Source organism: Tasmannia lanceolata, unplaced genomic scaffold, assembly GCF_043159265.1.
Source record: "Tasmannia lanceolata isolate RefF3 unplaced genomic scaffold, GAP_Taslan_0.1 ptg000025l, whole genome shotgun sequence".
In the NCBI taxonomy this organism is placed as follows: Eukaryota; Viridiplantae; Streptophyta; class Magnoliopsida; order Canellales; family Winteraceae; genus Tasmannia; species Tasmannia lanceolata.
This window is the reverse complement of record NW_027518702.1, coordinates 7,375,828-7,447,916: the sequence shown is the minus strand read 5'-3', so window position 1 is coordinate 7,447,916 and position 72,089 is coordinate 7,375,828. Positions and strand designations below refer to the sequence as shown.

Below are 72,089 nucleotides of genomic sequence, written 5' to 3'. Positions count from 1 at the left end.
CAGTTTCTCACGAATTCGCACTCATCAACAGATATGCCCAGTGCAATTTTTTAGAATACTAATTTTTACTATTCTCTAATCAGGTTTTTCCGAAATATTATGTTATACTATTTTATATCGTATAATTTTTTGTAATCAAATTTATGAAATAATTTCTTTTTGAGTTATAAATCTTTCTTTTTTGGGCGGCCCCGTGCATCGCACGGGACTGCAACTAGTTAAAACTAAAGGAAATGCTCTCAGTTCACAATTTAAGGACATTAGAATCAATACATGCAACTCGCTTTATTTTAATTGTGCATAAGATGCTATCGAAATATGGAAGTAGGATACAAAACACATTAAAATATAGAAATACTACATATCATTTGTTCGCGTAGGGCAAAGATATATGTTGATTTTCATCCTTTTCTAGTCATAGAAAGGACCAAACTGATATGGTTGGATTTATTATTTGAGAGATTCTCAACAGACTTCTGTTCATATCTTCGAAATAAATCATCCATCATCGCCGCTCCAAACTGATCAACAAGCATGGATTCTGTAACAGCTCTTATACGGTTATACCCTTTGCAATGTTTTTCCCACTTGTGGAGATATCAATTTCCATTATTTCGATTCGATCAAGACTAAAGGATCCTTCTATCTCAACGATAGCCTCCAATTCTTGAATTGAAGGTGCATAATAGGGTAGATTAAATGAATCCACTTTGTCCTGTTCGATCACTCCCTAAATTTGACAAACTTATCAGCAAAACATAAAGAACAATAATATATGAAAATGTAAGCGCGGTGTCTCCTCATTTCGGGGGACCTCAACGGATTAAATTTTTCGGCATCCTCACCCCATATTTCAACACTGTGATGAACTGCAATCAAAGGAATATAGAGTTGTGTCCCGGCCGGAACATGGAGCTTCCCCAACTTAATGTCCTTGTGTACTTCCCTCAGAAGAGTTGTAACCGGAGGATATAGACGGAGAGCTTCATCAATTATCATATCTACCTGCAAATACAAACGTACATGTTAGTTTTAATATAAGTACATTATTTTTTAGGGGTTTCTTTGCTTTATTTGCAAAAATGATCTTCTAGTTTGACAATTTACCGTAGTATTTACATTTGATTGAATTTTACAAATGAGATCATGCCATCAATTTGTGACCGTAGTACCTATGGTAGATTTTTTTTTTCCTTACTTCCCCAAAAGACTTAAATTTCCTTATATGTGAAAAGACAAAAAACAACCTTGTAAAAACACCAAAATACCCTTGATGCTCCATTGACATGTTTGAATCAAGGTTGTGGGAATATCATTTCTATATATAGTAGCATTCTTGGCCCATGCTATGCACGGTTTTAAAAAGATGGGCCCCATACCCCATCAAAACATGATGTGTAAAATGGTGAAATCATGGGACCTATTCCATCAAGGAAAATTGCCAGGTGGGGGGCATCAAAATACGAGAATTGTCAACGGAGGACACACTTTTGAAAAATTGTTAGAGAGGGACGAAATGTGGGTTATCAAGTCTCTAAAAGGGGGTTATGAACCCTCTAAATGGGATTATCAAACTCTCAAAAGGGGGTTATCAACCCTCTTTGAAATTTTTTCAAAATTGTGTCCCCCCCGTTGGCAATTCTTGTATTTTGAAATTTTTCATATTATAGTATCTATAATATGAGATATCACAAAGAGGGTGTTGGGTCCCGAAGAACAACCCAAGTCTGCTATGCTCAACTTCTTAGGAAAGGTAGTGCAATAAAGATCTAGGATTGCATCTTCTAGTATGGGCATCCCTTTGGCTAGTATCGTTTTCTATAAGAAAAGAAAAAGAAAAAGATATCATAATCAAATCATGTAGAAGACCATTGGAATGTAGATGTGTGTGTGTCTATATATATATATATATATATATATATATATATATATATATATATATATATATATATATATATATATATATCCTAGTAAAAAACCCCGTGCGTTGCACTGGCCGACAAAGATCTGTACGGACCAGATCATAGGTTGATCCAAACAGTCCATGTGATGGAACACAACAGAAATAGGTTGTGCTCGTAAAATCATTTCCATAGGCTGATCCTAGCCCTCCAATCTATAGAGGTTTCAATAATATGTTGTTCCTCTTAGGTGCTCGGAATTCATCAATATTTTGAAAGGTGTCCGAGTCAGTAGTATTATGTAATATGTTTACAATAATCCATAGTATTATGTAACATATGCACTCAATCCGTAATTTTTCAAAGAAAAAACGCCGTTGTATAATAAAAAATTCATAAAGAAGGGTAAAATAGGTATTGTGAAGGAGTAGAATTGAAAATATGGGGCTTTAATGAGGGCCTTTGTTAACAAAAGCAAAAAAAAGTAATGTGTAATTCTATTAGAATTTTGGAAGAAATTCAATATATATATATATATATATATATATATATATATATATATATATATATAGAGAGAGAGAGAGAGAGAGAGAGAGAGAGAGAGAGAGAGAGAGAGAAAACGGTTCCTACACATATGTGTAGATAAGTTATCTACACACTAGCTTAAAATACAGTGGGGGCCAGATTATTTGGGTGATCCAAACCATTCATTTTTAAGGCCCTCACATAGATAGGGTGTCCACAAAAAATCAGATCCATAGGATCATCCTAACCATTCGAACTGTGGAGGCAAAAAATGGACTAATTTGTGAAGGTTTAAAGACATCCATTCAATGTGCCCCAACCCATCAAAACATGGATTAAAATGGTGAGCCCCACCTTATGTGTGGAGATCGGGACCCACCCCATCAAAACATAAGTTAAAACTGATGTGCCCCACATGTGGCATGTGTTTGAATGGCATTGGTGGGTACCCCTACCCAAATATGATGGAAAATGGTGGGCCCCACCCTAATACATGGATTTGGGTGGAGATATAGTGGGCCTAACCATGGGTGTAAAATTGTGGGGCTCACCATATGCATTGGTTTGGGTAGAGATGGTGCACCCTACCATATCAAAACATGAGATGTAAAATAGTAGGTCCCACTCATGCTATACATGGGTGTAAAATAATGGGGCTCACCTTACCCAAAAATGTGTTTAAGGTGTTGGGCCCCACCATTGCATGCATGAGGTATAAAAAGTCATCACATAGAAAAAATTCCAGTAAAATTTTCCAAGGGAAAAGGTTTTCTGGAAATTAACAATTAATGAAAACAGAAAGAAACATGGTTAGTATAAATTATAGGAGTTTTTATGCTGTGTGTGGCCAGTATTTTTCAAAAAATAATGAAAGCGCACTCCATAGGATGATTCAAACCGTTTATTTGTTGGGCCACAACTTATATAAATAGGTTTAGCCCCCAAAATGATTTCCGTAGGATGATCCTAACCCTTGATATAATGAGGTTTTCGTAATGTGCAATCCCTCAATAGATCGGAGCGTTAGGATCTTCCTATGGAAATGATTTTTGGGGAACAATATTCTATTTATGTGTTGGCCCTACTAATGAACGGTTTGGATCATCCTATGGAGTGGGCTGTACAAAAAAATACAGGGTTATATAGCAGAGAGAGAGAGAGAGAGAGAGAGAGAGAGAGAGAGAGACCTGCGCGACTGAATTATTAGCATAGCTGGTAGTTTTCACATACACTCTATGATGATCCAAACCATCCATGTGATGGGACACAACGTGTAAACAGGTAGTGACTTGTGCCCAAAAAAACATTTCTATAGGATGATCCTAGCCCTCTAATCTACAAAAGTTTCCATAATATGCAGTTCCTCTATAGATCGGGGGGTTGAGATCATCCTAAAGAAATGACTTTTTGGGCACAAACTGTTTACGTCATCATATGGATGGTTTGGATCCTCCTATAGTGCGGTCCGTACAGTACTTTTTGAAAAATACAGGACTATAAGGGCTTACACCATATAAAAACTCATTTCCAAACCGAGTTTCATTTTAGATTGTTTTCCAATTTAATTTGTGGCCATGCACAGGTCAAGAGTTTAACGCAAGCCGGCCGTCCGGCCAATAAATTTTGCCCTTCACGAAATCATAGTTAAAGAGCAGAATTTCATTTCCTGGCATTAATTGGTACCAGCAGCCAAAATAAATAATTGGCTGCCAATATCAAAACGAGGGAGTGTGAAAACCCACTCCCTAGAATAAGTCCAAGCACATACGAAAGCAATAATATTAACACTAAAATAGTTTAATAATTTATGGGGATTTGCTGGCGACCACCCATAAAGCAGTTCGTGGACCGGCTCAAAAAAAAAATAGATTGTTATCATCAAGTTGTATGTTATTTAAACTCATAACATTACATATCCAAATCCAAAGAACCTTACGCAACAACGACTTCAGTAAAAAAAAAAAAAAACAATAACAAATTTCAATAACATTTAGGGAAAATTGTTAATTGGTGACACAAAAATGACAAAATAGTGGATGTGTGACACCCTTTTGAAAGCTTGTGAACGGAGGTTAAAACACCTTCTACGTACATGCCTTTTACCTAAATACCCCTCAGGAACAAAAAAACCCATCGTTTTAACTTCTCTTTGTTTTTAACTGTTTGGAAGCTTTTTTTTCACTTTTTCTCTCTCATTTTTCATTTTTAACCACCTGCAACTCATCTTCTCTGGCGTGAGGTGGTGGCCGCGTGAAGATCAACCCATTTTCTCCGGCGTGGGGCGGTTTCTTACGCTAATCCGAACCTCTCTTCTTTGTAGTGGACCGTATTCCGGTGAGGGCGTCATTTTTTCGAGCGTCTTCCCCATCGTCTTAGGTATGGTAGGGTATCATGTTTCGTTTTTTTTTTTTACTTTTATTTTCCTTCTATTAAGTTACTTTTGTGGTTTAGGGTTTTATTTTCACTATTGGGAAGGCTTTACACTTATAGGGTTTCATTTTTTATTTTTTCCCTAGTAAGTTGGCTTTGATGAGAAACCGTTGACATCAACTGTTTCATTTTCACTGTGGAGAACTCCCTTTTGATAATCTCCCATTTTCAGTGTTGAGAACCCTCTTTTGAGATTGATAATCCCCCACTTCCATTGTTGATAACCCCCTTTTCACTGTTGACAACCCCCTTTGAAATTGATAATCTCCCTTTTCTAGTGTTGAGAACCCCTCTATGTAGTTCATAATCCCCCCATTTCTAGTGTTGAGAACCCCCTGTTGAGGTTGATAATCCCCCATTTTCAGTGTTGAAAACCCCATCTAGGTATTTGATAAACCACATATTTGTAGTGTTGAGAAGCCCCTCTAGGTAGATATGATAACCCCCATGTAGAGTGTTTTGTTTGAACCCCCATTCAGTGTTATGAAGAGTGTGATAGGGAAACCTTTTAATGTTCATTTTAAGTTACATGTTTTGATGATCATGGTAAAAACTGTGTTTTTCATGGAGATTGGTAGAAACTATGGGAGGGGAATTTGTATGCATTTTTTTAAATGGCAGGAGAACTTATTTGTGAATAAGGCAACTTGTTTGTGAAAGGCAGGGGAACTTGTTTGTGAATGGCTGGGGAACTTATAAAATTTAAACTGGATTTATGGTGTATGTTTGTGTTTGTGTTTCAATTTGAACAGGGGAACTTGTTTCTGAATGGGTAGAGAACTTGTAAATTTAAACAGGTTTTATGAAAGTGTGTTTGTGTTTGTGTTTTGATTTGAACATGGGAACTTGTTTGTGAATGTTGGAAAACTTGTAAATTTAAACAGGTTTTATGGTGTCTGTTTGTGTTTGTGTTTCAATTTGAACAAGGGAACTTGTTTGTGAATGTTGGAAAACTTGTAAATTTAAACAGGTTTTATGGTGTCTGTTTGTGTTTGTGTTTCAATTTGAACAGGAGAACTTGTTCCTGAATGGGTGGAGAACTTGTAAATTTAAACAGGTTTTAGACAAGTGAGTTTGTGTTTGTGTTTCAAGTTGAACAGGGGAACTTGTTTCTTAATGGCTAGGCAACTTGTAAATTAAAACAGGTTATGATGTGTGTTTGTGTTTGTGTTTGAAGTTGAACAGGCAAACTTGTTTGTGAATGGCTAAAGAACTTGTAAATTTATATGGTTGGTGGCCCATTTTTTGGGTTGATAACCCACTTTATCTACCTGATAAAATGGTTGGTGACCCATTTATTAGGTTGATAACCCACTTTACAATGTCAATCACCCCAAAAATTGGAAGGTTGGTAAGCCTAATTTCCAATTCCAGTAACTTTATCTACGCAGGTAATTTGTTGGTAACCCAATTTTTAGGTTGATAACCCACTTTGCATTGTTAGTCACCCCATAAGGTGGGAGGTTGATAAGACGGTTGCCAAATTCCAGTAGCTTTATCAACACTGGAAATTGGTTGATAACCGATTTTATTAGTCGGTGACCCACTTCCAAATGTTGGTAACCTCATTTTGAGGTAGTCGATAACCAAGAATCATTCATTCCAGTAGCTTTAATACCCACTGAATGGGTTGATAACCCAAAAAATTAGGAGTCGATAACTCGGTTTGTAAATTCCAGTACTTTTATCAACACATGATTGGGTTGATGACCCAACTTGTGTGTCGGTAACCCACTACCGAATGTTGGTAACCCAATTTTGAGGGCGTCGATAATCCGAATTGTGAATTCCAGTGGCTTTATCAACCCAGGTTTGAGTTGGTAATCCAACTTGTGCGTTGGTAACCCATTTCCGAATATTGGTAACCCCGTTTTCATGGAGTAGATATGTAACGACCCGATTTCCGTCGTGTCGCTACGAGCAAAAGAAAGTAAAAATCATGGAAATATTTTTTTTTTTTATACAAGCATCAACGACGATCCCGATAGAATCTTATTACAACTTAAAAATGATACATGACGTAAGACGTCAAAATGCAAGGACTCCAGGAACGAACTCTCTGATCACACAGTCCCTTATCCCATGGTTCCTTCATTTGCAAATGCTCCGCCATCTAATGCCTCAACCCCTGTGGTGGAGGAATCAACGTCAAAGCAGGGTCATCCAAAGACCGAGCAAAGTAAAAGAGACAATAATAACAGTGCATACAATAAAATCCACATTTCAATAATGTCTAGAATAAAGATTACAATGCCCATGGCAATATAAATCAAAGGAGTGACAATAATTTCAATGTATGCTATGTATGCATGTATGCAACAATTTTATAAAATGAGACAGCACATTCCCCAGGTACATCCGGCTTTTCCCCCATTTATTTTTCTGTCAGTTCTTTTCTGACTTTTTCATTTTCTTTTATTTTTTTCTGCCGGTGTCCTTGCCGCACGGCTAACCACTACCCCTGTCTGAAGGCAGTGACGTTATGGACTTGGATTACGGTCTCGCATTTGCCGAGCCGGGGATACTATCCCTCGGGGATACTTTCCCTTTTTGGTTGGTTTGCCAACGAAAGGCAGTACACGCTTCTCGCGTTGGCCTTTGGACCTTAGGTCCCAGGATGATTCCACCACACCCTTATGTTCCCCTTCACTCTCCCCCATGTATGCAACATGTATGCAATTACTTACCTTTGCCTTTCTTCCTGCATTCATTTCAATTCATTTGATTCCAGCATTCATTTCAATTCATTTGATTCCAGGCAAGCGAGTATAAATTCACTAAGCAGGTATTTATCAGGCAATTTATAAGCAGAGCTACATTGCATAGACAATTATATTGAATACCATTACAAGACAAGGTCTAGCTGTCACCTGCCTTTTCTTATAGTCGCAGTAGGACGAGATGGCTCCTGTAGGCAAATAAGTGAAATAGGTCAACTTATTTTAGTCTAGGTCCTTTTAATATCACACAGACAACACTTGTCCTTTCTGTGTCCATTTATGTCCTAAAATAAGGTTCCCTGTGTTCACTATTCATGTGGGCCCCACATGCTACTATTCATGTGGGCCCCATCATGTCACTATTTATGTGGGCCCCGCATGTCACTATTTATGTGGGCCCCATCATGTCACTATTTATGTGGGCCCCATCATGTCACTATTCATTTCACCATAAGTTGATAAAGTTTACTTTACGGTTACTATGCTAGTATTTCACCGTTAAGTATATAGGTGGTAGAACCAACCATTACTTTATCCATATAGGTGGTAAAACCAACCATTACTTCAAATAAAATATAGGTAGGTGGTAGAACCAACCATGAAAGAGATCATTAAATAATTTAGGTGGTAGAACCAACCATTGAAAGAGATCATTAAATAATTTAGGTGGTAGAACCAACCATGAAAGAGAGACTATTATAAAAGACTTACTTGGTAGTGGATTTTCTTTTTCCTTCTTCTCTCTCTCTCTTCCTCTTTCTCTTTCTTCTCTTCTCTTCCTCTCTCTCTCTCTCTTCTCTTCTCTTCTCTTCTCTTCTCTTCTCCTTTTCTTCTCCTCCTCCTCCTCTATTTATAGACATTTTTTTGCATAGTACTTTTTGCATAGTAAAGACTATTTACTATTTTAAATTATTATTTCTGTCGGTCAATAGTATTTTTGCATAGTACTTTTGCATAGTAAAAACTATTTACTATTTTAAATTATTATTTTCGTCGGTTAACAGTATTTTGCATAGTTAATAATATTTTTTTATTATTAATTTTGTCGGTCAATAGTATTTTTGCATTTTTTTATTATTATTTTCGTCGGTGCGATGATATTTTCGTTTCCACTAGGGATGGGTCTGTGGACCCCGATCCGAGAGAGAGGCGGGGAACGGGCCCCACACTAAGTCTCAGGATCCTCCACGTGAATGGAGAGCTCTACCAAGGAACTCTCGAAAGAAGTGCCCCTCACAGCATGAGTGGCGATACAAAAGGTGAGATACCTCTCGATTCAGGGACTAGCCCAGATTCGAGGCGTACCTTAAACAAAGAAGAGTCGCCATCCAAGGAAAAAGGCAAATGGGCCTTGGATCCCATACTATGCTCTGTTGCAACGGATAACCAGAGATATAAAATAAGGTTCGTGCCTGGTTACGAATTCGGAAGGTCTAAAGAGCACCTCATCCGCCCAAGTGCAAACACCTGGTCTCTTATGTCATTTACTTAATAATTTTGAAGAGCTTTGGGCGAAAATCATATGGAATGGGAATGAATATCTCCGAGAAGACGTCTATCTAATCATGCATGTCTCGGAGATGAAATCAAAGGCACACAAGATAAAATAAAAGAAACATGTGTCACCTAAGTATAGCTAGGTTATAAGTGACATGCCTAATGGGTGTCTAAGTTCTGATGAACAAATACATGCACGACACACCAAAAAGTATAAGGTCTGCGCAATAAAGTAAGAAAACACTGCAAAACATAGAAAAATGACTCGATACTATACAACCCTAAGACTCTAATCTATACCTAGGCCCGAGTCTTTAGATGATCTGATGTTCATCCAAAGAAGCCTACGTATCCCCGCCTCCACGAGAATCAAGGCAACGTAGTTCTTCGCACCTATTCTAAGCTATGATGCCTAAGACATCTAGACCTCTATCCTAGACTCGATCTAAAAGACCGGACTAGTTCTTAAAGCTTCTTATGTGATTATTTAAATTCCAATGGATTGTAGATTTTAAGACACCCTATATGCCTTAACTAAATGCAGGTTAGCCCTAAGCTAATGCAGGTGGTTCCTATAATCTATGTGTAGCTAGGCTGTATATCCTAAGGAAAACAGTAGGATCTATCGCATCTTAGACCTAGTCATCAATTGGCAATGTGGGTCGCCAACTGACCGGACGGAGGCGCTCCTATAACTCTAGGACAAACTCCTAACTCTAACACAAACACAAACAAACCACACAACACATCAAAGACAAACTCAAAACTCTAAAAACTCTTTAACTAGGACAAACTCCTAACTCTAGAGGAAGATCTTGTTGAAAACAAGGTTTTGAAGATTTTTGGTATTTTTTCTTAAAATGGGTAAATGATTTATTTATAAAGGTTTGGCTGGACCTGAGATAAGAATCTCAAGCTGCACTACGTACCTCGTGGAAGAGGATCAAGCCAACGTAGTTCGAAAAAGATTTCCTAACTACTCCTAATGACTCAAGATTTTTGAGATTTTTGGTTTTTCAGATGTTTTTGATGTTTTTAAGTGTTTTTTGACTCAAGGGAGACAAATCTTATCATCATAAGGGGAAGACAGACTCCTGATATCCCGCAAAGGTTGGACAGCATCCTATGCTTTGCGGAGGGAAAATGAACAGAATAACAACTCTGCAAGGGTTGGACAGCATCCTATACCTTACAAGAGCGGATAGAAAAAACACAAGATTTGATGAGAGGTTGGATAAAATCCTAACCCCTATGATGATAGGACTGACTCCTGAAAAAAAACAGACTCTCTAGCTAAGGACAGACTCCTAGGCTAAGGACTGACTCTGAAAATAGGATTCTTAAGAAGGAGGTGCTAATGAGACAAAGCTTGTCTCCTAAAAGAAAAAGAGATAAAGAAGGTTGCTAGTGAGACTATCAAGCTGAGATAAAACTCACAAGTAATAAGGGAAGACCTTGTGCATATTTAGCAAAGGTAAAACATCCAGCCGGGCCGGACAGCTACCTAGCCCTAGGGTGCAACAAGTGTGCAACCAGATACCCATATAGGATAGGGGTATGAAGCCAAGCCGAGTAGGGTGTTCTCCCAAAACCAAATGATACACAAAGAGGAGGTTTAGCAAGAAAATGAGACTAGGTAAGTCTCTTAGACACAGAGGTAGGATAGAGAAAATACTAACAAGGAAAAAGAGACCTTGTGCATATTTGGCAAAGGTAAAACACCCAGCCGGGCCGGACAGCTACCTAGCCCTAGGGTGCAACAAATGTGCAACCAGATACCCATATAGGATAGGGGTATGAAGCCAAGCCGAGTAGGGTGTTCTCCCAAAACCAAACGACGCACAAAGAGGAGGGTTAGTAAGAGAAATGAGACTAGGCAAGTCTCCTATATACAAAGGAGAGGTATGCAACTTGGACTGAGCAAGTCCCCTAAGGATGGGCTTGGGCTAGCGCCTTCATCGCCCTTGCAATGATAAGGGATTCTAGCATCTAAAGAAATTTAACAAAAATCTAAAAGACTGTGTTAGTCTATCAAAGAGAGAAGAAAATGCTACCAGATAATCGCAAATTTTATTCTAAAAAAAAATCGAGTGCTAAGCAAAGAAGAATATACAATTCAATTGCAATCATAAAATGATAACTAACATTAATTAGTCCAGACCAGCCGCTGGATAGCCTAATAAAGTAAAAAAACAATATCAAACACTTCTAAACCAACCACAAACCCCAATACGGGGACTCCAATGAAATCAGATGATGCCAAAGTAATCATCTGATATCATATACACATTATAATATTTCTAATCCCGCCTTGAGATCAGACAGTACTCATGTCGATGATATCGAATAGAGTAGTCATCTAATCTCCTTCTTCCTATTAACAATTCATTTAAATAATAAGGAATGAGTATAATAAGTTTTGAGATAATCTCACCTGAATAATCCATTTATTACCATCTTCGAATCCCTAACTCAAAGCTTAGTATGAAAGAGAAGCATTAAATTTCCAACAGATTATAGAAACACATTAAATGATATTTTCAATTTGTATAAATTTTAATACATAACAGGGCATCAACTTGTGCAGATTCAAATGTAAAAACTGTGAGAGCGAAATATAAGCAGATTTGTGCAAATAGTGGGGCCGATGAGACAAAGCCTATCTCCAAAAGGGGTTTGATTTTTCTGAGACACAGTTTGTCTCCTAAAAGAAGGCTCTAGATAACTCTTTCATCGCCCTTGCAATGAATGAGGACCTAAGATTTAAGGAATGTACATCTAAAAGACTAGGCAAGTCTTTTAAACTAAAGAGGGGAATGTTACTTAGACTAAGCAAGTCCCCTAATGATGGGCTTGGGCTAACGCCTTCATCGCCCTTTTCAACAACACTACCGCATCGAATTAGTCTACTTTCCCATGCATGCATTTGACGAAATAATCCAAATCTGAGAAGCATAGTTCCCTCTGCAAATAAATCATCAAATTCCATGCGGAAGCTTCTCATAAAATCAAAATACACCTCAATTCCAATTCTTCCCTTTTAGTATTCGTTCTTTGTCGATACCCCAGGAAAGACATTCTGTACTTCTCATCCCTTCACAGTCCGTGAAAAATATATCTTGGTTACCTTTTCCAATCTCCAGAATCCACTTGGGAAGGTAGACTGGCATATCATCAGAACCATTTCCTCCACACTCATGAAACGTCATTACAACCTGCAATTTCAGCTTGAATTCTCGGACGATATTAAACAGTTCTCTATAGCCAGACCATAGATATTTCTGTGGGCTCCAACCTTCTACAATGCCCCACCAACAATCTACAACCACCCCATCTATATTTAAAGACTTCAAATGCCTTAATTCTTGCCGCACACCTTCCGGATCAACCAATTGGCAGAAATTGTTGATAATGCCATTAGGAAGCATCATGGAGTGATTGAAACATTACACAACCACCTTCCTCATAAAACTCCAGTGCGCGAATACTCTTCCGGGCATCTCTATCCCCATTGTAAACTACAACATTCACAGATGGTGCTAACCGCAAAAACTCAGCTTCCCATACAGGCAGTGCGGAAGAAGTTAAGATAATGAGAAAAGGGCGACAAACATGAGACTGTAAAGATAAGATAAACTGGATCACCTTCATTACTCGTTCCTGGTCATCAATGACAACAGCATTCTGGCACTTGTGCTAGTACTCACGAAGCTTATTAACACTACTTAAATGATCATTATCTAGACCAGGTGAGTACAATGAAGATCTTAACAAATGCAACTTCAAGCCAGCAAGAATTAGAACCAGAGAGAGTAAAAATTTACAATGACAGTAGCAACACACTTTAACCATTAGGATCACGAAATCAACTCCAAAAAGAAGATGAAGGTTAGACATCAGGTGCCTAAACACCATCACTGAGATCAAACCATATCCCCTTCTTCTCCTTTCTTTTAATTAAAATTTTTAGAGTTGCAAATGAAGAACAAAGACCTTATGGCAATTTTGCACAAACCATATCTCAGAGAAGGAAATGAACCTTAATGAATACCATGATTTAGGAGTATACACAAACACAAATATGAAAAGGAAACCAATGAAATCATTCAAAACCTAACATGTTTTTTTTAATTTCTAAAGCAGGATCAACAGAAAGAAGAAATTAGTTTCAATGGAAAACAAATTGGGTTTTGTGTATTCATCATGAACTCGTATTGCAACTATTGATAATTCTGAGGAAACAACAACAACAACAACAAAAAAACATTTAGAGAAGAAAGGGTAAACTGAATTTATACCATCAAAAGAAATGAAAAGAAGACTTCATCATTTGAGATTAAAACTTAAGAGCAATGGTATTACCTTACTTCCCAAATCTGACAATATTCCGAGTCTTTCTTCTTCCTTTTCTTATTCAAATCAGCTCCAAAATCTTAGAACCTAAGATTTCAGAGACGGAATCAATTACCACAAAGTTAGCTCTGTAACACAGGCGGCAATGGCATTGATCGGATCGGGCTGATTTAGAGTTTCCGAGTTGAGCTCCCTCTTCAACTAGATTCTGATGGAGATTTGTGCTGACCAGCAATAGCGATGGAGGCCGGATTCTGACGAAGTCGTCGGAAGTGATGAAATTACCGGATTTGTAGAGGAATCATGAGTAGATCATCGGATCTTGGGAGAATTTGCCAGAAAAGGTGTGACGGCCAACGGATCGGGCTGATTTAGAGTTTTCGAGTTGAGCTCCCTCTTTTTACAGATCTATGCGCTCGGAACTTGACCGGAGTTCAGAGCATTATTGGAATCCGGTGAGGCCAACTGGAGAAGAAGGAGCTAGCTAGGGTTCTCGTTCTCGTTCTCTCTCTCTCTCTCTCTCTCTCTGTGTGTGTGCAGATCTAAGGCTTGGATTGAATCGGAGTCTTGCTGGAGAATAATCAGAAAAAAAATGGCCGAGGTTAGGGTTTGGGAGATGATCTCAAAGATCTGTGATCTGTTATTTGCGATCTGGTAGGAAGGATGATGGAGATGTTGATGATGATCGGCCGGAGAGTGAAATCCCGCCGGAGAAGAAGGCTAAAGTTTGGGTTTCGTTTTCTCCTTGCTAATTTTCTCTCCTCTGCGAACTTTCTACCTCTGCAGATGTAAGATTGCTAACCAGAAGCCGGCCGGAATACTGCCGGATTCTAGCCGGATTTAAGGAAGAAGATGATCGGAAAATCTCGATCGAGAGAAAAAAAAAAAAACTCTCTCTGCAAATTTCTCTTCTCGTCCTTTTTTTCTTTTTTTCTTTTTTTTAAAAAAAATGAGAAAATCCATATTTAACGAAAATTCGAAGGATGATATCCGCACTCCAATTGGATAAAGCGCGCGATTATTTTGATGAGCGCACCCGTAAATCTTGTCTTATTCGCATCGGGCACGTCCCATCCAGGATAATCCACTCCCCTTATGCGCATTTACACTACAGCAAAGCTTCGGTCTGTTCGCTAGGCAAATGAGCTCGGATTTCGATGAAATTTTGCAGAGGCCTTGGCGGAACCTTAAGCTAACTCGGGGTGAAATTTGGGACCCTAGTTGATTGATTTGGTTGGGTTTTTGCTCAAACCTGGGAGGCTCAAGGTACGGTCAAAATGGGGTGTCTACAGATGCCCCTCTTTGGCAGAGCGTACTTGTCACGCGAATGCCAAAGCTGAACTGACAGCACATTTTGACTGGCCCAAGATTAAAGAGTTTAAATTTTTTATTTATTTTTGAAAATGATATCCACAAGATAACATGGTGAAATAGCCTTTCACCAGACTCTGACTATGCAGACGTTGGTGAGATAGCCTCTCTCCAACTCTTAACTCAGTACATATTGACGAGATAGCTTCTTTTGCAAAACATTAAATGACAAATTTGATTGTAAATGATATTGAAATTTGGAGAGAAAATGGATTTGAATGCCGTGTAGAAACGGACTTGAATGCCGCTTGGAAACGGACTTTGAATGCCATGTGAAAATGGACTTGAATGCCATGTGAAAATGGACTTGAATGCCATGTGAAAATGGACTTCAAATGACTTTGGATGCCGTGTGAAAACGGACTTTGAATGCCATGTGAAAATGGACTTGAATGCCATGTGAAAATGGACTTGAAATGACTTTGAATGCCGTGTGAAAACGGACTTTGAATGCCATGAAAATATTTTTTAACTTTTAAAATCTTTCAAATGGTGAGAGAAATGACCAAACTCCAAATCGCGGAGCCATTGGCGAAAACAGCTTTTAAAATCTTTCAAATGGTGAAAAAAAATGACCAAACTCCAAATCGCAGAGCCATTGGCGAAAACAGCTTTTAAAATCTTTCAAATGGTGAAAGAAACAGACCAAACTCCAAATCACGGAGCCATTGGCGAAAACAACTTTTAAAATCTTTCAAATGGTGAAAGAAATGACCAAACTTCAAATCGCGGAGCCATTGGCAAAAACAGCTTTTAAAATCTTTCAAATGGTAAAAGAAAAGACCAAACTCCAAATCGCGGAGCCATTGGCGAAAACAGCTTTTAAAATCTTTCAAATGGTGAAAGAAAAGACCAAACTCCAAATCGAGGAGCCATTGGCAAAAACAGCTTTTAAAATCTTTCAAATGGTGAAAGAAAAGACCAAACTCCAAATCGCGGAGCCATTGGCGAAAACAGCTTTTAAAATCTTTCAAATGGTGAAAGAAAAGACCAAACTCCAAATCGAGGAGCCATTGGCAAAAACAGCTTTTAAAATCTTTCAAATGGTGAAAGAAAAGACCAAACTCCAAATCGCGGAGCCATTGGCGAAAACAACTTTTAAAATCTTTCAAATGGTGAAAGAAATGACCAATTTTGATCGATTTCACAAGGTGAATAAGTCATTCTTTGCCAAGAATGATTGAAAATGCATGATCTTTGCTGAAGATAAAACTCAAAGAACTTGAAGAAAATTTCAGGTATTAACCCTTTTAAAATGAGTGAAAAGCATTTTGCTGAGGGTTTGACGATTGCAGGAGCAAATTCTAAACTCTATTAGGGATAAAATTTTCTGAAAACTAGACTTCAAAAGAAAACAATTTGATTGAAGAGCCTGACTCAAAGATTATGCTCAAGCTTCTCTGGTTTTCATTTGCTGAGAATAGCTATCCTAGTTATTATCACGCTTGATATCTTTTATGACGTAAGTCATAAAAGATGCCCCTAGTATGAAATACTTCCATAACGGATTCATAAGAGAGCAAAACACAGGAAATGGTTAAAAAAATTTCATTTCATTGAACATCTGAGGTTACAAAGCTTTCAGATTTACAACAGGCTGTATCTGCCCGACAATTGCCTTTCAATTCTGACGATCTCTGCCATTTCATATGGGCTTGAAAGCCTGCCATATGGACTGGAGAATCAATCATTTTCTGAACTTCACTCTGCTGCGCATCACCCTTGAGGGGATACAAATTCCTCATTTTTATTTTTTTATCACCCCAGCCTTGGGAAAGATACTAAATACACAGGACTTTGGAGTTTAAACTTGACTCGACATAGAAAAGACTTGGACAACCAGCAAACGGGGACTTCGACGGGCACAATGACTTAAACTCTAAGAGAGACTGAATCTGCTTCTTAATCTGATAAGTATTTTTAAAATGGTATAGTCTACCACTCTTAAAATCTTTTGAAAACCGTATTTAAAGATGTTTCATTCCTTTTTCCGGTATTTCCACCATGGTTATTATTCCCTTGGATTGCTTAGTCTTAACCCCCTTAGCCTTGAGAGTGTCAGAAGAATTTCTGTCGGTGCTTACTCAGACTTTTGAAGTAGTGCTGCCGAAGAAATGAAAGTCTTGCTGGCTTTCAGAGGTTCTGTCCTTTATGAAGTCACTGCCATGACCAAATTGCCTTTTCAGGTTTTCGATTTGGCGGACCGCACGCCTTAATTTTTGCCTAAGCCGCCTTTTCAGGTTTTCAGCTTAGCGGGCAAATGACCCTAACTTTTGCCTAGACTGCCCTTGCGGGTTTTCAGTCTAGCGGGTCTTAGACTCCATCATTTTTATTTTCTTTCTGTTTCTCTACAAACTTGGGCTTAAGTACACCAGAAGGACTTTTAGGTAAGTTTGGGTTCAAACAGGTTAACATTTGGTAAGTTTTCATGTATTTGACCGAATCTGGCCCTCCAGACTGCCTACGTATCCCCAAAGAAATGAGAATCAGGTCCGCGTAGTTCGCCCATTTGGGTTTCAAAAATCGTTTATTTTGTTCTTTCTTTCCTTCTTTTTTTTTTAAGGATTTGAAAGGTTTGAAGGATTTGACCGAACCCGAATTAATCAGGCTACCTACGTACCCTGTAGAGAAGGATCAGGTCATGACGTAGTTCAGGCTATTATCTTTTATGACGCAAGTCATAAAAGATGCCCCTGGTTTGAGTTTATCAAAGAATGAAAGTGTTTTTTTTTTTTATTTAGGCCCAAAGTGTTTGCAAATGGTTTTTTTTTGACTTTGAGGTTGTTGGCTTTTGAGCTCTGATCGATCAAAGACGGCCTCCTGGTGTATCTAAGCATAGTACTTTTTTAGTTGGTCCAGGTTTGTAGGTTCTGTTAATTTTTCTCCATTTTCATTGAGGAGTCTTACGGCTTTTCCAGGCAGGACTTCATCAACAATGTAAGGACCAGACCAATTTGGTCTGAACTTCCCTCTGGGATCAAACACCGGTGCCCTGTAAGACTTCAAGACGAGATCTCCTGGTTTCAGGTCCCGGACCTTGACTTTCTTGTTAAAGGCTCTTTCAATTCTTCTCTGATACCCTTGGATGTGATACAAGGCTCTCAACCTCTTTTCATCAATCATCTGTAATTCCTGATGTCTAGCTCCTGCCCACTCAGACTCTGACAGATTCGCTTCCATCATAACTCTTAGGGACGGGATTCTCACTTCAACAGGGAGGACTGCTTCCATTCCATACACTAGAGAATATGGAGTTACACCTGTAGAGGATCTGATCGATGTCCTGTAAGCCCACAAAGCAAAAGGAAGCTTGTTCGACCAGTCCTTATAAGTCTCGGTCATCTTACTGATTATGACCTTGATATTCTTATTCGCTGCTTCTACCGCCCCGTTTGTCTGCGGTCTGTAAGGAGATGACTTGTGATGCTTGATTTTAAATTCTTCGCACAGGTGCACTACCTCTTTCTTGAAGTGAGATCCATTATCAGAGATCAATTCATGAGGTACTCCATATCTGCAAATGATATTCGCACGGATGAACTTCGCAACTGTATTGGAAGTTATGGAAGCATATGAAGCAGCTTCTATCCATTTCGTGAAATAATCAATGGCCACCAAGATGTACTCGTGCCCACTTGACGATTTGGGATAGACTTTGCCAATGATATCAATTCCCCATACTGAGAATGGCCATGGCGAGGTCATAGAATGCAGCTCAGACGGAGGCACATGAATAAGATTCGCATATACTTGGCATTTATGACATTTCTTCACGAATGCGAAACAATCTGTTTCCATTGAGGACCAATAGAAACCAAGTCTAAGGATTTTCCTCGACAGCATTTTTCCATTCATGTGAGGACCACAAACACCTTCATGTGTTTGTTCTATGAGCTCTGCAGCCTGATCTTCATCAACACACAGAAGCTGAATACCGTCAAATGACCTTCTGTACAACTCTTCACCACAAATGATGAAGTTGGCAGCGAACTTCTGAAGAGTTTTCCTCTCTTTGCTGGAAGCTTCAGGCGGATGCCCCTTGCCTGAAATGAAATTTCTGATATCTGTATACCATGGCTTTCCATCTGGACACCTGGCAGATATTTCAATGGCATTCACATGTGCTGGAGCCCATTGCAACCTTACAGCTAAAGGTTGAACCTCCATTGTAGCAGAAATGTCCAACATTGATGCCAGAGTAGCCAGAGCATCAGCAAAGTGATTTCTTGTCCTTGACAAATGAGTGAAGGTGACATTCCTGAACTTTTTGACCAGAGATTCGAGATAAGTATGATATGAAATCAACCTCGCCTCTTTTGTCTTCCAATCCCCATTTATTTGACAAATGATCAGGATTGAATCTCCGAATACGTCGATGTCTTGAATTCGCAAAGCCAAAGCTGCCTCAAGTCCTGCGATGCATGCTTCATATTCTGCCATATTATTGGTGCATTCAAACTGCAACTTGATGGATAACGGAATGTATTCCTTCTTTGGAGATACCAAAACAGCCCCTATTCCTTGACCATGATTATTGACAGCTCCGTCAAAGTACATAAGCCACTTGGAACTCAGAGTTTCTTCTTCAATGTCCATAATCTCTTCATCAGGAAAATCAGCCTTCAGAAAAGCATTCTCTTCAATAGGAGCATCAGCCAGCTGTTCAGCAATGACCCGTCCCTTAATTGATTTCTGAGTGACATAAGTGATGTCAAACTCAGACAACAATAGCAACCATCTGGCTGTTCTTCCAGTAAGAGCAGGTTTTTCGAACAAATATTTCAACGGATCCATCCGTGAGAGCAAAAATATCTTGTTCGACAGAAGATAATGTCTAAGCCTTTGAGTCGCCCAGACCAATGCTAAACACGTCTTTTCCAAGACAGTGTACTTGATTTCATATTCCAACATTTTCTTACTGATGTAGTAAATGGGCTTTTCTTTCTTAGACCCTGCCTCCTGTTGAGCAAGCATACAACCCATTGCTGTATCCGTGATGGACAAATACATCAACAACGGTTGACCAGGAATGACTGGGGACAAGACAGGAGGCAAAGACAAGCACTGCTTGACCTTTTCAAACGCTTCCTGACATTCTTCATTCCATTTCTTAGAGGAATTCTTTTTTAATAACTTGAAGATGGGTTCACACGTCATAGTTAAATGAGATATGAATCTCCTCAAATATTGCACTTTGCCCAGGAATCCACGAATCTGCTTTTCTGTCTTTGGTGGTTGCATTTCTTGGATTGCCTTGATCTTCTGAGGGTCCACTTCAATTCCTCTCTCGCTGACCATGAATCCGAGCAACTTCCCTGACGTGACCCCAAATACACATTTATTTGGATTCAAGCGAAGTTGAAACTTCCGGATTCGCTCGAAGAACTTTCTCAAAGCGATTGTATGCTCTGGCCGAGTCCTGCCTTTGACAATCATGTCATCTACATAGACCTCGACTTCTTTGTGAATCATGTCATGAAGAAGGGTAGTTGCAGCTCTCTGATAGGTGGCACCAGCATTCTTGAGACCAAATGGCATCACTCTGTAGCAATACGTCCCCCACTGAGTAATGAATGCCGTCTTCATCATATCCTCAGGCGCCATTTTGATCTGGTTATACCCTGAGAATCCATCCATAAAGGATAAGAGTGCATGTCCAGCGGTATTGTCAACCAGGAGATCAATATTCGGAAGTGGAAAATCATCTTTCGGACTTGCCTTGTTCAAATCTCTGAAATCAACACACATCCTGACTTTTCCATCTTTCTTGGGCACAGGTACAATATTTGCAAGCCATTCAGGGTACTCGACTACCTCAATGAATTTCACTTCGAGTAGTTTCTTAACCTCGTCATGAACTTTCAACTCCCATTCTGTTTTAAGTTTCCGGAGTTTTTGCTTCTTAGGCTTGATGCCAGGGATTAGAGGTAATTTGTGTTGGACAATATCCTCGCTCAATCCCGGCATGTCGTCGTAAGACCAAGCAAAAACCTCCTTAAACTCTTTTAGCAAGGTGATTAATTCTTCACGCTCTTCAGGAGATAAAATTTTGCCAATTCGTATTTCCCGAATTAAGGTTTCATCACCTATATTTACGGTTTCAATTTCCTCTTCAAGTGGTTTAGCGCGGCGACTCTCCTCTTGTTGAATCATATGCTTGATTTCAAGGGGAGTTTCGTCGACTACCTCATTAGAGGGGGAGTCTTGATTATCATTATTAGTTACTTGATCAGGTTTAGAAGCAGGATCAGTAGAAGAGACAAGTACAGGAATGTAAGCAAAAGAATCTTTTATTTCATCAGAATGAATGATTACATCAGATGACTTGCCCACATCAGGCGTTACAGATTTTGAAACAGAATGAAAAAATAAGCCGACATCAGTATCGACGTGATGAGAAACATGTACAGCCAAAGAATCAATGAATACGCCCTCAGACTCAGACTCGACACCACCAAGGACAGACTCGTCACCCATTCCAGAGGTAGACCCGACTTCTACAGTACCTGCATCAAAAGAAAAGTTAGAAATGACAGACTCTGGGATGGACTCAGAAACTGACACATACTTTGAAATAACTGACTCTTTTGAAGGGACTGGAATGTACTGAGGGATTACTTGGGGTATAACCTGTGAGGTCCAGTTATCCAGAGGTCCCTCGGCTGGGGTGATATAGTCCTCTGGGTTCAGAAAAGGTGCATCTCTTCCAATCATAGCAATGACTGGTGCCTCGGTCTGAAACAAAGAATTCAAGAGTTCCGGTTCGAAGTTTTCAACCCAGTCTGAGCCTGGTTCCTCTGTCACTACTGCCTCTACAATCTGCTCACTGTAAAATTCTGCTGGCAGCTCATCTGCGAAGAAGATCTCAAGACCAGGCAGCTTTAGCCCGCTCTCATCATACCACGGCTCTGAAAAACCGTAATAAGGGCAATCAGCTCCTTCTTTCCGGAATCTGCCATTCATTATCATACTGAAGGGTCCCATTGGAAATTCTAAACCCTTGCGGCGACACTCGGCCCATTTAAACATGTAGGCTCTCATTTCCTGCACCTCCTTGCGAGTCGGCTTGTATCCCAACCCAAACAACCCATCAGATGCTTTCAACTCGGGCCGCTCAATCAGGCCCTGCATATTCTTCCCCAAACCTGCCCCTGGGAGATATCCAAATCGGCGCATCATCTTGACTACCCGAGTATTGGTGCTAGAGAGAAACATAATTTCTTCACTCATAGCCTCTTTCATGGTGATAGCCGAAACCTCCACTGAAAATCCTGTCAGACTGATATCTCTTGTGTTTTCAGTAACAAGCTCTTGAGATATTTGCCCAACTTCTGGCTCGGGATCTCCTTTGACAGTGATCACCCGATTGTTTCGAATGAATTTCAGTTTTTGATGAAGTGTGGAAGGGATAACTCCAACCTTGTGCAGCCAAGGTCGACCAAGCAATAGACAAAAAGAAGTCTTGATATCCAACACCTGAAATTCAATGTCAAAGGTTTCTCCTCCAATGACAATCTCAGTAGCCAATGTTCCAATAACATCTCTTCGAGTCCCATCATATGCCAGTATGCCTTGCTCAGACGGAATGAAGTCTTCAGGCCCAAAACCCAGAGTAGTGGCAGTGCTCAAAGGACACACGTTCAAAGCTGACCCATTGTCTACCAGTACTTCGGAGACTTTCTTCTGGTTGCAAAGCAGGGTAATTTTGAGAGGACGAGTATGATCCTTCCCTTCTGACGGTAAATCCTCGTCTGAGAAAGACAAAGCTTTTGAAGCTTTGGTCATGGCTACCAGACCGACCAACTCGTCTGGAGTAATCTCAACTGATACTTGAGACGAATTCAACTCACGAAGTACAACTTGTCTGTGCTTCGGTGATGCCATCAGTAAACCCCAAATTGAAACATTAGCTTGGGTTTTCTTAAGCTGATTCAGCAGGTTATCTTCCTCTTCATCAAGTCTCTGTTTCTGCCTCTGACTGTCAACCCCTCTTGCAACTTCAGCGGGATTTTCAACTCTAAGCTCAGCCGGTTTGAAGACTCGTCCACCCCGTGTGACGTGGCGGAGTTCATCACATTGATCGCTCAGGAGCAACAAATCTTCATCTTCCATCCTAAGGATGTAAGGGGTTTTTATCTCTTCTTCCTCATCATCACTTACCCTTAAGACATGTAGAGATTCAGAATTTTTCTCATCTTCACACTGGAAAACATGTGACTGGTTTGATGGCCCAGCCACATCAGGGTCATTCCAGGATAAAACATATGGCCTTTCGGATTCTGCCCACTGACCTTCTTCTTCAAATTTCCAGACATAGGGTTTTTCGGATTCCACAGCACATATGAAGGAAGCCGGATCAATGACAGACTCCTCGGCGCAAATGACATTGACCGAGGATGGAGGCGGCATTGCATGCGTAGGAAGGGGGTTTCTAGTTACATTTGGTAACTCGATTGACAGTTCCTTCCTATCGATCATGTTCTGAATTTGGTGTTTCAAAGCTAAACACCTGTCAGTGATATGGCCCGTGTTGCGGTGATAATCACAGAACTGATCCTCTCTCCAGGATCTCGGCAACGGGTTGGGAGGAGGCTTAATGTCAGGCAGCTTGATCTTCCTGTCCTTCAACAGCTTCTTCAAAGCTACGGACAAAGAATATGGAAGGGGATCAAAATGACGAGGAGGCTTCTGTTCCATCGGCGGCCTTCTCACTTCAGTAACTACTCTGGGTGGGGGCGGCCTGACATAATTGACATTATGGACCTCTTTCGGCGCCATCACAGGTCGCTTCCCTTCTCTGCCATCAGATGGTACTCTAGATCTCAGGCCTTTAGCCAATGCATCTTCTATCTGAGTCCCAGTCTTAATAAGATGGTTAAAATCAAGGAAATATTGGATAGCCATATGGTGGTAATATTGTGGTGATAGATTTTTCACCACAATCTTGATCTGATCCTCATCTGACAACCGATGAGTCATCTGGGCAGCTTTCCTTCTCCATCTACGGATGAAGGAAGTAAAAGTTTCATTATGGCCCTGTTTCAAAGCCTTCAAATCTCTTTTAGTTACATCGATCCCCTCTTCCATAGAGAATTGTTCGACGAACCTGTTTGCAATACTCTCTAGAGTTCGGATCTCCTCTGTTTTCAAACTCAGGAACCACTTCTTAGCTGTTCCAACAAGGGATCTAGGAAATAATAGAGCAACTTGCTCCGGAGATAGACCATGCTGTTGTAAAAGCGGAAGAACTGACATTAGATGGCTTCGAGGACACCCGGTCCCATCGTATTTATCCATGTCCGGAACTTTGAATCTAGGAGGCAATGTGACTCCCGGATACAGCATAAAATCGGCCATGTTCAACTTTTTCGGGCCTTGAAATTTTATGTTTTCCATCTCTTGGGCCAGCCTATCCATTCTGTCCGCCATCGCTCTGTCCTCATTGGCTCTATTCAGATTAGGATGACGATTTTCTTCTTCATACTGCTGATTATCAAGATCGTCTTCGACGTTCAAGACCGCAGGCCCGGCCATTGCAGGAGGGGGAGGAGGTATAACTGATGGGTGCTGAGCTACATGCTCTCTGGAAGTAGACTCTCTGTCATTTTTCAGACGGGCTATCTCTTCATTCATGTTATTCATCTGTTGAAGCATAGCCTTCATCATCTCACTCATCTCAGCTATAGCGTTTCCAGAGTCAGCCATCTGTGCAATAGGAAATTGAACGGGCGAAGGGATTTCCTGGAGATTGGAGAAAGGTAATGCAGGGGAGGTAAAAGAAATTGGTGAGGAAGAAAAACGACTCAGCCTGGAATCAGCGGACTGACGGGACCAGGTTGATTTTGAAACGAGGATTTTCTTAGGAGCAATGGCTGCTCAATCAAGAATCCTGATATGGAAATATAAACACTAGATTAAAATTTTGATAATCGAGATAAACTATTTTGATCAAATAATGACAAAAGAGACAAAAACACACTTTCATTAATAAGATTCAAATCGTGATTACAAAAGATGAAAAATATTAATTTCTAATCACAACTGGATAAACAGACTGACAAAAATGGGAAATGCAGAAATCAGAATAACAAAACATGATACGAATCTTCAAGGTTTCTCAATCCGAGCCCTCCGACTTGCGGGTTCTTCCGATATTTCTCCACATCGGAATTTGCGAGATAAGCCTAACCTCCTTTCTATATTTTTGTTTCCCCAAGCAGCCACAATGGATCGGACAAGGTCAGGAGTGAGATCTTCACAAAGAGGAGGGACTATGATTCCGGGAGGACATGGAATTCCCGTAATCTGATGGAGAATTCGCATGGGTGCATAAAAGGAAGATTTCTCAGTACCCATGAGGTAAATAAATGAATGCGGGTAAGTGCTAGTAAAAACATGGAAACATGAATGACTTACCCAGCGAAACTGACTCTCTTCTACATGTTGTAACCAATTGTGCCATTCATCAATGGACTGAGGTTGGTTGGCTATTGGTTTCCATGTATGGAAATTCTTCAGGGTATACGGATTTTGTTTTTGTCGCTGAAGAATTTGAAATTTTTCACCAAGCCAGACATACAACAACTTCACACACCCACAGAAATTGTCTTTGATATTTTGGGAAGCAATAAGATCTAGTCCCAAAAAGGTCTCTGCTAACATGGTAGGAATGGGATTCCTCCCTTTGTTAATTTGGTCTACCACAGTTAACAAAGTTAACGGAGCAACACGAGGGTTTTTCCGAATGACATATCGCGCAAAGACACTAAAAATCAAAGCATTGCGTCGACAACTCTGAAAACGAGAGTTAGTGGGATCGACGTTTTCAGAAAAAAGGGTGATGAGGTTTTGAACTTGCACACAAGTATCTGTTAAGCATGAAAGTGCATCAACAGTTTGATTTTTGAATAGCTTGCAAAAAATGGAATGAGAGGAATCTATGTTCGAAGATTGTATCCAAAGTCCATCTGTTGGGAGCTCTAATAAAGCACACCAATCTTCGAATATAGGACAAAGCTCGAAGGATCCAAATCGAAAAATATGAAGATTAGGATCCCAGAATCTAGCGGCTGCTTGGAGAAATTTCCAATTTATATCGGATACACTCAAATGATTGAAGGCACAGATGAACCGATCAGCCATACTCCTGTTCGAAGATTCTAGCGGAAGAGTCCTAATAGTCTCGCTTATCCAGCCTTTCAACAAATTATTCGCCATGATTTAACCTAAACACAAAGAATAGGATGGGATAATTAGGGAATGGAGAATAACTTGGGATAAACAAAAAATAAAGATGGACTTAACCAATAATCATAAGAAGGATATAATTGGCGACATCAAATGTTCCATTGATGATCAAAGATGATCAGAAACTCAGGGAAGAGACCACGGTCATAAAATGACAAAAGTAGATCATAGACCGGATCTAAATCTGAAAGGTGGACGACAAAAATGTACGATCAAGAAGATCAATAATGATAGACTATGGTCATAGGGACAGCAGACAAGCTATCAACCATATCTAAGACAGGACGAACAATAATTTGAGTAATACAACAAAAGAATGGATAAATGAGGTTTGCATTTGAAGGATGAAAACAGGTAATACTTATCATCATTAGGTCAAGGAATAAACCATAGCCATGAGTGTGACAGGTAGAAGCCACTAGCTAGGTTTAGATCTGAGAGATGAATATACACGACTGATTGATTCAAGCCAGGAATCTCTACTAGAAAGTAGGTCCTAATCTTATAATCAAAAGATATATGGACAAAATCTCCATGACTAGAGCAAAAGATAGGCCACGACCATGAGAGGGCAAGTAAAAGCCACTGGTCGGGTCTAGATCCGAAGAACGGACTGATATGACTAATTTGATTAGATAAGGAAGCCTCACTAATGAGTAAGCTCTAATCTGATAATCAAAATATAGATATATACATATATATCCTAACCAGGGGCACCAGCCCTAAATATGATTTCATAGAGTCAAGAAGCTTGACTCAAGACAGACATGTGAGTGTATTAGGACTGCGATGTAGTCACATAAGGTGAGCTACAATAATCTAAGAAATAGGACATGGCTCCTAAATCTAAGCTCCAACATGTGTGAGCAACACATGTTCGTCCTTATATGAATGCAATATATATATATAAGCACATGCAGATCCTAATTGGGTTTTACTAAATCAACATATATATCCATGTACATAATATATGTAAAATGAAAGTAGAGCTCCGGACTCAATCAGGTACTATGCATATGATCCATACTTTAAGTATATAACACAAGTACACCGAGTGTTATATACAGTATGCTTCATTGCTCACCGGCTGCTGTAAACACAAGTACACCGAGTGTTTACGACTGCAGCACTGGCGCATAGCTTGGTAATAGATACAACAGCACCATCTGGATAGTGATATCCCATGAGGCACGCATTATATCTATCCCGTGGAGCCAATAATAAGAAAATCAATAAAAGAAAATGAAGAACAAAATGATGTATGCTGTGCAATGTGTGAATCCCTTGTTTTAAACACCTATCTGGTGCCCCTGGATTCTAAGCGATTAAATTCCCATTTATAATGATTTTAGCTCAAAATTCTTCCAAATTAATAACAAATGGCATTTTAACAGAGTTAGGCAATGTTCCAAGAAGTCCCCAGCAGAGTCGCCAGCCTGTGGACCCCGATCCGAGAGAGAGGCGGGGAACGGGCCCCACACTAAGTCTCAGGATCCTCCACGTGAATGGAGAGCTCTACCAAGGAACTCTCGAAAGAAGTGCCCCTCACAGCATGAGTGGCGATACAAAAGGTGAGATACCTCTCGATTCAGGGACTAGCCCAGATTCGAGGCGTACCTTAAACAAAGAAGAGTCGCCATCCAAGGAAAAAGGCAAATGGGCCTTGGATCCCATACTATGCTCTGTTGCAACGGATAACCAGAGATATAAAATAAGGTTCGTGCCTGGTTACGAATTCGGAAGGTCTAAAGAGCACCTCATCCGCCCAAGTGCAAACACCTGGTCTCTTATGTCATTTACTTAATAATTTTGAAGAGCTTTGGGCGAAAATCATATGGAATGGGAATGAATATCTCCGAGAAGACGTCTATCTAATCATGCATGTCTCGGAGATGAAATCAAAGGCACACAAGATAAAATAAAAGAAACATGTGTCACCTAAGTATAGCTAGGTTATAAGTGACATGCCTAATGGGTGTCTAAGTTCTGATGAACAAATACATGCACGACACACCAAAAAGTATAAGGTCTGCGCAATAAAGTAAGAAAACACTGCAAAACATAGAAAAATGACTCGATACTATACAACCCTAAGACTCTAATCTATACCTAGGCCCGAGTCTTTAGATGATCTGATGTTCATCCAAAGAAGCCTACGTATCCCCGCCTCCACGAGAATCAAGGCAACGTAGTTCTTCGCACCTATTCTAAGCTATGATGCCTAAGACATCTAGACCTCTATCCTAGACTCGATCTAAAAGACCGGACTAGTTCTTAAAGCTTCTTATGTGATTATTTAAATTCCAATGGATTGTAGATTTTAAGACACCCTATATGCCTTAACTAAATGCAGGTTAGCCCTAAGCTAATGCAGGTGGTTCCTATAATCTATGTGTAGCTAGGCTGTATATCCTAAGGAAAACAGTAGGATCTATCGCATCTTAGACCTAGTCATCAATTGGCAATGTGGGTCGCCAACTGACCGGACGGAGGCGCTCCTATAACTCTAGGACAAACTCCTAACTCTAACACAAACACAAACAAACCACACAACACATCAAAGACAAACTCAAAACTCTAAAAACTCTTTAACTAGGACAAACTCCTAACTCTAGAGGAAGATCTTGTTGAAAACAAGGTTTTGAAGATTTTTGGTATTTTTTCTTAAAATGGGTAAATGATTTATTTATAAAGGTTTGGCTGGACCTGAGATAAGAATCTCAAGCTGCACTACGTACCTCGTGGAAGAGGATCAAGCCAACGTAGTTCGAAAAAGATTTCCTAACTACTCCTAATGACTCAAGATTTTTGAGATTTTTGGTTTTTCAGATGTTTTTGATGTTTTTAAGTGTTTTTTGACTCAAGGGAGACAAATCTTATCATCATAAGGGGAAGACAGACTCCTGATATCCCGCAAAGGTTGGACAGCATCCTATGCTTTGCGGAGGGAAAATGAACAGAATAACAACTCTGCAAGGGTTGGACAGCATCCTATACCTTACAAGAGCGGATAGAAAAAACACAAGATTTGATGAGAGGTTGGATAAAATCCTAACCCCTATGATGATAGGACTGACTCCTGAAAAAAAACAGACTCTCTAGCTAAGGACAGACTCCTAGGCTAAGGACTGACTCTGAAAATAGGATTCTTAAGAAGGAGGTGCTAATGAGACAAAGCTTGTCTCCTAAAAGAAAAAGAGATAAAGAAGGTTGCTAGTGAGACTATCAAGCTGAGATAAAACTCACAAGTAATAAGGGAAGACCTTGTGCATATTTAGCAAAGGTAAAACATCCAGCCGGGCCGGACAGCTACCTAGCCCTAGGGTGCAACAAGTGTGCAACCAGATACCCATATAGGATAGGGGTATGAAGCCAAGCCGAGTAGGGTGTTCTCCCAAAACCAAATGATACACAAAGAGGAGGTTTAGCAAGAAAATGAGACTAGGTAAGTCTCTTAGACACAGAGGTAGGATAGAGAAAATACTAACAAGGAAAAAGAGACCTTGTGCATATTTGGCAAAGGTAAAACACCCAGCCGGGCCGGACAGCTACCTAGCCCTAGGGTGCAACAAATGTGCAACCAGATACCCATATAGGATAGGGGTATGAAGCCAAGCCGAGTAGGGTGTTCTCCCAAAACCAAACGACGCACAAAGAGGAGGGTTAGTAAGAGAAATGAGACTAGGCAAGTCTCCTATATACAAAGGAGAGGTATGCAACTTGGACTGAGCAAGTCCCCTAAGGATGGGCTTGGGCTAGCGCCTTCATCGCCCTTGCAATGATAAGGGATTCTAGCATCTAAAGAAATTTAACAAAAATCTAAAAGACTGTGTTAGTCTATCAAAGAGAGAAGAAAATGCTACCAGATAATCGCAAATTTTATTCTAAAAAAAAATCGAGTGCTAAGCAAAGAAGAATATACAATTCAATTGCAATCATAAAATGATAACTAACATTAATTAGTCCAGACCAGCCGCTGGATAGCCTAATAAAGTAAAAAAACAATATCAAACACTTCTAAACCAACCACAAACCCCAATACGGGGACTCCAATGAAATCAGATGATGCCAAAGTAATCATCTGATATCATATACACATTATAATATTTCTAATCCCGCCTTGAGATCAGACAGTACTCATGTCGATGATATCGAATAGAGTAGTCATCTAATCTCCTTCTTCCTATTAACAATTCATTTAAATAATAAGGAATGAGTATAATAAGTTTTGAGATAATCTCACCTGAATAATCCATTTATTACCATCTTCGAATCCCTAACTCAAAGCTTAGTATGAAAGAGAAGCATTAAATTTCCAACAGATTATAGAAACACATTAAATGATATTTTCAATTTGTATAAATTTTAATACATAACAGGGCATCAACTTGTGCAGATTCAAATGTAAAAACTGTGAGAGCGAAATATAAGCAGATTTGTGCAAATAGTGGGGCCGATGAGACAAAGCCTATCTCCAAAAGGGGTTTGATTTTTCTGAGACACAGTTTGTCTCCTAAAAGAAGGCTCTAGATAACTCTTTCATCGCCCTTGCAATGAATGAGGACCTAAGATTTAAGGAATGTACATCTAAAAGACTAGGCAAGTCTTTTAAACTAAAGAGGGGAATGTTACTTAGACTAAGCAAGTCCCCTAATGATGGGCTTGGGCTAACGCCTTCATCGCCCTTTTCAACAACACTACCGCATCGAATTAGTCTACTTTCCCATGCATGCATTTGACGAAATAATCCAAATCTGAGAAGCATAGTTCCCTCTGCAAATAAATCATCAAATTCCATGCGGAAGCTTCTCATAAAATCAAAATACACCTCAATTCCAATTCTTCCCTTTTAGTATTCGTTCTTTGTCGATACCCCAGGAAAGACATTCTGTACTTCTCATCCCTTCACAGTCCGTGAAAAATATATCTTGGTTACCTTTTCCAATCTCCAGAATCCACTTGGGAAGGTAGACTGGCATATCATCAGAACCATTTCCTCCACACTCATGAAACGTCATTACAACCTGCAATTTCAGCTTGAATTCTCGGACGATATTAAACAGTTCTCTATAGCCAGACCATAGATATTTCTGTGGGCTCCAACCTTCTACAATGCCCCACCAACAATCTACAACCACCCCATCTATATTTAAAGACTTCAAATGCCTTAATTCTTGCCGCACACCTTCCGGATCAACCAATTGGCAGAAATTGTTGATAATGCCATTAGGAAGCATCATGGAGTGATTGAAACATTACACAACCACCTTCCTCATAAAACTCCAGTGCGCGAATACTCTTCCGGGCATCTCTATCCCCATTGTAAACTACAACATTCACAGATGGTGCTAACCGCAAAAACTCAGCTTCCCATACAGGCAGTGCGGAAGAAGTTAAGATAATGAGAAAAGGGCGACAAACATGAGACTGTAAAGATAAGATAAACTGGATCACCTTCATTACTCGTTCCTGGTCATCAATGACAACAGCATTCTGGCACTTGTGCTAGTACTCACGAAGCTTATTAACACTACTTAAATGATCATTATCTAGACCAGGTGAGTACAATGAAGATCTTAACAAATGCAACTTCAAGCCAGCAAGAATTAGAACCAGAGAGAGTAAAAATTTACAATGACAGTAGCAACACACTTTAACCATTAGGATCACGAAATCAACTCCAAAAAGAAGATGAAGGTTAGACATCAGGTGCCTAAACACCATCACTGAGATCAAACCATATCCCCTTCTTCTCCTTTCTTTTAATTAAAATTTTTAGAGTTGCAAATGAAGAACAAAGACCTTATGGCAATTTTGCACAAACCATATCTCAGAGAAGGAAATGAACCTTAATGAATACCATGATTTAGGAGTATACACAAACACAAATATGAAAAGGAAACCAATGAAATCATTCAAAACCTAACATGTTTTTTTTAATTTCTAAAGCAGGATCAACAGAAAGAAGAAATTAGTTTCAATGGAAAACAAATTGGGTTTTGTGTATTCATCATGAACTCGTATTGCAACTATTGATAATTCTGAGGAAACAACAACAACAACAACAAAAAAACATTTAGAGAAGAAAGGGTAAACTGAATTTATACCATCAAAAGAAATGAAAAGAAGACTTCATCATTTGAGATTAAAACTTAAGAGCAATGGTATTACCTTACTTCCCAAATCTGACAATATTCCGAGTCTTTCTTCTTCCTTTTCTTATTCAAATCAGCTCCAAAATCTTAGAACCTAAGATTTCAGAGACGGAATCAATTACCACAAAGTTAGCTCTGTAACACAGGCGGCAATGGCATTGATCGGATCGGGCTGATTTAGAGTTTCCGAGTTGAGCTCCCTCTTCAACTAGATTCTGATGGAGATTTGTGCTGACCAGCAATAGCGATGGAGGCCGGATTCTGACGAAGTCGTCGGAAGTGATGAAATTACCGGATTTGTAGAGGAATCATGAGTAGATCATCGGATCTTGGGAGAATTTGCCAGAAAAGGTGTGACGGCCAACGGATCGGGCTGATTTAGAGTTTTCGAGTTGAGCTCCCTCTTTTTACAGATCTATGCGCTCGGAACTTGACCGGAGTTCAGAGCATTATTGGAATCCGGTGAGGCCAACTGGAGAAGAAGGAGCTAGCTAGGGTTCTCGTTCTCGTTCTCTCTCTCTCTCTCTCTCTCTCTGTGTGTGTGCAGATCTAAGGCTTGGATTGAATCGGAGTCTTGCTGGAGAATAATCAGAAAAAAAATGGCCGAGGTTAGGGTTTGGGAGATGATCTCAAAGATCTGTGATCTGTTATTTGCGATCTGGTAGGAAGGATGATGGAGATGTTGATGATGATCGGCCGGAGAGTGAAATCCCGCCGGAGAAGAAGGCTAAAGTTTGGGTTTCGTTTTCTCCTTGCTAATTTTCTCTCCTCTGCGAACTTTCTACCTCTGCAGATGTAAGATTGCTAACCAGAAGCCGGCCGGAATACTGCCGGATTCTAGCCGGATTTAAGGAAGAAGATGATCGGAAAATCTCGATCGAGAGAAAAAAAAAAAAACTCTCTCTGCAAATTTCTCTTCTCGTCCTTTTTTTCTTTTTTTCTTTTTTTTAAAAAAAATGAGAAAATCCATATTTAACGAAAATTCGAAGGATGATATCCGCACTCCAATTGGATAAAGCGCGCGATTATTTTGATGAGCGCACCCGTAAATCTTGTCTTATTCGCATCGGGCACGTCCCATCCAGGATAATCCACTCCCCTTATGCGCATTTACACTACAGCAAAGCTTCGGTCTGTTCGCTAGGCAAATGAGCTCGGATTTCGATGAAATTTTGCAGAGGCCTTGGCGGAACCTTAAGCTAACTCGGGGTGAAATTTGGGACCCTAGTTGATTGATTTGGTTGGGTTTTTGCTCAAACCTGGGAGGCTCAAGGTACGGTCAAAATGGGGTGTCTACAGGGTCCCGCTGGTGGTAGGACCCGCTGGTCGTGGGGCCCGCTTGTGTGGGACCTACTTGTGTGAGACCTACTTGTGTGGGGCCCGCTGATGTGGGGCCCGCTGATGTGGGACCTGCGGGTGTGGGGCCCGCTGATGTGGGACCTACTGATGGTGGGACTCGTTTGTAAATAGTACTCGGTGGGTCCTACTGTGAATAATACTTTTAAATAGTGTATCTCAATAGTGAACTTGCATAGTATTTCTGCATAGTAATCTCGCATAGTGACTATTGTGAATAGTGACTATTGGAAATTTTTAACATATATATATATCTATTCCGTTTTTGTTGACATCTGGGGCGGTGGCTTAGTGGTAGGAAGCCGTTCAATCTTAGCTTAGACTTGGGTTCGAATCGTGTACGCCCCATTATGCCAGATGTCCTCATGCCCGATTAACTTGGGGAAAATGAGTAATGGCCGATGATTACCCACCTATGAGGCCATTTTTATATTTATATATACATATTTTTTTACCGGTTCTTACATTCTACCCCCCTTAAAAAAAATTTCGTCCCCGAAATTCCTACGCCCATAACCTAGATATCTTGATAATCAGAATCTCGACACATGATAATTTAAGATCATCTCCTTTACTTTGTAAATCTTAATTTTGATTAGAAATCAACGTCTTGTGAAATCCATTATAATCTGCACTGCCTCTTAAATACTACTAATCTTCTATTCTAGGCAGACATTTTACTCCTATGAATTCCCTTGTTTCCCATAATCCATAATTTATAAATAAGTTTTCTGACCTTCTGTTGCCCCATCCTGTACCTCGTTGTCATCGTTGATTAGGACGAAGAAACGCTTTTCAGTTCCTGGCTGTGCGTTCTTATCTTGGGTCAGAGGGCGGAACTGATTTCTTCTTCCCTGGTTCTGCTGATTGTTTGCACCGGTTGATATTGTGGCGGAGGTGGGCGGTTTTGGATGAAGGCTGGTGCCTTAGGGCAATCCCTTCTTCTCCAGCATTGCCCAACGTGAATCCTTCCACAGTGGGGGCACAAGTTCTTTGATGGTGGACCACTATCAATTTTTTTTTTTTTTTTTTTTTCCAGTTTACCCTTGAAATGTGACACATCATATGTCACCTATTAGCTATCTAACCCTACTTAACGACACAACCCACAAGCACCAGGGTTTCCGTAAACCCGGGCTCTGATACCACAACTGTAACGACCCGATTTCCGTCGTGTCGCTACGAGCAAAAGAAAGTAAAAATCATGGAAATATTTTTTTTTTTTATACATGCATCAACGACGATCCCGATAGAATCTTATTACAACTTAAAAATGATACATGACGTAAGACGTCAAAATGCAAGGACTCCAGGAACGAACTCTCTGATCACACAGTCCCTTATCCCATGGTTCCTTCATTTGCAAATGCTCCGCCATCTAATGCCTCAACCCCTGTGGTGGAGGAATCAACGTCAAAGCAGGGTCATCCAAAGACCGAGCAAAGTAAAAGAGACAATAATAACAGTGCATACAATAAAATCCACATTTCAATAATGTCTAGAATAAAGATTACAATGCCCATGGCAATATAAATCAAAGGAGTGACAATAATTTCAATGTATGCTATGTATGCATGTATGCAACAATTTTATAAAATGAGACAGCACATTCCCCAGGTACATCCGGCTTTTCCCCCATTTATTTTTCTGTCAGTTCTTTTCTGACTTTTTCATTTTCTTTTATTTTTTTCTGCCGGTGTCCTTGCCGCACGGCTAACCACTACCCCTGTCTGAAGGCAGTGACGTTATGGACTTGGATTACGGTCTCGCATTTGCCGAGCCGGGGATACTATCCCTCGGGGATACTTTCCCTTTTTGGTTGGTTTGCCAACGAAAGGCAGTACACGCTTCTCGCGTTGGCCTTTGGACCTTAGGTCCCAGGATGATTCCACCACACCCTTATGTTCCCCTTCACTCTCCCCCATGTATGCAACATGTATGCAATTACTTACCTTTGCCTTTCTTCCTGCATTCATTTCAATTCATTTGATTCCAGCATTCATTTCAATTCATTTGATTCCAGGCAAGCGAGTATAAATTCACTAAGCAGGTATTTATCAGGCAATTTATAAGCAGAGCTACATTGCATAGACAATTATATTGAATACCATTACAAGACAAGGTCTAGCTGTCACCTGCCTTTTCTTATAGTCGCAGTAGGACGAGATGGCTCCTGTAGGCAAATAAGTGAAATAGGTCAACTTATTTTAGTCTAGGTCCTTTTAATATCACACAGACAACACTTGTCCTTTCTGTGTCCATTTATGTCCTAAAATAAGGTTCCCTGTGTTCACTATTCATGTGGGCCCCACATGCTACTATTCATGTGGGCCCCATCATGTCACTATTTATGTGGGCCCCGCATGTCACTATTTATGTGGGCCCCATCATGTCACTATTTATGTGGGCCCCATCATGTCACTATTCATTTCACCATAAGTTGATAAAGTTTACTTTACGGTTACTATGCTAGTATTTCACCGTTAAGTATATAGGTGGTAGAACCAACCATTACTTTATCCATATAGGTGGTAAAACCAACCATTACTTCAAATAAAATATAGGTAGGTGGTAGAACCAACCATGAAAGAGATCATTAAATAATTTAGGTGGTAGAACCAACCATTGAAAGAGATCATTAAATAATTTAGGTGGTAGAACCAACCATGAAAGAGAGACTATTATAAAAGACTTACTTGGTAGTGGATTTTCTTTTTCCTTCTTCTCTCTCTCTCTTCCTCTTTCTCTTTCTTCTCTTCTCTTCCTCTCTCTCTCTCTCTTCTCTTCTCTTCTCTTCTCTTCTCTTCTCCTTTTCTTCTCCTCCTCCTCCTCTATTTATAGACATTTTTTTGCATAGTACTTTTTGCATAGTAAAGACTATTTACTATTTTAAATTATTATTTCTGTCGGTCAATAGTATTTTTGCATAGTACTTTTGCATAGTAAAAACTATTTACTATTTTAAATTATTATTTTCGTCGGTTAACAGTATTTTGCATAGTTAATAATATTTTTTTATTATTAATTTTGTCGGTCAATAGTATTTTTGCATTTTTTTATTATTATTTTCGTCGGTGCGATGATATTTTCGTTTCCACTAGGGATGGGTCCCGCTGGTGGTAGGACCCGCTGGTCGTGGGGCCCGCTTGTGTGGGACCTACTTGTGTGAGACCTACTTGTGTGGGGCCCGCTGATGTGGGGCCCGCTGATGTGGGACCTGCGGGTGTGGGGCCCGCTGATGTGGGACCTACTGATGGTGGGACTCGTTTGTAAATAGTACTCGGTGGGTCCTACTGTGAATAATACTTTTAAATAGTGTATCTCAATAGTGAACTTGCATAGTATTTCTGCATAGTAATCTCGCATAGTGACTATTGTGAATAGTGACTATTGGAAATTTTTAACATATATATATATCTATTCCGTTTTTGTTGACATCTGGGGCGGTGGCTTAGTGGTAGGAAGCTGTTCAATCTTAGCTTAGACTTGGGTTCGAATCGTGTACGCCCCATTATGCCAGATGTCCTCATGCCCGATTAACTTGGGGAAAATGAGTAATGGCCGATGATTACCCACCTATGAGGCCATTTTTATATTTATATATACATATTTTTTTACCGGTTCTTACAAGATAACTGGGATTTTGAATTCTAGTAGCTTTATCAACCTTGTGAATGGGTTGATGATCCCATTTTGTATACTGGTAACCCCATTTCCGAATGGTTGATAACCTATTTTGAGGGAGTTGATAACATAAATTCCAACATCCAGTAGCTTTGTCAACCAAGGGAATGGGTTGATGATCCCATTCTGTGTGTTGGTAACCTCACTTCTGATTGGTTGATGACCTATTTTGAAGGAGTTGATAACCTGAATTCCAACATCCAGTAGCTTTATCAACCTACAGAATGGGTTAATAATCCAATTGTGTGTGCTGGTAATCCAATTCCTACTGTTGAGAAGTCCCTTGTCAGGGTGTACATGCAGGAGAGCAACAACTAAATAGAGCTTGACAAGGTACGCCCGACCTACTGAGTTTTATGTTCCAATGACAATCATTCTTTACAAAATAACAAAAAGAAGTCATTACAATATCTAAGTACATTCAAAAAATTCAATTATACCCTTACACGAATAAGGGAGCTTGGCAAGGTATGCCTGACCTACTGAGTATGGGTGCAGAAGGCCCAATAGCAGTTTGGTCAACTTGTTGTCTTACCACAGGTGGTTCTTTGCAAATTCTTCTATTGTGGCCAAGTTTCGACATCGGGTGCATTTGTAATGTAATCCACCTTTCAATTCGCGATCCGTTCTTCTCGTACGCAGCCTTCCTGGTGGTCACTTTGCAATCGGCGGCAATATTGTCATCAAGGATTCTGGATTTAATTCTCATTGGGTCTTGCCTAGTGTCGGGTGCAAAACCTCAGCGTACGTATCCCGATATCTCTCTACATGAAACAATTTCTTGCAGTAATCGTACGCATCGAATTCTGTTATGCCAATGGCTGCCATGGCATGTCCGTATGAGAGTCCAAATGTTTGGAATGCACGATAACTGCACGTGCGAAGTTGCAAGTTTACGACATCTGTATGTTCAAGGGACCGTACTTCATATTCATGAACCTCAACCCAATTTCTGACGCTTTGGAATGAAGTCAGTAGTCTGATGTCTGGTGTGCTCTACCAATGATGCAATTGCAATCTTCTCGCATCCTAGCCCAATGTTCCTTCGGAATGTCACTTATCCACTTGTGTGCACGTTCATTCCTCACCTTAATCTTCTCTATCATTTCTCTGAACACACTCTCTCTCAAAGTCCATGCGGCTTTCCAAGACAATCTCTTGAGTAGAACATCTTTGAACTCAGATCACAAATTTGCGGCGAGGTGGCGCATGCAATAATTATGATGAGAATTGGGAAATACATTAGGCACTGCCTGCAACAACCCCTTCTGTTGATAGGAGCATATGGTGAATACGTTCATCTCCGCTGCCAATACATACTAACACCGATCTTTCCATGATCGTCATCATCCTCCTCCTTCTCCTCCTCCTCATCATCATCGTAATCATCATCACTACCATCGTCATTATCATCATCATTTCTTTCTTCTTCTAAATCTAAACCCCTCACATAGAAACCATCTTCAAAAATATTACTGAAGTCCACTTCAACATCTCCCACATTTTGGAAGTCATCGATACCTCCAGTAACATGGTTGGCATGCCCACTTGCCAATGTTTCATTTAAGTCAATTTGAGACCTGCATAGTTCGGAAATATATAATCAGTTTCAATCCATATGATTAATTCATAAATTGAAATATGGAAGTCTTGAAAGATTGCCAAATAACTACAATACCTTACGCCGGGTTCTGCTGGAGCACCTCCCATCTCTTCACTTATATATCTCCCATCAAATTCACCTTCGTAGTTTTTTTGCAAGTTCACTTCAAAACGCGGACTTTTTGGGACGGAATCGAAGTAGAAGGAATGCTATTGTTAAGAGAGGGTCTACTAGTATAGATAATATTTGGGGGAAGCATGAATCTGTCAAACATCCTCAACATTGTTTGGAGGACATCATCGTCATCGACGTCAATTAAAGTGACTATATATGGATCGACAACATATCGACATTTTATCGATAGTGAAACCTGTTCTGTAACAACAATTCTTCTTTGGATTGCAGCTTCAAATTCGTCGAAATTGATTCCACGGCTGATCGATAACAATGTCTTCTTCCCCCCGACATATTCCCAAGAAACATCATCCTTCAAATCCCCATCAAAGTTAAAAGAAGAGAAACCATTGTTTCGGACATTTTTCTAAAATTGTAAACAGGGGTTCTAAACAGAGTTTATCAAGCCTCTGAAAGGGGTTATCAAGTTATTGCTAAAGGGGCCTTCTCATCTCTTCTTGAGGGCTATTCAAGTGTACACAATGGGTTACCAAGTTCATAAATGGGGTTATGGACTCTAAAGAGGGGTTTCACTACCTCAATGGGGGTTTGCAAGTCAATACAGAAGGTGTTTTGAGGGGATTATCAGGTCCCTAAGGGGGTTTCAAGTAGTCAATTAGGGGTTTTCAACTCTCTACGCAAGGGATTTTCAAGTACCTAAAGGGATTACTAAGTAAGTAGAAGGGGAATTACAAAGAATGTTCAAGGGTTTTTCAACCCCCTCCAATGGGGTTACCAAGCCTCTCCGAGGTGTGTCAAGTGTCAAAACAGGTTTATCAGGTAAATATATATGACTTACCAACAGCAAATAAGGGATTATCAAGTGCAAAAAATTGTGATTCATATACAAAAGGGTTTACATAAACCATCTATATTCGGGTCATCAAACACTAGTACCAACTTTATTAGTAGGGTTCCAACTCTAGAAGTGATTCAACTCACTTGTAGCAACTCTATAAGAACGGTTTCAGAGATAATAGAAGCACAAGCCCTAAGTCACCATTTTAAAAGGGTTGTAAGATAAGGTTATCAATCAATAAAGACAGGGTTATCACACACAATACAGACAGGGTACGTTATTATCACACACTAAAGACAGAGTTCAAACGCATTAATGGAAGCACAAATCTTAAGAGAGTAGATAAGCTACAAACATTCACTTACACTTCGTGGGTTTCAGGCGTTAATGGAGAAATCTGCAAGAGGTTGGCGGTAAATTTTGGTAGGTGAAAAGTAAGAAAAAGAAAAATCTACTCTAACGTGTTCTTTTTGCCATGAGGGGTATTTGGGTAAAAGGCCATGTCAGAAAAAAGTGTTTCGATCTCCGGTCACAAGCTCTCAAAAGGGTGTCACCCATCTACTATTTTGGCATTTTTGTGTCAGCAATTGACAATTTTTCCTAACATTTATAACCTAGTATTTGCTAGGGAATTTCCTTCAAAGGCAATTCGTGAAGGCAATTCTCGGCCGAATGTAGCGTCCTGAAGGGTCCCCAAAGATTTGATCATTTGATCTCCTTATTTTTTGAAATGATTTGAAATTCCGAAGTTTTATAGGAAACTTTTTGAAAATCAAATCAAGATTCTCATCAGAACCAAATCTGACAAGGACGATAGAGTCGCCACCTAGGATTGGTCTTAGGACCTTTAATTGACTCTGTGAAAGACTTAGGCCTAACCAAAATTCTAGGTTTGTACTAGGTTATGCGAGTGGAAGGTGTTAGGCACCACTCCTGCCCAGGAAATCTTGGTCTTATGAATCGGATTTCGCAAAAGAATTCAAAGCTTTTCATTAGCTAGATATTCCTTTTAAAATTTCTTATAAAATTATTGATGTTTTATAATTTCGTACAGAATAGAAAAATAATTTCATATAAAATTTTTATGCCATTTTGAATTTTAAATATTCCTAGGAATACTGAATTTTCATACGTATTTGAAATTTTCGTACAAAAAAGTTCGTACGAAAATTGTTAATTAATTCAAACGAAATTCTAGAACTTCGGGAATTTTCATCCAATCTTCTAGGAAATTTAGAGATCCGACCTCCAAGTGGATTTCAATCAAATGTAGAGTAGTACCAGTGATGATCGGCATTCCACAAGGTTTCCATCCTAGCATAACAACTTTCTGAAGGAGGTCTATTGCATACTTCGTTTGTGTAAGACGAAGGGAGTTAGGATTGCGAGAGACTTCAAGGCCAAGGAAAAACTCATATTTCCAAAATATTTAGTATCAAATGTGGTTGGGGGCCAATTCATAAAGGCACTGAGTAAACTTGGATTATCTCCTGAAAGTATAATATCATCGACGTACAGTAGAATATCATCGGCGAACAGCAGAATACAAATCGTGTTACCCTTAGAATGTCTCATGAAGAGAGAGGGATATGCCAAGCTCCCTTTAAATCCAAGGGAAAGAAGGAAGGACCTGAGTCGTTAGAACCATGCCCTTGGTACCTGTTTAAGGCCATAGATGGCTTTATATAGTCTGCAGACACAATGAGGAAGTTTGGGATCTACAAACCCAGCTGGCTGTTTCATATAGACCTCTTCCTGAAGGAAACCATGTACAAACGCATTTCAGACATCCAATTGATGTAGTTGCCACCCCCGAGAAGCAATAGATAACATTGTACGCGCCTTTGGAGTAATTGGTTGTTTCACATGGTATCATAGCTATTTCTTCATAGAAGTTCCTGTGTTCAAAACCCAACAACTGTACGGCCAACCCAAAAGACGGGCCACATGTGCCACGTGTATCACCAACCCAAAAAAGAGGGGCCACACGTGATTGATAGTGTAGAAGTACAAATGATTAAATAACATCAACTCTAAAAGCTCAAACTTCTTGTTTCACAATTACAACGTCTTTCAAGAATACCAGCCAAAAAGCATAAAATACTATAAAAAATATGGAAGCTGGATACAAAACATCAAAGTATAGAATTGCTGCAAATCATTTGCTCTCCTTAAGGCAGAGTTATATGTTGATTTTCATCCTTTTCTAGTCATAGAAAGGACCAAATGATTTACTTTCTTATTTGATAGATGTTCATCAACTTTCTCTTCATATCTTCTAAATAAATCATCCATTATCACCGCTCCAAACTGATCAGCAAGCATGGATTCTGTAACAGGTCTTATACACTTTGCACCATTCCTTCCACTTGTAAAGATATCAAATTCAATTATTTCAAGTCAATCAAGACTGAAGGATCCTTTTATCTCAACAATAGCCTCCAATACATGAATTGAGGGTGCATAACATGGTATATTAAATGAATCCACTTTTTCCTGTTCAATCAGTCCCTAAATTGGACAAACTTATCAGCAAAACATAAAAAATACTAATATGTCAAAATTTGATCATATTTAGAAGAGAAAGAGGGCGGGTTTAAATGGTTATATTGCGATGTTGCTTCTACCTGTGAGACCATGTCATTGAGAGTTTGAGTCATCAGTTCCCATTGGGAATAACATTCTGATGGATCCAAGCTTCCTCTGCCAGTAACTGTAAGGACTATACGCCCTCCGCCAATTACTTCTTCGGAGCGTGACTTAAGAAACAGATAGAAATCTCTCTGAAATTGCGCCAAGTATGCTCTAAACACTCTGGGAGGGCTTGTCTTTGCGATGTAAATATTGCCCTTGTTTAATGAGATACCCATTTCGTTTTGAAGCCCTTGAGGAATCTGGAATATTTTAATGCTGAAATTAAGATTCACTTTAGAACATGACATGCTTACATGAAATTTTTCCTATATGACCTTTGAAGTCAGAACAAGTTTGAGTGTTCATAAATTTGCTGATTAAGACTCAAAATTAATTGTTATTGTAGGTCTATTAATCAGTTTTGGACACACAATCGGTTCTAAAAATCTGAAACAAACAGTGCCTAAATTTGCAGCAGAGTGACAACGGAGTGGGTGAAAGTGCTGACCTGAGAGAGCCAGTGGAGACTATTAGAAGAATGAATGAAGTCTAGACTTTTGCTTGGGAAAAGCCTCCCATAAAAGGAACCAGCCACTCCTGCCACTAAAAGCTGCGCCAAACTGACATGCTTCTCTTAAGCTTCTCATAGAAATCTGGTAGGTAACTGAAAAGGGTGTTAAAATCGTTCCCTGGAAGGTCATTCAAGAACATTTGGAACTCCGGCAGCGGATGGTTCAGCTGGCAACATTTCATCTCGATAGTATCTATAATATGAGATATCACAAAGAGGGTGTTGGGTCCTGAAGAACAACCCAAGTCTGCTATGCTCAACTTCTTAGGGTAGGACATACAATAAAGATCTAGTATTGCATCTTCTACTATGTTTGGTTCCAAGCATTTACTTCACAGAGTAGTGCTAGGTAATGTCATCAACAATATAGAGGGAGTGTAGAGAGAGGGAAGAGAGAGAAAGAGAAGATGCATCATTCCCATGAAATCCAAGCAATCATCACCAATAAAGTGATTTGAAAGTTCAACAAGGACATAGAGAACACTATGTGAACCAAACAAAGATGTAAAACCTTGGGCTGTGATTGGTGAGCGAAACAAGTAAAAAGGGAGGAACAAACAACACAATATGTGGATAACTCAAGAACAATAGCAAAGATTAATAGAGGGGTGGTGGCATGGATCCAACTTAGAAGATGTTAAATCAATCTTAAACCATGACAAATAGTCAAAGTTAGGTGGAGAGGATCTATCCTTATTGATGGTTGATATTGGAGTGCTAAAATAAACACATCAATATATCCAAGAAGATCATAAATTCTAAGCACCTAACAAAGCAATAATACTAACAATAAAAATAGTTTAATAATAATATAATAATAAAGACATCTAAAGTAATAATTAAGGGGCATGATCATCAAGTTGCGTGTTATTTAAGCATAGAATAATATTATGCCACCAAATCCAAAGAACATTTACATATTACGACAACAATGTCAGCATAAAAACAACAACAAATTACAATAACCTCAGATGCTTTCAAATGAATAGCCAAGCAGGCTTACTTTGAAATACCCCAAAACATTCCCTAAACGAAATCCGTCCCCCTCTTATGAAAGCGGGCATTTTTGTCTTTGAAGAGACCTTTATCATTAGGACTTCTTTTAGTGATGCGGGTGCCTCGCCCAATGACAAAGATCAACGGTCAAGATCGTCAGAACCTTGTTCAACGGTCAGATCAGAAGATATAAGATGGCATCTAGATCAATGGTCCACGTTGATTACTACTCTTCAATAGAGTTCTATTTTAGTTTGGATTTGTTTTAATTATTTTTAGATATTTTCTTTAATTGAGACATCCAAGGTGAGAATGTATTTGGGGAGGTTTACTTTTACGTGGATTGAGTTGAGAGAATTTAGGAGTTTTACTTTTGGTAGGATTTTCTTTGAGTAAAATTAGGAAGTAGTAGAGAAACTTTAGGATTCTAAAATTTGGCTTTCACTGGAGATATCGTAGGGATTTGTTTTATTTCTTAATTATAGTGAAGTTAAAGTTTATTTAGGATTCTTCTTTATGTTAGCCATAGAAAATCTAAATCTATAAAAGGCCATCCATTGTAATTGTTTTCAGATATCTAATTGTGAATAAAATTTTAGTTGCCTTTTGTTGTGTCCCGACGTGATAGCCACCCGCTGTTATCATTGAAAACAAGTCAACGGCTACTTGTTGTCACCCTTCGCAAGCCATCTGCTGCTTGCTTATCATTGTTGCCGCTCACCGAAGAAGAACAAGCAATCCGTTGCTTGTCTAGAGAAGAGGGAGCCATACGTTGCTTGCCTCTATCTATTTACAAGGTATGTTTTACACTTTCCCTTGGCTGCCACTACCCCTAGTCGTTGCTTGCCTCTATCTATTTACAAGGTATCTAACCACCGACCATCACTTTCCATCCTTCAATTCCGTCCTTCAACTGACAAGTGACAACCTATCTACCCACATATTTCAATCAACCACCTACTTTGAAGCCTACATTCCTCTGAAAACCTGTCCCTATTTTAGAAGTGGAGAAACCAATTTCTACATAACCATCGCAAAAAATATTTATAACGATGGCTATGTAGAAATTGGTTACTCAACAACAAAGGCCAGAGGCCGGAAAAGATTGGAAATCTGACATCTACTGCAAATGGTACGTGTTTTCACCATTACATTGCAAACGGGAAGTGATAAATCCACCCCTTATTTTTTATTACTTGGGACACCCGGCAAAAGAGTATCAATGACTACAGAGGGGCTGATGTACTTCATGTCAGAAGGATTCAATGGGGCTGATTGCCACGTACACTGCTGCTGGGTGTCCCAAGTAATCAAAAGGGGCAGATATATCACTTCCCAAATTAAAATATCACATGTTTTGTCAAAGTTAATCGCCCAAGATCTGATTCTAAGTGCACGTCATAATAGAATGCTAAAACATCTTTCTAGAATACTAGCCACGAAGCATAAAATGCTATTGAAATATGGAAGCAGGATACAAAGCTTCAAAATACAGAACTATTACATATCATTTGTTCTTGTTTAGCCATAGTTATATGTTGATTTTCATTCTTTTCTAGTCATAGAAAGAACCAAATTGATAATGATTGCTTTCTCATTTGATAGATACACATCAACATTATGTTCATATCTTCGGAACAAGTCATCCATTATCGCGGCTCCAAACTGATCAGCTAGCATAGATTCTGTAGCAGCTCTTATAAACTTTGCAACGTTTTGCCCACTTGTGAAGTTAACAATTTCAATTACTTCATGTCGATCAAGACTAAAGGATCCTTCTCTGTTAACAATAGCCTCTAGTTCTTGAATTGAAGGAGCATAGAAGGGTAGATTAAATGAATCCACTTTATCCTGTTCAATCACTCCCCAAATTGGACAAACTTATCATTAAAGCATAAAAACCAATAACATAAGAAAATGTAACCTGTTTTTGAAAAGATTTACAATGTGATGTTTCCCTACCTGTGAGACCATGTCATTGAGAGTTTGAGCCAACAGTTCCCAGTGGAAAAAACATTCTTTAATAGATGGATCCGAGCTTCTTCCGGTGACAAGTGTAAGGACCATTCGCCCTCCACCAATTACTTCTTCCGAACGTGACTTTAGGAACAAATAGAAATCTCTCTGAAATTGCGCTAAGTATGCTTTGAACAAGCTGGGAGGGCTTGTCTTCCCTATGTAAATTTTTCCCTTGTTTAATGAGATGCCCATTTCGTTTTGAAGCCCTTGAGGAACCTGGCATACTTTCATGCTTCAATTAGGATTTACTTCAAGACACAACATGTAGTGTGTATATATATATATATATGAAAAAAGTGTAGCTACACATACGTGTAGCTAACTTAGCTACACCGACGCCTTAAAATACAGTGGACCCCACATTGTTTGGGCGATGCAAACCATTCATTTGATGGGCTCTCACATAGATAGGGTGTGCCCAAAAAATCAGCTCCATAGGATCATCCCAACCCTACGATTTGTGGAGGAAAAAATGGACGTGTAAAAACATTCACAAATATGTCCATTTTTTCCTCCAGAGTTTGAAGGGTTGGGATGATCCTATGGAGCTGAACTTTTTGGCACACCCTATCAATGTGAGGGGCTATCAGATGAATGGTTTGGATCACCCAAACAATGTGGGCCCACTGTATTTTAAGCTGTCGGTGTAGCTACACCTCTCTCTCTCTCTCTCTCTCTCTCTCTCTCTCTCTCTCTCTCTCTCTCTCTCTGTGTGTATATATGAGAAAAGTGTTTCTAAGCACGTGCTTAGGGAGCTCCTTAAGCACAAGTAGCTTAAAAAGCCACCGATTGGTTTGTATGGCGGCTCCACCTCTACGGGGTCCACAAAAAGCGACCAATCCAGTTGCTCTTCGGGAGCTCCCTAAGCACGTGCTTAGAAACACTTATATATATATATATATATATATATATATATATATATATATATATATGAGGAAAAGGATTGTGAGCTTGAGCGTTGGAACATATTTGTGAGCTTGAGCTCAAAAACCATTGAGGCCCACATTGTTAGGATGATCCAAAGCATTCACTAGAAAGGGCCTTACATAGATAGGGTGTGTACAAAAAATCAGCTCCATAGGATCATCCTAACCCATCCATTTGTGGAGGTCAAAATGGACAGACCACAAATCTGCCCATTTTTGCCCTCCACTTTTGGAGAGGTTAGGATGATTCAATGGAGCTGATTTTTGGTACACACCCTATCTATGATAGGCCCTTGCAAATGAATGGTTTGGATCCTCACAGAAATTGTGGGACCCATGTGATTGGTGCACTCAAGCGCACCATTCCTTATTAGAGCTTGAGCGCACGAACATATTCCTCTATATATATATATATATATATATATATATATATATATATATATATATATAGAGAAAACTGTTGGTGAGCTTAAGCGCACCATTTTTTTGGTGCGCTTAAGTTGTTATAACGCCTCCCATTGGTGTGCTTAAGCGGGACCCAGCGGGACCCAAACATTTAAACGAATGGGAGGCGTTATAACAACTTAAGCGCACCAAAAAAATGGTGAGCTTAAGCGCACCAACAGTTTTCTCATATATATATATATATATATATATATAGAGAGAGAGAGAGAGAGAGAGAGAGAGTTAAGTAGACCTGGCAAATGCGACCCGTGCCCGCGGGTCGACCCGACCCACCCGCAAATTTGCGGGCACATGTCTAAGTTTTAGTGACCTGTAAAAACTTACCCGCGGGTGACCCAACCCGCAAAAACACGAGTCAGGTTGGGTCAACCCACGGGCACCCGCGGGTCATTTGGCTGTTTTAAGGGTGGTGATTTTTTCATGCTAATCTAGTTAGATGACTTCTTTTTTTCTAATGCAAAGGATGGTGATTTTGTCATGCTAATCTATTTTTTAAGGGATTGATGCCTGAATAGGTTATAACTGGCACCATAGAATATAAATAGGTTGTTGCTAGCACTATAGGTTGATCCCAACCCTCCGATCTGAATGTTAGAGGGTTGATCACTTGATCCTAACCCTCTATAGATCGGAGGGTTTGGATCAACCTATTGAAATGATTTTTGGGGCACAACCTATTTAGGCTGTGGGCCATCTAATGGACGGTTTGGATCATCCCACGGTGCCAGCCATACTGCCCTCATCAAAATCCAGTGATAACATTTTCCAAAATAAACGACTGTTTGAATTTGCGGGTGAACCGCGGGTTGACCCGGCCCACCCGCGGGCCTCGCGGTTCACCTAAATTCTGACCCTAAAAAATGCGGGTCATTTCCTGACCCGACCCGTGTGACCCGCACCCGCATCACCCACGGGTTGACCCAGCCCGGCCCACCCGTTTGCTAGGTCTAGAGTTAAGTGGAGCTACACATACGTGTAGCTAAGTTAGATACACCGACGACTTAAAATACAGTGGGCCCACATTGTTTGGGTGATGCATACCATTCATTTCATACATAGGCCCTCACATTGATAAGGTGTGCCCAAAAAATCAGCTCCATTGGATGATCCCATCCCTTCAAATTGTGGAGGAAAAAATGGACAGATTTGTGAAGGTTTTTACACGTCCATTTTTGCCTCCACAAATCGTAGGGTTGGGATAATCCTATGGAGCTGATTTCGTGGGCACACCCTATCTATGTGAGGGCACATCAAATGAATGGTTTGCATCACCCAAAAAATGTGGGGCCCACTGTATTTTAAGCCTTCGGTGTAGCTAAGTTAGCTACACGTATGTGTAGCTATATATATATATATATATATATATATATATATATATATATATATATATATATATATATATATATATATATAGAGAGAGAGAGAGAGAGAGAGAGGGAAGTGTTTTTAGTCTGCCGACTAGAGATCATTCTCTAGTCCGGCGAGCAAAAAACATGGGTCCCACCTTATTTGGGTGATGCAAAGCATTCATTTGATGGGCCCTGACATAGAGAGGGTGTCCACAAAAAATCAGCTCCATAGGATCATCCCAACCCTGTGATTTGTGGAGCTTAAAATGGACGGCTATAAATCGGCACAAGTCTGTTCATTTTTTAGCTCCACAAATTGAAGGGTTAAGATGATCCTTTGAAGCTGATTTTTTGTGGACACCCTATCTATGATGGGACCTATCAAATGAATGCTTTAGATAACCACAAAAAATGTGGGACCCAAGTGTTTTTGGTTGCAGGACTAGAGAATGATCTCTAGTCGACAGACTTGAAACACTTTTCTCCCCCCCTCTCTCTCTCTCTCTCTCTCTCTCTCTCTCTCTCTCTCTCTCTCTCTCTCTCTCTCTCTCTCACACACACACACACACACACACACACACACACACACACACACACACATATATATAAGGTAAAGGATTGTGCGCTCGACCGCACCTAAGCTTAGGTGCACTCGAGTGCCAAATCACATGGGTCCCACATTTTTTATACTGATCCAAACCATTCATTTGCAAGGCCCCATCATAGATAGGGTGTGTACCAAAAATCAGGTCCATTGAATCATCCTAACCCCTCCAAAAGTGAAGGGCAAAAATGGGCAGATTTGTGGACAAACAGAGTCTGTCCATTTTTACCTCCGCAGATGGATGGGTTAGGATGATCCTATGGAGCTAATTTTTGGTACATACCCCATCTATGTAAGGGCCTTTCAAATGAATACTTTGGATCATCCTAACAAAGGGTTTCTGTGCTCGAGTTCAAAAACAGGGGTGGGCCCACATTGTTGGGGGGATCCAAATCATTCATTTAGAAGGCCCTTTCATGGATAGGGTGTCCACCAAAAATCAGCTCCATTGGATCACCTTATGGTGTTCATTTTTGGGGTGAAAAAAAAGGGCAGATTAGTGGACAAACAGTATCTGTCCATTTTCACCCCCACAAATGGACATCCTATGATGATCCAATGAAGCTGATTTTTGGTACACACCCCATCCATGATGGGGCCCTTCAAATGAATGCTTAGGATCACCCCAACAATGAGGTCCCATTTAGGGGTGTAAAAGGATCGAATTCGAATCGGATATTGCTATATCCGAATTCGAATTCGTTTACAATATTCAGTATCCGTATCCGTATCCGTATCCGAATTTGAACGGATAATTATTATTTGTTACCGAATTCGCATCCAACGGATATTATTCGAATTCGGATATTATCCGTATCCGTTTATCCGGATTCAAATCCGAAGACGAATTCATATCCGAATGTCTAAATTCATATCCGAATTCGAATAAATCATATCCGAATGTCCGAATTTCGTATCCGAATACTTATTGCTCAAACATTTCACCAACACAGAAAGAGTTAAGAGTATTACCTAAATACTTGAAATTAACAAGAGGGAGCCGATTGGAGAACAGATCTTGGTGTTGATGAGATCAACGAAGAAGATGACCAAGCTCCACTCCAACAACTTTCGGATCTAGGTTGATAGTAAGTAGATTCGACCCAAAATGCCCTAGATCTAAGGTCTGATGGTGGAGATGAAGTTAGAAGATGAGAATGGAGAGGGCTGATGGTGGAGGAAATGGTAGCAGGAATAGAGGTGGTTTTCGAAGAGGAGTAGAAGTAGGGTTTGATGGTAGTAGTAATGGAGATTAAGCAATCGGAGATGAAATCCGACGAGGGTTTTGATCTTGACGAAGGTGGAAGAAGATGGAGATACCAGAGAAATGGGGTCTTTGCCGGATTTGATTGGAGTGATGGTGGCGATGGCTAGGAGAGGAAATGGAGGCTGAGATGGGTTTGGGATTAAAGCTCACAACAAGGAAGATAATGGGGATATGATGATGTAAGGAAGAAAAGGGTTTAGCAAGGAAGGAAATTAGGGGAAAATGATGGTGGAAAAGAAGGTGGAGATGATGGCGGGGCCGGAGCTCGAGCTGATCTGAGAAGAAGACCCAAATCTCCTCATACCCTCTCTCCCATTGCTCTCATTTCTCGCCTGTTTCTGTTCTTTCTTCCCCAAAAAAAATGAGAACCCCCCTCTTTGAGCACCCTAATCGGTGGCATATAAAGGGCATTATATTTGCCCACCCTTTCTTCTTACTTGGACAGCCCCTGCTAGTGTATTTGAGAGTTGAGAGTTGAGACTACTTTTTCACAACCAAGGGGTGGCTTGGGCGAGAAAAAAAATAGAAATGATATATTCGACCCCTTTTTTATCTGGGACAACCTCCATTTAGGATAAACCACTCCCCTATGTGCTATTAGAGATAGTGTCTTATGCCCTTTTCATCCTTTGGATAACTCCAAGATAGATAACTCACCCCTCGTTTCATTAGGAAAATAATATCCTCACTCACTTGGTTCGTCTTATTTGTCAAATTTCGTCTAATTCTTACAAGATTTTGCAAGGACCTTCCTGGGGTTACTAACAACTTCTCGGATGATTTGCACATACTAACATGCGCAATAAACTGGTACAAATTCGGGTTTTCTCCTCATTTGGGTTTACTTCGAGAATTTCAATTTCGAGGTTTCAATTCAACTTCGGAATTTTATTCGAATTTGATATTTAGGTTCCGGTCAAAATGGGGTGTCTACATATACGGATACGGATATTCAGGATATTCTGATACAGATGCGGATACGGATTCGGATATACAGATCCGGATCCGGATATTCGGGATAAACGGATGTACTTCTCGGATTCGGATGTTAAATGGAGCGGATGTACCATTTACCAGATTCGTATCCGCTAAGAGACGGATCTCATAAACTGATTCGGATAATATCCGCTTGAAACAGATTCGGATAATATTCGCTTTAAATGGATTCGGATGTGGACGGTAATCGGATTTTCGAATGTCCATTTACAGGCCTAGTCCCATTCTTGTTTCCTGCACTCAAGCACAGCTAAGCTATCTGCGCTGGAACCGTTTTCTTACCCTGAACGGCCACTATATCTCGCCACGTATATATATATATATATATATATATATATATATATATATATATATATATATATGAGGAAACTGTTGGTGAGCTTAAGCGCACCAAACTTATGGTGCGCTTAAGCTCCCCAATCACATGGGTCCTACATGTTTTGTGGTGATCCAAACCATTCATTTGCAAGGCCTTATCATAGATAGGGGGTGTACCAAAAATCAGCTCCATAGGATCATCCTAACCCCTCCATTTGTGGAGGAAAAAAATGGGCAGATTTGTGTCTGTACATTTTTGTCCTCCACAAATGGAGGGGTTAGGATGATCCTATGGAGCTGATTTTTGGTACACCCCCCATCTATGTAAGGGACTTTCAAATGAATGCTTTGGATCATCCTAACAAAGTGGGCCCCCATGTGATTGGGCGCTTAAGCTCACCATAAGTTTGGTGAGCTTAAGCGCACCAACAGATTCCTCTCTCTCTCTCTATATATATATATATATACCTTGAACGGTCACTCAAAATTAAGAACCAATTGTGTGTCTATTGGACTCAAAATTATATATACTCACTGTTTGTTTAGGATCTTGAGAACCGATTGTGAGTCCAAAACTGATTATTAGACTAAAAATTGAATGCTATCTTGAGTCCAATAATCAGTTTGGGACTCACAATCGGTTCTCAAAATCTGATTCAAACAATACCTAAATTTGTAGCCAAATGACAACTGAGTGCTGATGGGCGAAAGTGCTGACCTGAGAGAGCCAATGGAGACTATTAGCAGAATGAATAAAATGTAGACTTTTGTTTGGGAAAAGCCTCCCATGGAAGGAACCAGCCACTCCTGCCACGAAACACTGCTCCAAACTGACATGCTTCTCTTCCTTAAGCTTCTCATAGAAATCTGGTAGATAACTAAAAAGGTTGTTAAAATCATTCCCTGGAAGGTCATTCAAGAACATTTGGAATTCTGGCAATGGAATGTTCAGCTGGTGGCATTTCTTCTTGATAGTATCTATGATATGAGATATCACAAAGAGGGTGTTGGGTCCCGAAGAACAACCCAAGTCTGCTATGCTCAACTTCTCAGGGAAGGATGTGCAATAAAGATCCAGTATTGCATCTTCTAGCATCGGCATTCCTTTGCTTATTATATTTCTCTATAAGAAAAGAGAAAAAAAATATATCAGAATCACATCATGTAGAAGACCATTGGAATGAATAGAGAGAGACTAGCATTCTTGGACCATGCATTCTTGGACCATGCTATTTTTGGATATATACACGCGCGCGCACACACACATGAGGAAGTGGTTTGTGAGTAGGTACTCAAATAAGCTTATCTGAGCAGAGCTCATGAACCATGGGGGGCCCACATTTTGGGGGTGATCCTAATCATTCATTTGGAAGGCCCCATCATAGATGGGGTGTGTACCAAAAATAAGCTCCATTGGATCATCCTAACCCTTCCATTTGTGGAGGGAAAAACTGGGCAGATTTGTAGACAAACAATATCTGTCCATTTTCCCTCCTCAAATGGACACCCTAAGATGATCTAATATAGCTGATTTTTGGTACACACCCCATCCAGGATGGGCCTTCCAAATGTATGCTTAGGATCACCCCCAAAATGTGCCCCCCTATGGTTTGTGAGCTCTGCTCAGATAAGCTTATCTGAGCTGCTCACAAACCATTTCCTATATATATATATATATATATATATATATATATATATATATATATATATATATATATATATATAATGGGCCCCAACCGATCAAATCATGGTGTAAAATGGCGGGTCACACCTTATGTGTGGAGATCGAGGGACCAACCCCATCAAAACAAGAGTTAAAAATGATAGGCACCACCTGGGGCATGACAGCCTGTATAGGTTATACCGGCAGTTTTTATTACTTTTACCGGAGGTCAAGACCGTAGGTAAAGCCCAATTTTCTTATAGGGATATATATCCGCTCCTTTTTTTTAACTTGGGACTGCCACCTGCAATGTATCTATGACCGTAGAGGGCCTAATTGCCACGGACACTGCTGGTGGCTGTCCCATGTTAAAAAAGGAACGAATTTGTCATTTCACTTATAGTGTCTTTGTTTCTTCCGGGTTATACTGGCATTTTTTGTTACTTTACAAAGGTCAAGACCGCAGGTAAAACCCAGTTTTCTTGTAGGGAAGTGATAAATCCGCTCCTTTTGTTTTTTACTTGGGACAGCCACCTACGGTGTATCTATGACTGCAGAGAGACTGGTTTACTATGTAGGAAAGTGTTCAACTGGCCTGATTGCCATGTACACTGCAGGTGGCTGTCCCATGTAAAAAAGAGGCAAATTTATCATTTCCCATATCGTGTCTCTTTGTTTATTAAGGGCGTGTTCGGCAACCATCTCCAGAATGGTTTTGTGTTTTTGTAGGTGCAGAGAATGCACAAAGCAAAGAAAAAGGAGAAAATCTCCTTGGGTATGCACAGCCCACTAGGCCCGTTTCTCCCGATTCTTATTTTCATGCGTATAAGCATGAGATTTTGTGGAGTGAGTCGATTCCGCGGTTCATCATCTACCCATTTTTGTCCAATAAAATCAGATGAAATGAGAAGCCTTGCCAAACACACCCTAACGTACTCTATAAGAAAATAAAATAAAAAAGGAAGTGATATATCTGCCACTTTGATCAGTTGGTAGTACAAGCAGCAATGTATCAATGGCTGCAGATGGGCTGATGTACTTCATGTGGGAGGGGTGTTGATGCCTCCCCGGCTATGAAGTCAGTTTCCCAGATGCCTACGATGGACACCCGCCGTCCCTTTCGATTACTTGGGACACGCAACAGAAGTGTACGTGGCAATCAACCCCATTGAATCTTTCTGTACATCAACCCCTCTGCAGTTGATACACTGCTGCTGGTTGTACCAGGTGATCAAAGGGGCGGATATATCACTTCCCATAGAAAAAATATCCTAATCAAATCATCTAGAAGACCATTGGATTGGAGAGAGAGAGAGAGAGAGAGAGAGAGAGAGACCTGCACTAATGAATTATTAGCATAGCTGGTATCTCCAACTCCCCCGTTCATGTGAAGAACTTGTTGCACTTCCATGGCTAGCTCTCCTTTAATGGCCTGTGTCAACTACAAGAGATACAACACACCTTATATTTCTCTCCTATATCAATGGATTTGAAGTAGGATTTATAATGGAGATATTTTTGAGCTAAATCACGTGAATTGGGCTTTAGATGAGCTAAACCACTTGAATTTACCTTAACCACGTGAATTTAGCTTTAGAAGACACATGAACTCTTTTTTTTTTTTTTTTCAGTGTCGCCTCGAACTGGTCAAATTAAAGGACAATTTTTTTATTTAGTTGCCATGTCCATTTAGATGCATTATTTATTCAGTTTGGACTGATGATCTCCTAATCATTTCCTAATCTCTTTCTATGTTTATTACTTTTGAGTGTTTACCATATGTTATGCATTATTGCTCTAAAGATGGGGCCCACCTTTGTATATTCTATTGGAATATGTAATCAAAACTTGTGGGGCCCACCTTCGTCGATTCTATCTTGTCGTCACTAGAAAACGTACAAGTGTCCATTTGGTTGTTTGTTCTTATATATCTTCCTTTGTTTGTTCTTATCCTAAGAGTTAAAGTGTTATTAAGAGTTTTGGTGAGTCTACAGCAAATTTTCCCAAAAAAGTAAACCAAATTACAATGTTGGATGACCTTTCATTTGTTGGACCTGATGTAGATAAGGTTTGCCAAAATAAAATCTTCTCCATGGGACGATCCTAACCCTCCAATCTGTAGAGGTTTCTATATTATGCCGTCCATTTTAAACCTATCTGCATCAAGGCTCAACAAATGAATGGTTTGGAGCTTTGGATCACTCAAATAATGTGGGACCCACTCAATTTTTGAGTTGCAGGTGCAAGCTCGACTCTCCACTGTATAATTTTAAATCTATTTGATTTACCAAATACTAAGACTTGGAGACGCGAAGACAGAGAAGGAAAGCGCTTAGTCATTTGAGCAAGGTCACACCAATCTTGATTTCTAGATTTGCCCGTAGATACCATCGCCTCCCTCTCTCTCTCTCTCTCTCTCTCTACCTTTGTTTTAAAAGGAAGAAGAGGATCTCATATATTTTAGGGTTTGAGAGTTAATTTTGTGAAGAGAATGTAGAGGTCTAGTTTTAGGGTTTGGAAAATTCATTCGAGTAAGTAGGAGAAAAAAGATAAAGTGCTGCAATAAAATGTTTGAATTTACCGGATAAACGGATACGGATAATATCCGAATTCGAACAATATCCGATAGATACGAATTCGGTAATAGATATTAAATATCCGTCGAATCCGAATCCGAATCCGAATTCGGATAGTGTATACTGTAATTGAATTCGGATATAGCCATATCCGCTCCGAATTCGATCCGTTTACACCCCTAGTAGTGTCTTTGTTTCTTCCGGGTTCTACTGGCAGTTTTTGTTACTTTTACAGAGGTCAAGACCGCAGGTAAAACCCAGTTTTCTTGTAGGGTTTAAGTGATAAATCCGCTCCTTTTTTTTTAGTTGGGGCAGCCACCTACAGTGTATCTATGAGTGCAGAGAGACTGGTTTACTATGTGAGAAAGTGTTCAACTGGCCTGATTGCCATGTACACTGCAAGTTGCTGTCCCATGTAAAAAACGGGGTGAATTTATCATTTCCCATATAGTGTCTCTTTGTTTATTAAGGGCGTGTTCGGCAACCATCTCCAGAATGGTTTTGTGTATTTGTAGGTGCAGAGAATGCACAAAGCAAAGAAAAAGGAGAATTCGCTGCACAAAACAAAGAAAAAAGAGAAAACCACTTGAATTTACCTAAACCACGTGAATTTATGCCATGTCCATTTAGATGCATTAATTATTTAGTTTGGACTGATGATCTCCTAATCATTTCCTAATCTCTTTCTATGTTTATTACTTTTGAGTGTTTACCACTTACACAATCCAACATCAGGGACCATATGTTATGCATTATTGCTCTAAAGATGGAGTACCAAGTCCAAAAATATTATTTAACAATGCTCACCAGTGAGATCTTATCTATTATAAAATTAGAAAGTTAGGTTAGATGGGACTCCTTTTGATAACCTTGATCAAGATAATTGTGATTCTGAACTGCATGGTGTCGGTTTGCTTGTTAGTTCTTATATATCTTTCTTTATTTGTTCTTATCCTAAGAGTTAAGTGTTAATAAGAGTTTTCCTGAGTCTACAGCAAATTTTCCCAGCCGTCCCAAACTTTTACCTAGTAGCCCCCAACTTTGACGTAATTGAGCCCAATTCTAACAGTTTTACGGAGTCGATTTGATTGTTTGTTCTTATAAATCTTTCTTTATTTGTTCTTTATCCTAAGAGTTAAAGTGTTATTAAGAGTTTTGGTGAGTCTACAGCAAATTTTCCCAGCCGTCCCAAACTTTTACCTAGTAGCCCCCAACTTTGACCTAATTGACCCCAATTCTAACAGCTTTACGGAATAGATTGTTTTCACCGGTTTTTTGTAGTGGTAAAACTTTATATTTACCTTTGGGTAACTGATATTTCTCAAAACAAATAACTAAAATGGAGAAGTTTCAATGGTTTCTTACCATTCAAGGTTACAACAGTTCTTTTCGAGTGGGTAAAACGAAAATGCATTAAACGGTAAAAATGGCATGTGCACTTGCATTGGATGCCGAGAAGATTTTGATTTGGATTTCTCACATTTGCAGCCCTTTTGGCATTGTAATTTGGATCGGATCAAATTCTTGGGTTTCTAATTCAGCAGCTGACAGTTAAAAAAATCTGATTTCTAAATTTGAAGTGGAAATAAGAAATTGGAAATCCACAGATCTGGCAGTTTCCTTCACCCTCTTTGCTCCTCAACCTCTCCCCTCCACTAGGAAGTACCCCCTTCCCTCTCTGTCTACCTCTACATGAGCTGCCGGATCTATTCATTTTGTATTCAAAACTCAAGTTCAAATCCAAATTACAAAATGGGACGTATCCAAACGGGCCCTAAGGAAATGATTTCAACACAATCATGTTTTGATGCGTGCCCACTGTAGCTTGTCATTTAGTAAGTGCTTTTTGGAATCGTAATAACCTTTTATAGCTCTTTCGAATACTAAAAGATAGTGTTCAAGTATAAAAGATCAAATAACACCATCTCCATTAACTTAAGCTTTTGGCGTAACAGGTTGTTTCACATGGTATCAGAGTTGAAGGTCCCGAGTTCAAACCTCCTCGATAGCAAAAATCCACACCATCTCCATCAGCTTAAGCTTTTGGAGTTACTAGTTGTTTCACATGCGCATGGCTAAAATCATTTCCCTTCTTTAAATGGCAAAGTTATCTTGGGAAAACAGGATTTTAGGGGATTGTGGGGTATTTTGGAAAGTTTAAGAAGGAAAAATGTATAATTTGGTGATTTTGAATTTTTTAAGTAGGATAACATCCTAATTCGTGTATAGAACTGATTTAGGTTGTCCATTTAGTCATATCTTTATCGGTATTGTTGGACTATTCTGTTGAAAATTCCTAATCGGGAGCGTACTTGCCTACGATTAGGGGTGGCAACATTGGCCGAAACCGTGGAACCAAACCGATTCAAATTTTGGTTCGGTTCAGTTCGGTTCGGTCAAACCTCAAACCGAACTGAAACCACACCTTTGCCACCCCTACCTACGATTCTGGGAAGGGAAATAAAATATTTGCCTCGTTTTCTTACTTGGGACAGCCCCCTCTAGTATAAAAGAGTGGTTATAAGTTAGGGGTGCAACTCGGGTCGGGCTCAACCTGGAAAAAAAAAAAAAAAAAAGGCCAGGTCGGGTCGGGTTGAGTTCGGATTCAGGTTGAGTTTTCCCAACCCGGGTTAAGTTCGAGTCGGCGCTTGGGCAACTCGAACCGAGTTATATATTCTTTGGGGTTTTTGCAAAAGGAGTCTCCAAGTATGGTATATTTCCAAGTATAGTTGCATGTGCAAGCTCGACTCTCCACTGTATAATTTTAAATTTATTTGATTTACCAAATACTAAGAGAGAGAGAGAGAGAGAGAGAGAGAGAGAGAGAGAGAGAGAGACGCGAAGACAGAGAAGGAAAGCGCTTAGTCATTTGCGGCAAGGTCACACCAATCTTCATTTCTAGATTTGCCAGTAGATAGGTAAGTAGAGGTTTTTGGTTTTATTAGTTTTTTTTAATTTATTTGATGATCCTAAACCCTTGATTTTAGTAGGGTCTAATGCTTTGTCCATTTGGCCTATGAACATGACCATGTGAGTCGCCTTCTAATCGCCCACGAGATTTACCGTCTAAATTAAACACAAATCACGTTTCTATGTAGTTAGCACAAATGGTTGAACAGCTCGGATCATTTCATTTCAAGATATATGAGTTTCCAAGAACGGCACATCAAAAGGTACAGTACGGCCCACTCCATAGGATGATCCAAATCGTCCAAAGTGTAAATAAGTTGTGCCCCAAAAATCATTTCCATAGGATGATCATAACCCTCCGATTTATGGAAGTTTCCATAATGTTGAATCCCTCTATAGATCGGACGGTTAAGATCATCCTATGAAAATGATTTTTGGGGCACAACCAATTTACATTGTAGCCCAACCAATGGATGATTTGAATCAACCTACGGAATGGGAATGGGCCGTACCGTATATTTTAAAAAATACGTGTTTGAACGGCCGCACATTATATAATTTCTCATTATCACAGTACCAAAACTATACAAAGAAGTTTTTTTTCTTACTTTTAACAAATAAAGGGTATTCTTATCTATCTTAGAATTAAAAATACCAACCGGACCCGAGTTGCACTCCTATTAGAAGTACACTAGATGTGGTTGTCCCAGGGAAGAGAAGAGGATGGATATACCCTTCTCGCAACCACTAAGCCTACCTCACCAAACAAAAGTAAGAAAGTTGAAGACTTAAGAAAAGGAGAAATTATATGGTGTAAGGCCTTACGACAATAAGGCTTTTGTACGGTGGAAGTACCATTCTTGACATTTGATCCAACAGCAGCTCCTCAAAAAGTGAGCTGTTGTTGGACCAAATATCAAGGACGGTACCCCTACCGGATTGTTGTAAGGCCTTACACCGTATAAAATCTCAAGGAGGATGTCCTTTCTAACACGTGGCAATCCATATTTTTCTGCACAATTAAAATTGGTATCCACACACCCGCCTTTTCACTAATTATTGATATCCACCTCGCCAACCAAAAGTTTTGGGAAGTTTTGGATCTCTTAACCCAATATAAAACCCTAACATTATGAAATGGGGTTTGACTTTCCATTCAACTTAAAAAATAAAAAAAAGGTGATTGATATTTGCACTACCCCATATCTTGATAATGAGGCAAACTCATATTGTCTTTTCCATTTTAAGAGGCTGCTGGGAGCTTTTTGGGAAAGGAAGTGATATATCCGCCCCTTTTGATTACTAAGGACACAAAGAGCCAGTTTTATATACATATGCTGTATATGGTGTGTGGTATCAATAAATAGAGCGGTTAGGATCTGTTTATCGTGTGGCCTAGAAAATGGACGGTTTGGATCATCGTATATAGAATGCCGTACAATATTTTTTTTTTGGAAAAACCACACACCATATAAAAACTCATAACTAACTCAGAATTTATTTTCCTCACCTACACGACCCTACAAATAAAAAATGCTTCTTCCTCCTCTGAAACCAGGAAACTGCACCCCTCGCGCATCTTAGAAAATGGCAAGCACAAGTCAGCTAACATCCGCCGCTCTAATGGAGCAGATGAAGCTACATCTCGCCTCCGATGCCGGAAAGAAGGTCGCAGAGAAGATCGGCCACATTTTTCAGCTCAACATCGCTCCCAATGTCTGCCCTTTTTATCTTTCTTTTGTTTTCGGTACTGATATTGGCAGTACTACTATATTTTTATAATTGCACAAAATCAGCTTGTCTTTTCCTTATTAATTGGCTTCTAAAGAAATTTTTGGGAATTGTTACTACCTTTGACAGCTGTTTAAATAGTAAAAGACAAGCTGAGTTAGTGCAATTATCAAAACATGATAGTGCCAATATCAATAGCCTGTTTATTATCTTGTACTATTTTACACTCCTTAAAACCCTGACCCTAATTCTCTTTGTTATTTCTTTTTAAGAAAATTGGAGTCGATGAGGAGACTTACGTTGTCGACCTCAAGAAAGGAGAGGTCACCAAAGGTCAGGGTTCCGTCACAAAATCTAACACGAAAAATGCTATTGATATTGGCACTACATTGTTTTGATAACTACACGAACTCATCTTGTCTTTTATAATTTAAACTGCTATCAATGGCTTTTACTTTTCTCCAAAAAGGTCTTAGAAGCCAATTAAAACAGAAGAGAAGCCAATTTTGTGTAATTATCAAAACATGGTAGTGCCAATATCAGTAGCGGAGATAATTGCACTAATTCATCTTGTCTATTATTATTACTCGTCTTTTATTATTTAAGCAGCTTTCAAAGGTTATTATTGTTCTCAAAATGCTCTTAGAAGCCAATTTTGTGTCATTATCTAAACCATGGTTTTAAATTTCGGATTTCGGTGAGACCGTAACCGAAATTTGGCGAAATAAGGAATTTCTCGATTTTCCAAATTTTGGCGGAATTTCAGCCGAAATTTTGACAAAATGTATTTTTTTTTTTTTAAAAGAAAGATTACAAAATTTTGGAATTTAGGTCCGAAATTTCAAAATGAATTAAATAATATTTTTTAATTATTACGGGATTTCGGCCCAAAATTTCGGATTGGGTCCGAAACCGAAATTTAAATCCTTGATCTAAACATTTTAGTGCAAATATCAGTAGTGAAGAAATTTTGATAATTGCATGAACTCGTCTAAATTTTGATAATTGCACGAACTCATGTAAATTTTGATAATTGCACGAACTCATCTAAATTTTGATAATTGCACGAACTCATCTTGTCTCTATTATTTAAACGGCTGTCAAACGTTATATATTACTGTCCTCCAAAAGCTCATAGAAACCAAATAAAACATAAAAGAGAAGCCCATGTTGTGCAATTATCAAAATGTGGTAATGCAAATATAGTACCCAAGAAGTATTATGACAAAATTTATAGTCTACTGATAGTTGCACTCCCATGTTCTAATAATTGCACAACTCAGCTTGTCTTTTCTTTTTTTTCTTAACTGGCATGTGAAAGCCCTTTGGGTACTTAAATAACTGCTGACAGCTGTTTAAATAATAAAAGACAAGAAGAGTTAGTGCAGTTATCAAAACATAGCAGTGCCAACATAGGTGGCCAATTTATATATGCTATATGCCTATATCTTTACGCAGTTCTCCTTCTCACCATTGATATTTGAAATTTAGGGCCGTACGAAGGGAAACCAGACGCCATATTTTCTTTCAACGACGCCGATTTTTTTGCAGTAGCCATGGGTAAGCTGAACCCACAAATTGCTTTCATGAGGTATGCCATTTTTTTATGATTTTCAAAACAAAACAAAAAAATATTGTTTTTTTTTCTTTTTAATTTTTCTTCTACTTTATTTGATATTTCATTTTTGATGGAAACAGAGGTGCAGTGAAGATTAAGGGTAGCTTAAGCGCAGCACAGAAGTTCACCCCTGATTTGCTCCTCAAGCCTTCAAAGCTGTGAGCTTTCTATTGAAAAAATTCCACATTTGTGTCTGAAGCTCTGAATGTAAGTTTTAATTTTGAACACCAATGTTTTGCTCTTCACCCAAAAAAGAATGCCATGGAAACCATTAGGTAGCTTTCTGTTTTTTCAGATCATATCATTAGGGAAATGATATCTGCGCCAAGGTGTTTCAATAAACATGCACTCCACTTGTTTGTCATGTAGTATTTAAAAGGTTTAAAGAGCTTTATGAGAACCATAATATCCTCTGAAATCCCTTTAAATACTACATGACAAACAAGTGGAGCGCTTGTTTATTGAAACACCTTGGCGCAGATATCATTTCCCTATCATTATTACAAGCTCCAAAATGAAAAGAAGAAATACAAGCTCCCATGGGATTTTTATGCAATCTGTATAATGCCAAACTGATTTTGACAAACCTATACCTATATGTTAGGGATGCAACATGGGTCGGGCTCAACTCGAACCCAATGCCTTCGACCCGATTTTGGCTCTAGTTGGGTTGGCCTTTCCTCGGGTCGGGTTGGGAAAAGCCAACACGATTTAATTTCGGGTTGGGCTACCGTTGAGACCTAGAGCGACCTGACCTTGGGAAAAGCCAACACGATTTAATTTCGGGTTGGGTTACTGTTGAGGCCTAGGGCAATCTGACCCAAACCTGACCTCTGTCCTCCAATTTTATCGTGATATCTTAGGGCTATATGTTTTTTTAGTATTTTTCGGTATGGCCCTAGGTTAACCCAAACCCAACACGACTCAACCTGAACCGTTTTGGAAAAAGCATGTTCGACGGGTTGGATTAGGCTTGAGAGATTTAGAGGGGCTTGGGTTAGGATTGACCATCCCCGACCCAAGGCTCCAGTTGGGTAGGGTTAGGGTTGAGAGAATGCTATCTCGGGTTGGACTAGTGTTGGCTTCAACCACTTGATCTGCACCCTTCCTAAATGCAAAAACCTTAGACGAACACTTGGGCCCTATTTGTTTTGGATTTTGAGAAGCAGTTATAAGTCGAAAATTGATTCTTGGCAAAAATGGGCATTTAGATCACAGATGTAGAATCGGTTTTGGGCTGAATTTGAAAAACCATTTAAAAAGACTGATTTAAATTAATTTTATGTTAGAAATATGGAACACGCTTTCACCATTAAAATCCATGGATCACATTTTTCAACCTAGGTCCTAGAATAATATTAAAATAAAAGATATGGTTTTGGGGTGTTTTTATTTTTCTTTCTATTTTTTTTCTTCAATAAAGTTCAACATAGTGGTACCCCAAACGAATCCTTTGGAGGTGTTTGGATCTAGGGAAAAGAACATTGTGAAAAATATTATTTGTCATAAAAAAATAATAGAGGTTGTTTCACCTCTGTCGTGACTAAGTGTGTTGTCGAAATATCAGCCTTCGTCATCTTTGTGGAGATCAATCTCCTCAAAGAGAAATTATATTGTGCACACCCAAGCGGGAGTTACGAAAAAAGTACCGCCCTTGATATTTGATCCAAAGAACCGCCCGCCATATAATAACTCCTCATTAAAAAGTTAACTCTCTCTCTCTCTCTCTCTCTCTCTCTCAATGAGTTCTAGTGTTGTGGTGTGTGGCAAGAGGGACCAAGGATCTCTTTTATAGGCAAAAGCTCTCATAGAACTTTCCTAAAGTGCCCAAATTCGTTTGGCAACTACACCCTAATTAGAAAGTGCAATTATAGTCATCTTTCCCTTCCCAAACATTTCCAAATTCAAGGGATTTCCCTTTGAACATGAAAGGTTTTTAAATATGCAAAGCCATACAACTTTAGTAACTCTAAACATGGCAATCCATGTTTTAGAGAATCCAAATCAAAGGACAGTTTAAAGTTTAGAAACCCTAAACTTTTAGTAACTTCCAACAAGAAACAGTGAGGAAAGAATTGATGGGTAGGAACATAACAGAGAACTTTAACCCTTTTTTATGTCAAATCAAGTTATAAGGGGAGCGTGAGCTTAATACGAGTGAAAATATCATCTCCCTAATAATAACGAAACAATGTTAATGAAATCCCAACAATAATAATCACAAAAAAAAAAGAATTAAATGAATATGATGAACTCAGGGCTTCTTAGGGGCAAGAAACCAAAAGAATAATCTGAATTCGCCCTCTAATCAATGGTGCATATTGGTTCGAGTTGGCCGAAAATATCGTCCTCCAAAGCATCTGTATCTGCAATCTGTGAAGGATCCTCGACCCCAGAACCTGAATTTTCAACTAGCACAGGATTCTCAATATGATCAAGCTCCTCAGTGCGTCTCAAAACATTCTTTCTAAGTTCTTCAACCTTCTTTAACAACAGTTCCACATAGTCGATCAAACTTAAAGACTCTAACTATTCATCATTGATTCCATCCCACGAGAAGCTCCCACCACTCGAACGATCGTGTGGTAGTCTCTTTTTAGTTCCCTTCTTAGCTTCCTCGGAGTGAAATTGTTGACCGGCAAGGACGGAGGTTTGACCGGCGAGGTAGTTGTTAATGATGGTGTCCGCGTTGGGATGGGCGAAGACGAAGGGCTTTCCATCGGGAGAGAATGTTAGAATGCGGATTTGAGCATAACAGAGAGTGCAAATATCTGAAGCTTTCTTAAAAAGCCTCATTCTCCTCTTTGAGAAGCATACCTGTCTTGTTCTCTCACTCTTGATCTTACTTAATTCTATCTTTCTTTTACCCATCTCTGAAAACAAAAAAGTAACAGAAAGGATCTCTCTCTCTCTCTCTCTCTCTCTCTCTCTCTCTCTCTCTCTCTCTCTCTCTCTCTCTCTCTCTCTCTCTCTCTCGAGTTGAAATAAAAAAAGTAGGAAGAATGAGATATCTGGCTTTCTTGATCTCTCCTCCACACGTTGAAACTATGAAGAACAAAAGAGGGGTTTAATAAAGAAACTATGAAGAACAAAAGAGAAGGGTTTAATAAAGAGAGAAATTATATGATGCCGGACTTCGCTTGGTGGACAACGTGTTAGTTATTATTACACAAAATCCCTGGTTTTTCGGAGATTACACAAAATCTCGGTTTTCAAACCGTATATAGATTTTCCTTGGGCATGCGAAGAAGATCATCTTATCCCTGTTTTTAGGAGGGATAAGATCTAAATAGATTGGGCCACAAAAATCATCTCCAAAGGCTGATCATAAGCCTTCGATCTAGAGGGTTAGGATCATCTTTTGAAGATAATTTTTGGGGCCCACCGATTTAGGTTGTGGCAGTAAAAAATGAATCCTGTGGATTTCGAACAAGGTGGGCCCACCTAACTAGTTTCCGGGATTTTGTATATTGAATATTAGGATATCCCTAAATCCAATCTATAAGAATCATGTAGACTTTCCATGACCTATCTTTGTTTCTATATACATAGAACCTGATTAAACTCTAATTCTTCTCTATATACGTAGAACCTGATAGAAGAATATGGTGGGACCCACCTAATTCGCTTATTCCAAACCATTCATTTGGATCGCCCCAATCTAAATAGATTGGGCCACAAAAATCATCTCCAAATGGTGATCTTAAGCCTGGTTAGGATAATCTTTTGGAGATGATTTGGGGCCGACCTATTTAGGTTGTGGTGATAAAAAATGAATGGTTTGGATTTACGAACAAGGTGGGGCCCACCTAGTATAGCCATATTGCTTTAACTCAGTACCCGTGGACATGATATAAGTTCTTCTAAAATGGAATACCGACTTTGTTATATTATTATTTGACTAGGTTTTCTGGGTTCAGTATCTTTTGAATATTAGGACATCCCTAGTTTTACTTAGAACTTTCATTAATTAAACAAAATCCCACCACATTTTTTGATAAAACACACATAATAGAAGTCTAATTCTTTTAGATAAGAATCATATATGAACTTGATGTGTGCATGACAGTGGTGGTGTAAATGGAGTTAGTTAGTGGATGGATGTGTGTTTATGGGTGTTAGTTATATAGCTTATGAGTTGTAGAGTTGTGGAAGTAGTTATTGCCTATGTTTATGTAAGTGGCGTGGGTGTAGTTATTTTCTATGTGTTATGTAAGTGGGTTAATGGGATAGTGATGTGTCGTATACGAATCTCCGATGTTGCCGAGAGGGAGGTTGTTGAGAGAGAGAGAGAGAGAGAGAGAGAGAGAGAGAGAGAGAGAGAGAGAGAGAGAGATTTGCTCAAGAATAAAAAAGGCACAGAAAATTGTATTTATTAATTTATCATAATTACAGAGGAAAAAGAAAAGAAAAGGAAATTGACTCTTCTCTCCCACTTATTTATAGAACACTCTTAATTATACCAACAAAAACCAGAAGTAAGACCATTAAAAAAACTAAAAGATTATCCATGATCCATATTTATGAAATCCCTACCCTTCATTTACAGAACCATTCATAACGAATAACAAAACCACTAGCAATACAATTGAAAAAAATAAAAATAAATAAATAAATATATATATATATATATATATATATATATATATATATATATATATATCAGTACTCAAAGTTAATAAAATCCCTAAAATAGTTTGCCCACTAAAAATCGGGGAATTATGGTTCCAGCTGACAGAAAATATCCTCCTCCTCAGAAGTATCTGTATTTGCAACCGGACAAGTACCAACAACCTCTGAACTAATTTTCACCCAGAGCGGGATGAGTCTCCTCAACTCGTCTCAAAACTTTACTTTTAAGTTCTTCAAGCTTCGTCTTTACAAGTTCCACATCCTCCACAGAATTTAAAGATTGTAAATACTCATCATTGATTTGTTCCCACCAGAAGCTCTCATCACTGCAACTTAAATCCTGCAGTTTTCTCTTCTTAGCTTCCTTCTTTTCTATCTCGGCGTGAAACTGTTGATTGGAGAGGATGGAGGGTCCCGCAATGGTGGTCGGAGGAGTGGGGCCGCCGAGGTAGTAGTCTATGATGGCGTCGGGGTTAGGATGGGAGAAGACAAAGGGCTTTCCGCTGGGAGAGAAAGTAATAATGGTGATCTTAGCATCACAGAGAATGCAAAGATCGTGAGCTTTTGTAAATAGCCCTGTTCTCCTCTTTGAAAAGCATACTTGCCTTGATCTCTCATTCTCAATCCTTTTAATTTCAATCTTTCTTTTCCCCATCTCTCTGTCTCTGTTTATTAGAGGGGTGTGGCCCAAGGAAGAAAAGGGGCAAATATGTACAATTAAAAGAAGGCTACTGATATTGGCACTATCTCTCATCACAGCGAAAAGCATACTTGCCTTGATCTCTCATTCTCAATTCTTTTAATACAACTGAGCGTATCTGAAAAACCCAATATGCAGAAGAGAAGAGGAACGAGGTGGAGGAGAGTTTATATAGGAAAGTAAGTTGTATTAATTTGTTGGGAAAAAAATGTAAGGAAACCTAGCCTGTAAGATATTTTCTTTCAGAAGATGTAGAGCTAAGTTGGCAGTATCTTAGCCACATGATACCACACGCAAGTTATTTATTTATTACAGAATCCCGGAAACCTAGGAGCCGTTAGGGAAGGATAGAGAATCAAATAAAATGAAATAAAACTTTGATGTCTCCTGCTGTGACTATGCTTTTAACAACTAAATAGAAACCAAAGGAAGGCTACTGATATTGGCACTACCATATATGTGATAGTAATTGCATAAACTCATCTTATCTTTTCTTCTTTAAGTGGCTTTTGAGAGTTTTTTTAGGAACCGTGATAATCTTTGAAAACTGTTTAAATATTAAAAGACAAGATGAGTTAGTGCAATTATCAAAACATGGAGTGCTTACCATCAATATCCCTTAAGAATTGTCCTTTATTATCATAAGAAGGTATTGGCAAGTAACGAAGTGGTTGGGCTGTTGCATGTGAGAGCAGTCACATAGGCTCAGATTTTGTCTTATTCACTTAATTCATCTTGGCGTGGCTTCCTTTTTTAGTATGGACACACCTCTCTTCATTTTTCACTATTGTCAAGGCTGCTGCAAAGTCCCAAATAAACTCCCAAAAACTCTGGCAAAATAGAAACATCAAAGTGTAATACAATCAATACTCATTATAACAAAAACAAAAGAAATAAATCTAATCCAATGGAGTTTCATGTAATACTATAAACAACAAAACCAAATTTCAAAAGATCTCCACCGTCCAAAATAATAAAAAGAAAAGAAAAAAAAAAGATAATGGAAATCTACTTCCTAAACTCGAGGCTAACAACTATAGCTACAAGCTAAGTATATTGGACCCCAAAAGTCATATCCGAAAGATGATCCTAACCGTCAGATCTGTAGATAGAGGCTTAAGATCATTCCATGGAGATAACTTTTGTGGTCCAACCTATTTACATCGGGGCGATCGAAATGAATGGTTTGGATCTTCAAACAAGGTGGGTCCCACCATTCTCTTTTAAAAAATACGCAAGTACGCTCAGACATCAAATAAAAACTCATACGTTCTCTTGCTGACGTGACATCTTTTCTGTCCCACGATTATTTTATTTTAAAAAAGGACAATGATATTTTCACCCCCCCCTGCAGTACGCATTCACCCCTCTATTAACGTGATTTGACGTCAAAAATTGTTAAAGTGGCCCACTATTCAGTGTTCACGTTTTAAGGAGGGCGAATGCGAACTGCTGAGTAGGGCTGCAAATGAACCGAGCCGAGCCAAGCTTTGGGGTGTTCGGGCTCGGCTCGTTTAGTTTTTATGAAGGCTCGTATTCGGCTCGGCTCGTTTAGTTTTCGAAAAAGCTCGGCTCGGGCTCGGCTCGTTAAGTGGAACGAACCGAGCTTAAGCTCGGCTCGTCTCAAGAAGACAAGAATGATAAAAACATACATTTTGTGGGATTTAAACCCAAGCCCCTTCTAAATCCGGCGCCTTAACCATTCGGCCAAACTTTCATTTGTGATAAACAACCCATATTCTTTTATTTTATATATAAAAAACAAACATAATCCAAGCTTTAAAGCTCGGCTCGGCTCGGCTCGTTTATGAACCGAGCCTACAAAGCTCGCTAGCTTTTCCGAGCCGAACTATACAAAGCTCAAGTTCGGCTCGTTTATTTGGCGAGCCTAATTTTTGGGCTCGGATTCGGCTCGTTTAGTAAACGAACGAGCCCGAGCCGAGCTTTTAATGAGGCGAACCCAAACATGTTCACGAGCCGGCTCGGTTCATTTGCAGCCCTACTGTGAAAATATCATCTCCCTAAAAAAAAAGGAATAAACAAAGCCCGAGGAAAAAGCTATATACCGTTTGAAATCCGAGATTTTGTGTAATCTCCAAAAAATCAGAGATTTTGTGTAATAATAACTAACAATGTACACCACGCAACAAGGCATAGTTTCTTTATTAAGCCCTTCTCCTTTTATTGTCTGCAGTATTTTGTTTTTCAACGTGGAGGAGAGATCAAGAGAGATACATGTTTACCATTCCTCTACTATTTTATCTCAACTCAAGGAGACTTTCTTTGTGCTACTTTTTGATTTCTTCAGAGAGAGAGAGAGAGAGAGAGAGAGAGAGAGAGAGAGAGAGAGAGAGAGAGAGAGAGAGAGAGAGAGAGAGAGAGAGAGAGAGAGAGAGAGAGAGAGAGAGAGAGAGAGAGAGAGAGCAATCAAGGCAAGCGTGCTTCTCAAAGAGGCGAATGGGGCTATTATTCAAGAAAGCTTCACATCTTTGCACTCTCTCTGATGCTTGTTAGACCAAAAATCGGTAACAGGTACAGCAGTGGCGTAAGAGCTGAGAGCGAGCGACAAGGGAGGTTGAGTATGAATCCTGCGGTGAGTGTTTAGTCCTGCACAAGGCAAGCGAGGTCAGAAGACCAGACCGGGTTTTACTCCGGACAGGCCCTTCGACACTCAAGTCAGTATGAGCAGGAGTGAAGGGGAGATATCTTAAGAGTTTAGGGAGAGAAGGGATTTTCGCATTACCCATGAGTCTGAGCTTTAGTCCCCTATTTATAGGGAAGATCTGTTGAGGTGTCCTGGACAGGTGTCCAGGACAGGTGGCGGCTTGTGAGAGGCTGGATCTCACCTACTCTGAACAGGTGGCAGCCTGTGAGAGGCTGAGTCTCACCTACTCTGGGACAGGTGGCAGCCTGTGAGAGGCTGGGTCTCACCTACTTTGGGACAGGTGGCAGCCTGTGAGAGGCTGGGTCTCACCTACTCTGGGACAGGTGGCAGCCTGTGAGAGGTTGGTGTTTTCACACCCTATCAGTTGCCCCCCAGTTTTCCAAGTCATTGAAGGACTTGGGAAAGTGTGATCACTCGTTTTTCTGGATGGGGAGACGTTGTTCGGGGGTGAATCGAAGAATTTAGCACGGAGTCCGGAGTTCGCAGTCCGGATTTAGGAGTTCGGAGTTCGCAGTCCGGCGTCCGGAGTACGGCTTCAACCGGACTGGCTCCTGGCGCAACACAGAGTCAAATATCCAGTCCGGAGTTCGCAGTCCGGAGTCCGGAGTTGGGAGTTCGCAGTCCGGAGTACGGCTTCAACCGGACTGGCTCCTGGCGCAACACAGAGTCAAATATCCAGTCCGGAGTTCGCAGTCCGGAGTCCGGAGTTGGGAGTTCGCAGTCCGGAGTACGGCTTCAACCGGACTGGCTCCTGGCGCAACACAGAGTCAAATATCCAGTCCGGAGTTCGCAGTCCGGAGTCCGGAGTTGGGAGTTCGCAGTCCGGAGTACGGCTTCAACCGGACTGGCTCCTGGCGCAACACAGAGTCAAATATCCAGTCCGGAGTTCGCAGTCCGGAGTCCGGAGTTGGGAGTTCGCAGTCCGGAGTACGGCTTCAACCGGACTGGCTCCTGGCGCAACACAGAGTCAAATATCCAGTCCGGAGTTCGCAGTCCGGAGTCCGGAGTTGGGAGTTCGCAGTCCGGAGTACGGCTTCAACCGGACTGATTTTTGTCGTCTTGTGAGAACGCGTTATATCCAGTACGGTTTTTTCCGGACTGAATTTTGTCTTCTAGCGGCCAGTTCGGTGCGGACCGGACTGATTTTTGTCGTCTTGTGAGAACGCGTTATATCCAGTACGGTTTTTTCCGGACTGAATTTTGTCTTCTAGCGGCCAGTTCGGTGCGGACCGGACTGATTTTTGTCGTCTTGTGAGAACGCGTTATATCCAGTACGGTTTTTTCCGGACTGAATTTTGTCTTCTAGCGGCCAGTTCGGTGCGGACCGGACTGATTTTTGTCGTCTTGTGAGAACGCGTTATATCCAGTACGGTTTTTTCCGGACTGAATTTTGTCTTCTAGCAGCCAGTTCGGTGCGGACCGGACTGATTTTTGTCGTCTTGTGAGAACGCGTTATATCCAGTACGGTTTTTTCCGAACTGAATGCCGAGTGCGGAGTGCGGAGGGCGGAGTGCGGAGTGCGGAGTGCGGAGTGCGGAGATTCATCTTTGGGACGTAAATGTTTACGCGCGTGCTTGATCGTATTGATGGTGGGAGAATGTGTCCGTCATAAATAGGGGACACGTGGCGCAATC

The 72,089-nt window shown here is 39.8% G+C and overlaps 3 protein-coding genes and 1 pseudogene across 5 annotated transcripts; 1 reads left to right on the top strand and 3 right to left on the bottom strand.

Annotated features, from left to right (window-relative positions):
* Positions 1 to 41,208: 41,208 nt before the first annotated feature.
* LOC143857608 (putative jasmonic acid carboxyl methyltransferase 1 pseudogene) lies at positions 41,209 to 43,083 on the bottom strand (annotated as a pseudogene). Its single transcript, XR_013238729.1, has 3 exons — positions 42,958 to 43,083; positions 42,443 to 42,775; positions 41,209 to 42,326 (listed from the first exon to the last, which is right to left on the bottom strand). The product of XR_013238729.1 is annotated as a putative jasmonic acid carboxyl methyltransferase 1 pseudogene (transcript).
* Positions 43,084 to 45,446: 2,363 nt separating this feature from the next.
* LOC143857981 (putative jasmonic acid carboxyl methyltransferase 1) lies at positions 45,447 to 55,317 on the bottom strand. 2 transcript variants are annotated; one of them, XM_077368556.1, is made up of 5 exons: positions 55,196 to 55,317; positions 54,960 to 55,064; positions 52,679 to 53,083; positions 45,979 to 46,251; positions 45,447 to 45,867 (listed from the first exon to the last, which is right to left on the bottom strand). In XM_077368556.1, the coding sequence occupies exons 2-5, from the start codon at positions 55,032 to 55,034 to the stop codon at positions 45,562 to 45,564; spliced, it is 1,059 nt and encodes a 352-aa protein (XP_077224671.1). In that variant the 5' UTR covers positions 55,035 to 55,064; positions 55,196 to 55,317; the 3' UTR covers positions 45,447 to 45,561. The 2 variants fall into 2 exon arrangements, with proteins under 2 accessions (XP_077224671.1, XP_077224670.1); XM_077368555.1 differs by lacking the exon at positions 55,196 to 55,317 and having other exon boundaries at positions 54,960 to 55,189.
* Positions 55,318 to 60,643: 5,326 nt separating this feature from the next.
* Positions 60,644 to 62,736, top strand: LOC143858316 (sterol carrier protein 2-like). The gene is made up of 4 exons (XM_077368971.1): positions 60,644 to 60,825; positions 61,113 to 61,173; positions 62,332 to 62,431; positions 62,539 to 62,736. Exons 1-4 carry the CDS (start codon positions 60,697 to 60,699, stop codon positions 62,618 to 62,620), a joined length of 372 nt encoding a protein of 123 aa, XP_077225086.1. The 5' UTR covers positions 60,644 to 60,696; the 3' UTR covers positions 62,621 to 62,736.
* Positions 62,737 to 67,259: 4,523 nt separating this feature from the next.
* On the bottom strand, positions 67,260 to 67,745 carry LOC143857607 (agamous-like MADS-box protein AGL29). The gene has a single exon (XM_077368065.1). It carries the CDS (start codon positions 67,743 to 67,745, stop codon positions 67,260 to 67,262), a length of 486 nt encoding a protein of 161 aa, XP_077224180.1.
* Positions 67,746 to 72,089: the final 4,344 nt, after the last annotated feature.

Excerpts from the sequence above, each read along its gene's own strand:
- LOC143857981 (XM_077368556.1), bottom strand. The coding sequence starts at position 55,034 with ATGGAAGTGCAACAAGTTCTTCACATGAACGGGGGAGTTGGAGATACC. Across the intron at positions 46,252-52,678 it reads GTCTCCATTGGCTCTCTCAG|GTTCCTCAAGGGCTTCAAAA; the intron begins GTCAGCACTTTC and ends AAAGTATGCCAG. Across the intron at positions 45,868-45,978 it reads TCAATGACATGGTCTCACAG|GATAAAGTGGATTCATTTAA; the intron begins GTAGGGAAACAT and ends GTGATTGAACAG.
- LOC143858316 (XM_077368971.1), top strand. The coding sequence starts at position 60,697 with ATGGCAAGCACAAGTCAGCTAACATCCGCCGCTCTAATGGAGCAGATG. Across the intron at positions 60,826-61,112 it reads AGCTCAACATCGCTCCCAAT|AAAATTGGAGTCGATGAGGA; the intron begins GTCTGCCCTTTT and ends TTTCTTTTTAAG. Across the intron at positions 61,174-62,331 it reads GAAAGGAGAGGTCACCAAAG|GGCCGTACGAAGGGAAACCA; the intron begins GTCAGGGTTCCG and ends TTTGAAATTTAG.
- LOC143857607 (XM_077368065.1), bottom strand. The coding sequence starts at position 67,745 with ATGGGGAAAAGAAAGATTGAAATTAAAAGGATTGAGAATGAGAGATCA.